The 67,838-nt window shown below is 45.3% G+C and overlaps 2 protein-coding genes and 1 long non-coding RNA gene across 7 annotated transcripts in view; 1 reads left to right on the forward strand and 2 right to left on the reverse strand.

Moving 5' to 3' along the window:
- The window catches only part of DRD1 (dopamine receptor D1), a 4,894-nt gene extending 2,652 nt beyond the window's left edge, over nucleotides 1–2,242 (reverse strand). Inside the window, exons 1-2 of one of the 2 annotated variants that reach the window (XM_059416566.1) lie at nucleotides 2,016–2,242; nucleotides 1–921 (exon numbers count right to left, since the gene is read on the reverse strand). The exon at nucleotides 1–921 is cut by the window's left edge and continues 2,652 nt beyond it. In XM_059416566.1, coding sequence (XP_059272549.1) covers nucleotides 1–416 — 416 coding nt within the window. In that variant the 5' untranslated portion in view covers nucleotides 417–921; nucleotides 2,016–2,242. Of the gene's footprint in view, nucleotides 922–1,022; nucleotides 1,968–2,015 lie in introns of those variants that run through there. The other variant, XM_059416567.1, reaches the window with a different exon arrangement.
- Nucleotides 2,243–23,419: 21,177 nt separating this feature from the next.
- Nucleotides 23,420–60,210, forward strand: SFXN1 (sideroflexin 1). Of its 3 annotated transcripts, XM_059417386.1 has the most exons (11): nucleotides 23,425–23,554; nucleotides 36,157–36,331; nucleotides 42,106–42,276; nucleotides 42,928–43,026; nucleotides 44,358–44,433; nucleotides 45,025–45,110; nucleotides 46,215–46,342; nucleotides 48,249–48,298; nucleotides 54,784–54,833; nucleotides 55,228–55,275; nucleotides 58,953–60,210. In XM_059417386.1, the coding sequence occupies exons 2-11, from the start codon at nucleotides 36,168–36,170 to the stop codon at nucleotides 59,047–59,049; spliced, it is 969 nt and encodes a 322-aa protein (XP_059273369.1). In that variant the 5' UTR covers nucleotides 23,425–23,554; nucleotides 36,157–36,167; the 3' UTR covers nucleotides 59,050–60,210. The 3 variants fall into 3 exon arrangements, with proteins under 3 accessions (XP_059273370.1, XP_059273371.1, XP_059273369.1); XM_059417387.1 differs by lacking the exons at nucleotides 54,784–54,833; nucleotides 55,228–55,275; nucleotides 58,953–60,210 and adding exons at nucleotides 48,881–48,985; nucleotides 51,272–51,451 and having other exon boundaries at nucleotides 23,420–23,554; XM_059417388.1 differs by lacking the exons at nucleotides 54,784–54,833; nucleotides 55,228–55,275; nucleotides 58,953–60,210 and adding an exon at nucleotides 51,272–51,444 and having other exon boundaries at nucleotides 23,424–23,554.
- LOC132028440 (uncharacterized) lies at nucleotides 24,833–29,393 on the reverse strand. Of its 2 annotated transcripts, none has more exons than XR_009407451.1 (4): nucleotides 27,953–29,393; nucleotides 27,177–27,322; nucleotides 26,607–26,718; nucleotides 24,833–26,095 (listed from the first exon to the last, which is right to left on the reverse strand). It is a non-coding gene; the product is annotated as an uncharacterized LOC132028440 (long non-coding RNA). The 2 variants fall into 2 exon arrangements; XR_009407450.1 differs by having other exon boundaries at nucleotides 26,607–26,752.
- Nucleotides 60,211–67,838: the final 7,628 nt, after the last annotated feature.

Below are 67,838 nucleotides of genomic sequence, written 5' to 3' on the forward strand. Positions count from 1 at the left end.
GCCTTGGGGGTCATCTTTCTCTCGTACCGGAACGGGCTGGAGATGGCCCAGTACCTGTCCACGCTGATCACACAGAGGTTGAGGATGGACGCCGTGGAGCACATGATGTCAAAGGCCACCCAGATGTTACAGAAGGACCCAAAGGGCCAGAAGCCAGCAATCTCTGCCACCGCTTTCCAGGGCATGACCAAGACAGCCACCAAGAGATCCGACACTGCCAAGGAGATGACAAAGAAGTTGGTCACCTTGGACCGCAGGTGTCGGAACCTGATGACAGCGGCACAGACCAGCGTGTTCCCCAGGAGTGTGGACAGGATGAGCAGAGACAGGAAACAGGCTGTAAGGATGCGGAAGGAGAAGTCTCTCTGTACCACCAGCCCAGCCCCATCCATGGTAGAGGTGTTCAGAGTCCTCATCTTGCTGATGGAGAGCACATAGGGGGCTCTGACCCCCTCCAGTTCCTAAGCAGGGATAAGGGGTCAGTCGGACCTGCACAAGTTCTCACTCACCAGGCAGTCCCTGGCACAGCCCCGCCGGCTCCCCTGGGTGAAGGACCTCACCAGCATTCCATCAGAGGGCTGCTACAATTGCGTGGCAGGAGCCTGCCCTTGGCAATGCACGTCAGCCCCCTTGAAAGGTCCCTCTTGCTGGCTGTGAGTGTCTGCTGACTCCCTTGCTCCAGGCCACTGTCCTGTTGACCAGCTGGCCCTTCAATCCTCCATGGAAGGCACTGGCTTTTCAGCATATTCTAAGCTATCCATCCAGAGACTCCCAGGCCTCTGCGGATCTAGGCAACTGTAGTCATATTTGGGGGCTGTTGCCTCTCTGGTGGTGACAGAATTCTCCCCTTTTGAAGGTGCAGCTGAAAATATACGCCTCGCTCCTCCAAGCCCCTGGCTCCACCGCAGCTCTCCAAACGCCCTTAAAAAAGCAAAAAGAAAGCAAAGGTTGCTCGCCGGAACTTGAGCAGATCACAGCTTTATGCGTATCAAACCCACTTCAACTCCATCCAAGCCACCTACCTTGCCTTGAGGTTGTCTTTCGCAAAGCTCCCCCCGAGCTCGGAAAGCGGGCTTCGTCAGACGCCGAGGCTCTACAACGCCCAGAAGGCGGCCAGAGGCTCTACAACGCCCAGAAGGCGGCCGGAGTCCTGCCCGGGGCGCGCACCCGGGATCTGGCTCCTGATGCGCAAAAATCGCAGGCAGGTTTGGGAAATGATCCCAGACCAGGTCCCACAGGACCGGCGCTCCCCTACTACCTCCAAAGGCTAAAGACCGTTCAAAGCCGAAGGAGACACCTGGGAAAGGGGCTCCGGGACTCTCGGCGCCTCCCTGAGAGAGGGCACCTCCGGGACTAGTCACTTGGAGAGCTCCTTCCCTTCGCTGCCTTTTTGCCAGAACCGAGCAGCCGGGGGCCCCTTGGGTGGCCTCTGGCCCCTTGGGGCCGGGCTCTGCGCCTCTCCACCGCGCTGTCCGCTACCTCCCGGGAGCCCGTGGGAACGCCAGGCAGAGGGAGCCGAGCTGGCACCGGAGGGCGCACGGGCCAGCCGGGTTCCCGTGGGGCACAGCCCACCCCGCCCCCGCGTCCCCTCCCCTGCCCTGGGGGCGGGCTTCGCTTGACAGGCAGAGTTTCGGGCGACAGCCGCACGTGGTTCCCTGGATGGTGCCGTGGGCGAAACGGGGGGTGGGGGGAGGAAGAGGCGCCCAGGTGAGCGGTCTCACGCCCTGGGTTACCGGCTAACCCCCGGACCCTCGGACCCCCGGACAGAACGCGACAGGGCCCGCCAGACGTTAGAACCTCAAGGAAGCCCGAGTCGCCTGAGAGCGAAGCTCGGCCGATCGACATTCACTGGGGTCGACCCCTAGCCCTTCCCAAAGACCGAAGCAAGCAGGACCCTGCCCACTCTCCCACACACCAAGCCCTGGAACCGCCTGCGTCCAACCTGCTCCGACCTGCGCTGTCTTCAAGTGTCCCCCAACTAGGGTGAGGCGCGCCCCGCCGGCGCAGGTACTCACCGCTGTCGGAGACTGCTGGGCGCGGCGGCGCGCCTGGCAGGTGCGCTGCGCTGCGAGCGGAGGGCGCTCACTTCCAGCTCCGCCCCGGCAGCAGGCGCTTGGCGGGCCTGGGTCAACGCCGGACTGCAGCCTGTGCCCCGCATCCGGAGAGCGCCCCAACCCCAGCACCACGAGCTCGGCAGGCCCGGGGCGCCCTCTGCCGGCGGCGGCGGCTTCCCAGGGCCCCGCTGCGCGTTGGCAGGTACAAACCTCACCCGCCCAGGCTCCCGGATTTACGCTGGACCCCCGCTGTGACCGGCACTTCCTGGACCGTGATTGCCAGAACCTGGAAAATGGGGTGCCCAGTATTCCTCATTTTAGGGCTCATTCTGCTAAAAATTGACAAGAATGAAAAATTCCTTTTGCTGCCTCTGCATTCATTGAATCGGTATATTTTCCTGAGCACTCATGATGTGCAAAGAGCAAGGGCGGTAGGCTGAGCAAGATGCAAGCTTTACTCTCAAAAAGACCAGACAGAACAGGCATTTACTGAGCAGCCTCCGTGTCCCGGGCTCACACCTTACATTGTTCGCTCCTTGAAACAATCCTTTCTCATAGGCCTGGTCATCTCTACCTTGCTTGAGTGGAAAACGAGGTTCCAAAAGGTGTTCAGAGTTAACGCAGCTACGGAAAGTGCTGGCTGGCTGCCTGACTCCCGTCTGCGTGTTCTTTTCATTTAGGCGTCACTGCCCACTGGGAGCTCCGGCTCTACTGTTGTAGCCAACAAACTAAATAAGAAATTACCCACAGGTCTAAAATAGAGCACTGGGCAAAATTGAGGCAAGAGGGCCTGGAGGAGAACGATCTCCCCCAGCTTCTTCCCAGCTGCCCTGGACAATGCCTCACAGGTCAGACTTCAAAAGAATGTGTATGTTAAGTGGCCCTTCGCCATGCCTTCCTGTGCATGTAGGAGAATGGTTTAGTATAAAAGACTGTACATAAAATTTAGACAACAGGTTATATACGAAATTAAGAGAACATTCCACTTGAAAAAATGAAAAAGGTTGCTAGCTGATCACTAGTGATACTGAAATCATGTTTAAAATTAACAAAGGCAAAATGCGTATACAACAGTCACATTGATTTGGTAGCAATAATGGCCTTTAATTTTCAGAAATAAATGTTCTGCACTAGTCTTACCATTTACTATGCTGTTACACGTCTGTAACGCCCAGTGCATAATTGTACTTTGAAATCTGAACAAATCCTCAATACACAGGGTGTCCTTGTCAGGCTGCCTGACTTCCCACCCTTACCCTGCTGCTGCTGGCTGTGGGGGCTCTCCCCCACCCCGCCCAGCTTGGTTTCTTCCTCTATAAATGGTGATGGCATCGCAGGATTGTTGTAAGTGGTAAATGAGATGATGTTTACAGAGGGCGTGGTAGTGAGCCTGGGTACTCAGCAGCCCCCTCATGGGCAGAAATCCCTGGGGGGTTCATCCGAAAACTAATAGCCTTAGCTCCATGAGAACCTGGCACCACACTGGAAGCTACAATTTTCTCTGTAAACACCCAGAACCTGAGTAATAATTCCATTCGATTAACCAGTACAATCTGCACCTTGGTTTTTTCAAGGAAAGGACTGTATTCCTGACACAGAGCATCCCGGGCCTCTACCCCCAGCATTGTGCTCCCATCTTGAGCCTCGTTATCACACACAGCAACACCATGAGTCATGAGTCAAAATCAGAGACACAATTTTGCCATATACGTGTCGAAAGAACATTCTTGTAGAGCCGAAAGCCGTGCTTAACATAATAATTCCAGATCATTTTCCTTAAAACAGGCATTGCCCCAAACTTCTTGACTTCATCTTTCTTTCCCTTTTACGAATCAGTACAAATTAAAGGTATGCTTCTGATTCAAGATGGTCACGTGAACATGAACATTTAACTCCCCACATTCTACCCCCCCATCCTGAAATGTTTCCAGGGCATTCCACCCAGAAATACACATGTAGGATAAATTTCAGCATTAACCCTGGAAGACAGAAAGAAGTGAGGTCCCTTTTCCAGGATAAAGGGCAAATGGGATTGGACTAGAGGAGGGAGGACTTCCTTGGCATTTTCCCTGTGGGAAGAAAACCCCAAAAGAGCACACTACCAACATGGAGGTAAGAGAGAGTGGAGGTCAGGATAAGATCAATTGGGAAGGGCCCCCATTGCCAAAGTCCTCCCTCCCAGAGCCAATAACCCCAGCAATGCTCACTGTTCTTTAAATTAAAACAAGGATGTGGGGCTCATGGGTGACTCAGTGGGGCACCTGGGTGGCTCAGTGGGTTGAGCCTCTGTCTTGGGTTCAGGTCATGGTCTCAGGGTCCTGGGATTGAGCCCCATGTCAGGCTCCTACTCAGCGGGGAGCCTGCTTCCCCCACTCTCTTCCCCCACCTCTCTGCCTACTTGTGATCTCTGTCAAATAAATAAAATCTTTGGGGGGGAAAAAAACAACAACAACAAGGATGATAACTACAACCAGAATACGCAGGCTCCCGAAGTCTCCTCTATATAAAGCCCAGTGGTGACTGATCAGGTTCCAGGTGGCATCGTATCATGAAATACCAGTCCACTGGCCAAGAAATACTTGATATGTAATTTAACTGTAACCCAAAAGCTTGTTGGAAATGACTTTCATAGCATACTCTTTCCCATCCTCGTTTTTCTCAAGCCAGGCAGCTGCTCCTCCAGGGGGGAAAGAAATCTCTTTCTTTGCTTGATAAATCTCCTAAATTCTTTCCAAACTAGTCCACGCTGACCTTTGTCAACTCATTCCCCTGACAGGTCTAGGTGATCAGATCAACAGACCTCATTTCCGTGGGGGTTGAGAAGTACTTTTCATCCACAAGTAAATGTTTGCCATTTGCAATGTCAGAACATACAAATTTCCTCCTTACCCGTTATACATAAAAAAGGCTCAAGAACTCAGCTAGAGAAGGAGGGAGGAACGTGGGAATACCCAAGAGGGTGATTTTGTTTCCTGTCACCAGGAAACCAGGAGAGTTGAATAGTTTCTCCTGATTCCAAGACACACACCTGAGATCTCGTTCTAGCAGACTTAGTTCACTGATTTTTTGAACATGATAGTCCAGGGAACAGGAAAGAGTCAAACATAGCTTAAATCCCGTGGCGGTTTGGGGGGGGGGGGGTTTATTTGTTTGTTTTTTGTTTTTTGTTTTTTCCACTTGGCAGAGTGTGAATTTCAGAGGAACTTAACAATTTGGCTAGAGATTTCAGCTTTTTTCCTTTTTTTTTTTTTTCCTCTCTTGAAGCTAAGGTGAAACAAAGGTTTCCGTTTTGTTCTGTAAAAATCTCCCCCCACAAACATCAAGAACACACATATAAATGCAAGCAGGTATTAGCACTAGATCATGCTGGGAATGTAAACCCAAACACAAAAGCACCTTTATTTCCCAAATTGGCATGTCTTTTAAGTCCCGCTGTGATTTATGCATTGCAGGAAGGAGGATGTTAAAATGATGTTTTTCAACAAATTTTTATTTAGAGTTTGTAAAAGTAAACCAATACAAAAGGTGTGTTACCACAGGGCTATCTTAATCTCATAAAAGGATAAATAAAACAACTCAACTGTCAGGTATAACAAAGATACATTTGCGTGGCTTTGGGATTATTAAAACTGATTTTATACCAAAGATGATGACTTATAACGTCAGTGAAAAAACAGAATAAAGCTTGGCTGACCTTGACTTTTTAACTACAATGCTTGTTTTAGACCATAAATATAGCATCTCTGAAATACCTGATCCCATGTCACATTTTCTTTCCCTATAGTTACTATACAATTCAAAAACCAACATGATTAAAAATTTTGAAATCAACAAATGTTACTTTGTGTAGCAGATGAGATGTTATTCAGCCCATATCATGTTCTAGTGTTGCATATTTGTCATTCCCTTTTCCTCTCCCTCTTTTTCTACGTTCGTTAAGCTTAACTGAATAGTTTTTATTTTATCTCCTGGTATTGCCTTCTGCTCTAGAATTCTTTGTTATTTTCATGGTTGCTTTAAATTTTACATCCTCTATAAGATTTTTAGGATATAATGTATGTGATATAAATTATAGATCTGTATAAGATGTATGCCTTACATATGAGTATATATGATTTGTATTATGTATCAGTACAGTATAAATATCCATATCTTATGTCATATATCTTTTCTAAAGCCTATCTTCAAGTGATAGTATATCATTTCATGTACAGTTGAGAATCTTACAATAATATTCTTCCATGTCTCCCCTGCCAGTCTTTATGCTGTTATTATCGTACATTTTATTTCTATATGTGATATAAACACCATATACACTGTTGTGATTTTTCTTTAAACAGCTAATTATCTCGTAGATTTAAATAAGAAAAAAATATATATATTACTTAACCCTATAATATATATTACTTACCCCTTACCATTTCTTTCTTTTTTTCTTAAGACTATTTATTTATTTGACAGAGAGAGGGAGAACAAGCACAAATGGGAATAGCAGAGGGAGAGGGAGAAGGAGGCTCCCTGCTGAGCAAGGAGCCCAGTGTGGAGCTCACTCTCAGGACCCTGGACCCAGGACCCTGGCATCATGACCTGGGCCGCACACGGACGCTTCACCAGCTGAGCCACCCGGGCGTCCCATCCCTGTACCTGATGCTCTCCATTCTTTTGTGTAGATTCCTACTTTCATCTGGTACCATCTTCCTGCTTGCAGGAAACCTCTGACTTGTCCTGTGCGGGTCTGCTGGTGATCGATTCTTTCAGCTTTTGTATCTCTGTCTTTATTTTCGCTTTGTTTTTGACAGATATTTTTGTTCAGGTTAGAATTCTAGATCAACAGAGCTTTCCTCTTAGTGCTCTAAGAGGTTGGCTCACTCTCTCCTCGCTTGTATTGTTTCCAGTGAGAAATCTGCTGTTACCTTTACCTGTGTCCCTCTCTACCTAACTCATCTTTTTACCCTTGTGTGCTTTCAAGACTTTTTTTTTTCCTCTAGCGCTGGTTTTGATCAATTTAATCAAGATGTACTTTCATGTAGTTTTCTTCAAACTCTCAGGGTGCTGGAGATTTTATTGAGTTTCTCAGTTCTGTGGGTTTATAGGTTTTTGGAATTTGGAAATTTGGGTGCTATTATCCCTTCAAGTATTTTTTTTCTGTCTCCCCATTCGCTTTTTCAGGTTCTCCAATTACATATATATTAGACCACTTAGAGGCCCACATACCTCTCACTAATGCTTTTCTGTTTTATTTACTCTTTTTCCTCATTTTTTTCATCTCAGGTAGTTTCTATTGCTGTATCTTTAAGTTCACTATTTTTTTTCTTCAGTGTCTGGTCTGTTATTAATCTCATCCAGTGTATTTTTCATCTCACATTTTGTGGTTTTCATTTCTATTAGTTCCTTTTGCACTTTTTTTTTACATCTCTTATTCCCCTATTTCACTATCAGACTCTATGAAATGTACTTACACCTGTTTCATATCCTTCTTTGCTAATTCTAACCTCTATGTCCGTTCAATTGATTGCTATTTTTCCTCATTGTAGGTCATATTTTTCTAATTCTTTTCATGCTTGGTAATTCTTTTTTTTTTTTTTTTAAGATTTCATTTATTTATTTGACAGAGAGAGAGATAGAGAGAGAGAACAAGCAGGGGTAGTGGTAGAGGGAGAAGCAGGCTTCCTGCCAAGCAGAGAGCCCGATGTGGGGCTTGATCCCAGGACCCTAGGACCATGACCTGAACTGAAGGCAGACTCTTAATGACTGAGTCACCCAGGCACATTGGGAGAGGGCAGACACTTAAGGACTGAGCCACCCAGGTGCCCCATGCTTGGTAATTCTTGATTGGATACCACATACTGTGGATTTTATCTTGTTAGGTGCTAGTTAGATCTTTAAATATTCCTACCAAGATGCTTGAGCTTTGCTCTAAAACAAATTTATACTTAAAACCAGTTTGGTCTTTTTAGGTATTGCTTTCAAGGCTTGTTAGCTAGAGCCAAAGCAGAGTTTAGTCCATGGCTAATTATTTTCCATGACTGAGGCAAGATTCCTCTGCATCCTCTACCAAACATCTTGTGAATTTTGAGATTTTCCAGTCAGGCTGGTGGCAACAGGTGCTGTTCCTGGCCTACATGAGTTCTGGATACTGTTCCCTATAATGTGCACACTCCCATTGTCTCAGGTCATGCACCAGTGGGCTCTCGGCTGAAGAAGGACTCTGAAGGTATCTGGAGTTCCCTCCCTCTCTCTCTCCGTAGGTCTGTCCTCTCCAGTAGTCTGTTAGGCAATCCTTGGTGTCCCTACACTTACAGTACTGTCTCTTCAACTCAAGGAGTCCACTGGATTCCACCTGTGTTCCCCTTCTCTGCACCATGGCCTGGCACTCCTCTTGAGTCAGCAAGCTAATGTGGTCGTAAGGCTCACCTCATTTGGGTCCCATCTCTCCAGGATCACTGTCCTTGGTTGCCTGATGTCTGGTATCTTGAAAACAGTTGTTTTGTGTGTTCTCTCCCTCTTACTAGTTGTTCCAGGTGGGAGGATCCATCTACACCCTGTTACTCCCTCTCCTGTGGAAATAGACATATTGACAGTTTAGATTTCAAACCTAAGAAAAACAAAGGAATGTAAGCAGACAAGGGAAATTGAGATTGGAGGAGGAGATTTGTTAAACAATGCTGATTTTCTTCTGCTTTTTTCTTTGTTTGTTTTTTGCACCCCAAAACTGTTACTGACCCATGGTTCTGGGCTGCCATAAGCACTAAATCTAGCCCTGGCCCACTTGTTAGTATGGCTCCAGAATTTTCCTTTCCTTTCTCCTGAATCCCTCAGTCTTGAGAGGTATATGGAATCCGTCTGGTCCAGCATGGTGTTCTGGGGCTATGGACAGAGTCAACTCTGAGAAAAGTTAGAGCACTTAGAAATGCCATCACACATCCCATAAATATTTATTGAGTGCCTACTACTGGCCAAGTACTTTTCTAGATGCTGGGAAGACAGCAGCAAACAAAACAAATATCCCTCGCCCTACAGACTTTGTTATTCTTACGGTAAATGATAGATCTATTTCACACAACACAGTATCAATTTGCTATGAGTTTCTATTTTGTTGAGAAAAAAATTAATGCTCCTACTAGCAAAATCATAAACTAAGCCAAGATGAAAGACAGGCTAATTCAAGAAAATTGTTTATACTGAGTAAATATAGTCTATTTAAGTCACCTTAAAGAGACTTCTTTAGGCCATTTACAGAAAACCCAAAGCCCAGGGGACATACTTTGCATAGAAAGTGCCTCAGCAGGCTCTTGAGGCTTATAACTAATGCTCTGTACAAAAATAAAAGCTGCTGATTTGTCCATTGGCCCATGAGACCATATATGAGTAGAGAGCCTCAGAGAATCCTTCACAACAAATTCTTGAGCTGAGGCCCTTCTCCCAGCCTACCTCTACTTCTACAACTATTCTTCTAATCTGGTCTCAACATCTCTTACTCGGTTATCCCAGCCAGCCTCTCAAGCATCATCCCAACAGATGTTAAGCCATGGGTTCTGTAACCTTAATTATCAGAGACACCTCGTGTAGTGGGATTAGCAGAGATGAGCAAAACCGTTCACTGATCCCCCCACGCTGCTACCTGAAGCTACCAGATATTGTAGCAAATACTATTCACCACTTGTCCCTTTGTGAAAAAAAAAAAAATCTGTTACTTCCTTACAAATTCTTTTATTAGGCCTTCTATTTCTTTAGGCCTCACCCTGTTGGATTTAATTCTAAGAAAAGAAATTTTATCTGCAGCCTTGCAAAGGAATCCCTCCTAATTAAAGGTAAAGGAACAATGACAACTAAAAGCCTGGAACAGCTGTACTCAGGGGGAAAAAAAAACTAAACAAGACAGCCTTTTGGGAAACAAGTTTAAATATAGGTAGAGGCGGGAAATATTTACAAGATTCTAACTCCGCTTTCTGTTTAATAACCATGCAAGGGACCCCAAGTATCTGTAAAATCTCTTTGGAGATGCCTGGGCTCTAGGTCTTCCCAGTGTAATGTATCTTTAGTTACACGAGGCCTTTTGTAACGATTGATCATCAAAGGGAACACTATTCAAATTGGCATTTATCATTCCTGGAAGGTTTATAAGCTGCATTTTTCTTTGCCAGATGTCCTTTTTTTAAAAAGCAGAGTTAGCAGGTTAACTTGAGAATAGGAGACCCAGGGGTAGAGCTCAGATCTCTAAGATCCACTTGGATCAAATTTTTGCAAAGCACAGCCAATGCTAAATCAGTGAGGTTTTTGAATCAAAGCAGTAGAAACATGTTATCTTGTATTTGCTGCAGTACAGTATGGGTCATGTTGATGCTTCTGGTGCTAAAATGAAACGCATCAGAATGACAGCTACTAAAGCAACAAAGTAGGAAAGAAACTGATGTCTTTAGCGCCATCTATGGGCCAGCTCTGGTCCAAGTTTTATTGTCCTTATTTTAAAGATTTTATTTATTTTGACACAGAGAGAGAGAGAGAGATCACAAGTACATAGGCAGGCAGAGAGAGAGGGAGAAGTACGCTCCCCACTGAGCAGAGAGCCCGATAATGGGGCTCAATCCCAGGACCCTGATATCTTGACCTGAGCCAAAGGCAGAGGCTTAACCCACTGAGCCACCCAGGCGCCCCTGTCCTTATTTTAAGTAGGAAACAAGCTCAGCAATATTGTCAATTTGTCTGACATTGCATACTAATAAGAGAGAGGTCTGAACTTCATGCCCAATTCTATCTGTTGAAAAGACTGGGCTCTTTGCAGTTTTTTCACATTTATGTGTTCATTCTGTAATGATTTATCAAAAACCTACTCTGGGTCAGGCCTCCATCACATACGTGCACACACACACACACAGTTTTAAAATAAATGTGGATTTATTTATAATTTACAACTATATGGCATATGGTTGGCTCAGTTGGTTAAGCGTCTGCCTTTGTTTCAGGTCATGATCCCAGGGTCCTGGGATCGAGTCCCACATCGAACTCCCCTTGCTCAATGGAGAGCCTGCTTCTCCCTCTCCCTTTGCCTGCTGCTCCCTTTGCTTGTGCTTGCTCTCTCTCGCTCTCTCTCTGCCAAATAAATAAATAAAATCTTTTTTTAAATTTACAACTATAAGTTGTTATAAAAGAAAGAGAAAAGAGGAAATAATGTAGTATAGGGATGATATTTTTGGTAGATTATATTATCATTCAAAATATTTGCTGTCCTTCCTTGGGAAAATATTATACTTCCCCAGCTCATTGACTTCAGGTTTGGCCATAGGACTCATGGTGCCCTCCAATGGATGCATTAAGCATCCACACTCTGTTGCAGGAGTATCCGTGTGACTCATTTTGGCCAACAGAATGTAGCTGGAAGTGATACGCATTTTTGTCAGACAGATACCTTAAAACTAGCTCACAGTTTACCATCTCTCTTCTCTCTGCCCTAAGTCCACAATGTCCCAGGTAGAGGCTGCCCTTCAGCCTGTCCTAGAGTGAAGCAATTTTGGATCAGGCTGACCTTTGATGGACAAGCTGTTGCTGTAAGCCACCGAGACCTGGTGGTCATTTGTTAGCGTGGCATAACACAACCTATCCTGACTTATGCATCTTCTTAACTGAGGGCTGGTCAGTGAAGAGTTATTTGTGGAAGTAACATAGGAGCTGAGACCTGAATGAAGGGTCCTTCTAGGTAAAGAGCAGGAGAGAACTTCCCAGAAAGGACAAAGCAGCCAGTGCACACACCTTAAGATGAGAAAGAACTTGGCACATTTGAGGAAACAAGATCTGGATGTCTGGAGCAGACAAGAGTGGTGAGAGACTAAGCTGGAGAGCTGTCTGGGCTTGAGCATAGGGAACTCGAGAGCTAAGTTGAAGGCTGGATTTCATTCTATGTAGGATAGGAAGCCACTGAAGGATTCCAAGCGGGGGGATGAAATGATCAGATTCAAGCATTCATAGATTTATATATATTTATATGTATAGTAAATATTTATATAGAGAGATCTATATATATTTATATATAATAAATATTTATATATAGATAGATTTATATATAAATATAAATATGAATGGAATATAATATATATGGATAGTTTTTTTATTTTTAAAGATTTTATTTATTTGTTAGAGAGAGAGAGAGAGAGAGTGTGTGTGCATAAGTAGGCAGAACGGCAGGCAGAAGCAGAGAGAGAAGCAAGCTCCCTGCCGAGCAAGGAGTGCCATGCGGGACTCATTCCCAGGACCCTGGGATTGTGACCTAAGATGAAGGCAGCGGCTTAACCAACTGAGCCACCCAGGCATCCCTATATGGATAGGTTTATTGTAAATATACTGACACAAAGTATGTATAAAACAAAATTTATAAATGATAATAAATTACATAATATTTTTATAAGTTTTGTAGAGGCAACCGAGTTTTACATTGATTTCATTGATTTTTCATGATTCATTGCTTCATTGATTTTTGCCCAACTCTTGTATTCTTACCCAAATTATGATTATAATCGAACAAGTTTAGTTCTGAAATAGAAGTTGATATGATAAAATAAAAGAGAAATAATTAAGAAATATGTTTGAACTTCACTCAGCCAAGAACGTGAGCAACTTCCATAATTGAATTAAATCTCTATTTCAAGCTCCCATTTCAGTGAGGTGGTTGAATGTTTATCTTCATCAAAGTTTTACCTACCTTCCCATTTTCTTGGGGTTGCCTCTAAGTTCCAGGGCCCATTGAGGGGAAGCACCTGTTGAGCCTTAGTTATTTCAAAGAGGTCATTATTTACATATTTATATGCCCCAGAGCAAATGTCAACATTTACATATCCCTCATTCCTATCTTCCAGGACTCTTCAGGTCTGCAAGAGCTCTTCCTACCACTCAGCCTTAAGAACCTGACAACCTCTACAAAGCTAAGATTCTGTCTCGCTATATTCATTATAGAGTCAACCAGGGAAGCAGAAAACAAGGTTCCCTCTCCCTGGAACATATTAATATCTGGATTTTTCAATGTTTTCCCTCTTCTTTCCTCCACTTTCATCCTGAGGAAATCATTCCCAGTCTTGGGAAGAAGTAAATCCCTACACTCCATAAATATTCCAACCCACAGTTTAGTACATAGTATAGTAAAAACTGGCTCACTCTTTGGAGAAAAATAAAGTTGAATCCCTACCTCACACCATATACAAAAGTAGATTCTGGATGGATTCAGGACCTGAAGGTGAAGCATAAAACTACACACTAAAGAACTAAGTGTGAGGAATATCTTTATGACTTAGTATCTGGGGAGACTTTCTAGATCAAGACCTCAAAAGCTGAGAACATCAGGCAACAAGTCATTGGGTTTGATTACATTGATGTTACCACAAGTACTCCCCCAGCCAAGGGAACGAGCTAGACTCCAGCACAGGGTCTTCTTAGGAGCCAGATGACCTGGGGTGGCTTTAGTCACAGGTAGGAGTGGCTTTTTGTAACTCACTTGCCAGAGAGGGTGACCAGAAAGACACTGTATGTGTGTGCCAGATGGAGTCCCAACCCTATCTCATCAATATTCTTCTCAGAAACACCCAGATGACTCAAAGGTTTCTTTGCAGCCTCTGCTTTCAGTTTAGCCCTGAGGCTATACCTGGCATGCTCTTCCCCTGATCTCTGCATGGCTCCTTCCCTCCCTTTATTCGGGTGTCTTTGCTCCAACATCACCGCCAAAGACAGACCTTCCCTGAATGCCCGCTCTGAGTTATCACTCCCATCCTCTCCTTGCTCCGTCAGTGCTCCGTCCTCTTAACCAGCTTTCTTCACTCCACTTTTCACTCCCTGAAACCCCATATGTTTTGGTTCAATGTCATCTCCCCCATGGGTATGTAAGCTCCACAAAGGGAGGGACTCGACCTCGTCGGTGCCTGTCTAGTGTGGACACAGAGTAGGTGCTCAGTAAATGTGTGGGGGTGAATGAAAGGATTGGATCTAAAGAGCAAGCAGGATATGGAATTCTTCTCAGAAGACGGAACAGCGAGTACTTGACTAGAGCAAAAAGAAATGTGAAGTATTATTTCTCCCTCATTTCTGCCTTATTATGTTAAGATTAATTTGACTAAAGAACCAGTTCCTTAAAACTCATAATAGAATGAGTCAGTTTTCTCAGAATAATCAACATTGTGTTTAGCCTCCAGGACCTATTTAAAGACATAATTGGCTTCCAAGTGATATTTAGTGTTGTTTTATTTTTAAACAAAGAGCCAATTCATGATGTGTTTTTCAGATGCATTGTGTGTGAGACACGCTGGACTTTCACTCCCAAACAGGAACACTTTTAGGATTATGTCTGCATATTTGAGAAACAGAAGTCTAAGGCCTTTCTACCTGCTGACTGCAGTCCAGCGCCACCACCACCGGGTGGACAGGTGGTCAACTCTGCAGTTAGGGCTTCGATCCCGAGGCAAACCCCTGTGTCTCAAGCACGGATAGGCCCCTTGGAATCAACTGGAAGATGATTTTGTAGCTTCTTTGGTGTTTGGTCCATCCTGTTACAGCGGCAGTTTCCATCCCTGGCCGCACACTGAAGCTTTAAAAATCCAGATTTCATGTCCCACCTTTGAGGATTCTGATTTAAATTTAACTTTTCTGGGGAATAGAGGAAAAATAAAATGGGAATTTTCAAAAGCTCCCAGGTGCTCCTAAGCCAGTACCAGTGTTGAGTCATTGTTTTAAAAGATCCTTCATAGGATTTGAAATCTCGCTGCCACCTGTCCTCTGCCTGGATAAGTACCCTTGTTTTCCCCTTCATTCACTCTGCTACTTGGGCCTCTCTGCTTTGCCGGCCCTTCCTGGTCCCTGACCTCTGATCCTGACCCCATGCTCTCCCTAACCTCATCGGTGAAGGTCCTCATGAGGATGCTCCCTCCAGCTTTGACATCAACCCCGGGTCCCAGGCAGAATTCCTGCATGTCCCCCAGCTACACAGCCTGCATGTGGGTGGGAGAGGGTTACCCCTGCCCCTTCTTCACTCACCCCTGCCCTTCGTGATCTACCAGCAGGCCGACCCCACGTACCACATTCCCTGCATGAGCCACAGCTCTCCCATCCACACCCAACTGGTTGGGCCTTTATCCTATGACACATACTATGTCTTCTGCAAAGAATGTCCTTCCAATCCTCTTCAGCTCCCTTTCTCTTACTTGTCCTTTGAGCCCTGGTTCATCTATCACCTTTGCCAGGAGCCATTTCCTGACACGCACGTAGAACAGACTGGTTGTTTCTCCCTCTGGACTCGGTGTCTGCTGCTTGGACCACCTGGCCCCAGCCTGTGTCATGCTTGCTGCCTCAATGGATCCTGAGCCTTGCCTCACCGGCAACACCATATCTGACTCATCTCGGTGCACAGAATGCCCTCCTGAGCCCTAACCCAACACAGTAGCATTGGAGAGCCTGGGAGTGAGCCACTAAGTAAAAGGGGCATTAGGGAGCACAGGGAGGTCTGGCTTGGCTTACAGGTGAGTCTGTGTTGGAACCACAAGCAGTAATCTATCAGTTTAATTTTTAACTTTCTAAAGGTTAGAAGTATCAGGATGCAGACCTAATGCAATACAGCTTTGTGTGCAAGGAGCAAATTAGTGAACAGGGGCTTGATGCAGCCCGCAGATGTCTTTTGATGATCTTACCTGGTGCTTAAAATCATAACTTAGTTGTCAACATTCAAAATTAGGAAATTCTTCAGATTTATAGATTGTAGCCTCCTCAGAAAAGGAGGCCCCACAGAGCCCCTATTCCCAGGGTAACAATCTGCTGGGCGGGGCGAACTCCACCCCATCTGGGGGGTGTGCCCTGCTTGCTTGGCTCAGCTCTGGGCGCTGGGCTGCTCTCCTGACCATGACCCAGCTAACCCTGGAGAGCCTTGGAGCTTGAGTCCCTGGTCTCCATCAGCCTGGTGTATGGTTACTGGCGTGCCTTCCACCGTGCGCCGTGAAGTTAACAGCACCTAACCTAGAGTCACAGAAGCTGTGCAGCATAGGTAGATGAGTTCACAGCTCTGAGCCCCTCTCTGCCTTCCAGCAGCTCACTGATGAGAAGAGGAGACAGATGATGATCACAAAAAGATACGTGATGAAATAAGCACTTTAACAATATTAACACCAAAGCACGATTTATTTCCATTCACACCAATGGAAAGTACAATAAAACAGCTGGCAAACTGAAGGGCAGCTTCCTGGAGGAGGTGTCTTTCGAGCTGGGCTTTGAAGGATGGGTATCGGTTTGTCCAAGAATCAAGACTCTCTGGGAGAAAGGCATTCCAGGCAAAGTGTGTGTGGAAGCAGGAGGAGGACAACAGCCTGGCGCATTCTGGAAGCAGTGAACCGGTAGATGTGTCTGCTGCAGGTGTAAAGCAGGAAGTGAAACTTACTCAAGTTTGAGGTCAGTATCAAAAAGCCTTGAATGCCATATCAAGGAGGTTGGACTTTATCTGGAGGGCAAAAACAGGCTTCCAGTTGCAGAGTAACAAGAGCTTCATATCTTGGAAAAATCACTCTGGAGGCAGAGTTCATGGGTCAAAGCACATCCACCAAACATTGAGAACGAAATGCAGAAAAAAAAAATCAAAATCTGCCCTCGTATCTGTAAGAAGTTTGTAGATGAATGTTCTCGGCAGCTTTATTCATAACCCTCAACTAGAAACCTTGTAAATTCTAAAAACAGAGTTCTACACAGTGAGAAAAAACAAGCTACAACTAAATCCAACAACACAGATAAATCTCAAAAACACACCCAGTGAGGGACGCCTGGGGGGCTCAGTCCCTTAAGCATCTGTCTTCAGCTCAGGTCATGATCCTGATGTCCTGGGATCCAGTCCCGCATGAGGGGGGAAAAAAATCCCAGCTTCTCCCTCTGCCTGCCGCTCCCCCTGCTTGTGCTCTCTCCCTCTCTGTCAAATAAATAAATCAAATCTTAAAAAAAAAAAAAAAAAAAATAGTGAGTAAAAAAATCCAGACACACACACAAAAAAAATTAAAAAAAAAAAAAGCCAGACACACACACACAAGCATATACTGTACAGTTCCATTTAGATGAAGTTTCAGAACAGACAACCCTAATTAGAAACAAGTGATAGATAGAAATCAGAAGAGTGGGTAATAGTATCAGGATAGTGTTACATCTGGAGTGGGAGTGTAGGGTTAAGGTTAGGTTTAGGGAAATAGGACAAAACAGAGAAGGCGGGGCCATAGGCCATGGTGACAAGTTTTATTGTCAGTAAAACACACAAAACGGATTTTCTTGTCAGCAAAATCGGGAGATAGTGAGGATTTAAAAATAAGAGACAACATGATCTGATTCACCTTTTCAAACCATCAGGCAATGGATTTTTAGAGGCAAGAGTGGAAGTGGAGATGGAAAATGGGGCGCAGAGGAGCGTGATGTTTAGTTTCCTGGGTCAGCCAGGCTAGGCTGCAGACCCAGCTGCTCCATGAAACACCGGCCTGGGTACCGCGGTGAGGATACTTTGCAGATGTGGCTCACGCCTACGATCCGCTGACTTTACAGAGAGAACACTAGCCTTCCTAAGTGAGGGTCTGCCGTGTCCAGTCAACTGGAAGGGCTTGCGAGCAAAACCGCATTTTCCCAGAGACGTTCAACCTCTCAAGACCGCAGCATCAATTCCTGTCTGGGCTTCTAGCCTGCTGTCCTGTCCCACAAATGTCACACTTGCCAGCCCCACCCCACCCACATCACGTAAGCTAATTTCTTATCAGAAATTTTTCCATATAGGGCCCGGGTGGCTCAGTTGTTAAGTGTTTGCCTTTGGCTCAGGTCATGATCCCGGGGTTCTGGGATCGAGCCCTGCATCGGGCTCCCTGCTCAGCGGCGAGCCTGCTTCTCCCTCTCCCTCTGCCCCTGCTGGTGTTCCCTCTCTCGCTGTACCTCTGTCAAATAAATAAAATCTTAAAAAAAAAAAAATCCTCCATAAATGGATACAAAGAACTAGAGATATACCCTATTGGTTCTAATTCTCTCAGGAACTGATTGATACAGGCAGTTCACCCCTCAGGGTTCCGGTGCCGACCAGAGAAGAGGATTGTGAAAAGGACTTCCCTGCACTCCACTCAAAGTGGGCACACAAATACTGTTACTGCCAAAACCCCACAAAAGCAAATGCACCTGAGTGGATAGTGTATAAGAGAGACCCCTCACTGGCTAGAGTGGATGATGATACACATCTGCTCCGTTTCACGGTCATTCCAACAACTAAGGACCCTTTCCTCAGAGGTCTGTCTTGAGGACACTCCCGGCCACCTCTCCCTGCTAAATGTAGCCTTAGCACGTTCTACCACTCTATTCTGGTACCCATTCACTGTGTTTATTGTCTGTCTCCTCCTTCTAGAATGCCAATGGCCTGAGGGCAGGGGGTTAAATTTATTCTTTTCCATGTAGACTCCTGAGCCCCTGGAACAATTACTAATAAATAATTGGTGTTCAATAAGCATCGATTGAATAAAAGCAGGAATGAACGAACAACAAAGATTATAATGCAATCTGAGAAAAATATTTATGAAGTCTAACTTTATTTTATTTTATTTTATTTTAAAGATTTTATTTATTTATTTGACAGAGAGAAATCACAAGTAGATGGAGAGGCAGGCAGAGAGAGAGAGGGAAGCAGGCTCCCTGCCGAGCAGAGAGCCCGATGCGGGACTCGATCCCAGGACCCTGAGATCATGACCTGAGCCGAAGGCAGCGGCTTAACCCACTGAGCCACCCAGGCGCCCTATTTTATTTTATTTTTTATTGAATGATAGTAAAGCAAAGTTTATGGAGCCAATGGTACAAAGCTCCCAAAGTGGGGGAGGACTGGATTGCCCTGAACTCTGACTTTAAATGAAGACCGTAGATCATAAAATAAGCACATCACGATCTAACCACATGTTCAGCCAACACGTACTAAATCCACCACGTGCCCTGGACTGTGCTAAACACAGATGGAACTTGAGTGAGATCATGGGTTGTTGCTGTTTTTTGTTTTGTTTAAATTTTAAAGGGGTTTTTGGTCTAGAGAGAAGACAGGTCTCTAACACCATAGTGGAAGAGTGTGAGGTAAGTGCCCACACAAAATTTATGAAGTGCTCACGGGGCCATGAAGCTGGGACTCTGGCGACAACAGTTCTCAAACATTGAGCCTCTAACATTGAGCTTCTGTGGCCAGGCACCCTGATAAGGTCTGCATATATGTCTTCTCTGGTCATCTTCACAACAGCACTGTAGAAACTTCAGAGACAGAGAAGCTAAGGCACAGAGGTGTTAAGGAGCTCATCAGTTTAGGGTCTCAAAGTCAATCAGGGCAGAGATGGACTCCGAAGCCAAGCTGGTCTGCTTCCAGATCCTGTGTTCTTAGCCCTGGGCCGCGTGCTTCCATCATATGGATGGGAAGTGGGAACTCAAGCACAGAATGAACAGAAGTTTGATGGGTCAGAAAAGAAAAGAAAATGCTAGAAGAAAACTTAGCTTAAAAATAGAGCATGGAGTGTGTATGAACTTTTCCAACCTTTTCAAATTCATGTGACTGTGTATTTATGCTATCATCATAAATGCCTAACATAATCTGGAACTTAAAGTTTTCACTAGAAGCCTAATATTAAAAAAAAAAATGATCTCGCTAAATTCCCCGTTCTATTGTGAGGAAAAATTCATCTGGTGATATACTCAGCAAGATCTTTCTTCAGCTCACTGAACTTTTAGTATGCTCAGAAATGCATCCCCTTCTTTGCTGACTTAAGCACTGTTTTCTTTTCACCATGCCCCAAACGGTTCAAAGTCCATATTAAAACACAAGCGTTTTGCAACCTTTGCCAGTTGCAAGCCTAGCATGAATTCCCCAGCACTCTGTCCCCTCATCAACAAAGCTGGACCCCATCTTAGCTTCCATACTATCTGAGTTTCCAAAAGGCTGTTATTTGAAACAATGGTAGGAACACATGTGGACACTTACTTTTCATTCTCACATCCTCAGTTCTTTTCCACTTCTTCCCTCTGTCTCCTTTTCCAACATTTTCAAATTTAGTGGCACACGGCTCAGATGTCACCCATTCTATGAACCCCACCCCAAGTCAATCAGGAATAGAAATCTAACTGGAAAGAGCTTTGTGATTTAAAAAAAAAAAAAAAAAAGTGTACGTGGGTGGCTTTGTTGGCTCCCATAACTGGAGGCCCAGGAGCCCAGGTCGGCTGAGCCAGGGCCCGAAATGATGTCATCTGAACTTTGCCTCTTTCGTCTTTCAACTTAGTTTCTCTTCTGCAGAGTAGCAGAAGGTCTGCCCCAGCAGACAGGCCCTGATCTACATTCTCCCAGCTCAGTAACCCCCATAGGGGCAGGGGAGGGGCACGAGACCACCTATAAATTCAGGACAGCGTTCTGTTTAGTCCAGCTTGGGTCTTGTACCCAGGACCATGGTGGGCATGAGAAGATAAATGATTGACAATCTGACCAGGATCAAATGAAGTGAGATGAGGGAGCTCCACCAAAATAAGTGGGGGTGCTGGGAAGGCAAAGAAATGCACATGATGACAGAATTTGCATTACAGGATATCCCCAATTCTCCCCCTGCCTGTATATCTACACATATTTGTGATGTCACTTTACAGCTCCTCCAATCCAGAGACAAAAACCTATTTTCCCCTGAATCTGGGCTGGGCTTGTAATTTGGTTTGACCAGTGTGGGATGAAGTGAAAGTGAAGGTGTTTCAGTCCCAAGGCTTGGCCCTAAGAAGGCTTGAGTTTCCTTCCTCTATCTCTCTCTCCCTCCCTCTCCCCCTCCTCTGTACTGTTGTTGTCGGTCCACTTGTCCCAGCTGAGGGTCCAGATACGAGAGAGCCCTGCTAAGACCCACAAAGCCACCGACAGTCCACAGCTGACCAGACACATGAGCAAGCCTTGCTGAGCCCAGCTCCCATCAATACAACTGCCAATCAACATAGCCCCAGAAACAAAAATAAATGTTCCTTGTTGTGTATACTCCTGTGGTTTTGTGGTTCTGCTATAACATTACTGTAGCAACAGATAACTGATACACTGTCTCTGTTCTCTGGCTCTTGCACAGCATTTTGCAGGCGGGTTAGGCAGTCCCCCTTCCCAGCCCTCACAGCGCTTAGTCAAACAGCCCACATTATACTGTTGCAATTTTTTATACTGAATTATAATCATTTCTTGTAATTATTTGTTTCCACGTCTATCTCTTTGCCAACAAACTCTGTGAAGGAAGGACTTTTTTTTTTTTTTTTAATCTTTTTGAACCAAACATTTGGCACACGTTATGGTAAAGAACAGAAACTGGTTCAACATTCATAGGAATTCTGAGGATAAGGAATGCCACCAAAAAAACTATTTGTGAAACCTCTGCTAAGTGCCCAGATCACTAGCCTGCTGGAGTATCTTTACTTATGTGTGGGGGCCATTTGTTTTTCCTTCTCTGTAAACTGTAAATTCATGATTTTGTCTTTCCATTGGGTTATTTCTTCTTGCTAGTTTGCAAACGATTTTTGGTAATATGTTCTGGGTAGGTATTCTTTACCATATCCGCACATTGAAAATATTTCCTCCCGGTCCATGAACTTTTCACTTCTCTTATGTGTTCATTGGTGAGCTATTTTCTGAGATTTCCTGAGGTTTAACTTTTCAATCCTTCCTTTATATTTTGTACTTTTTGTGCTTATTTAAGAATGTCTCCTTGGGGCACCTCGGTGGCTCAGTGGGTTAAAGCCTCTGCCTTCGGCTCAGGTCATGATCCCAGTGTTCTGGGATTGAGCCCAGCATCAGGCTCTCTGCTCAGCAGGGAGTCTGCTTCCCTCTCTCTCTCTCTGCCTGACTCTCTGCCTACTTGTGATCTTGTCTGTCAAATAAATAAAGTCTTTAAAAAAAAAAAAAAATGTCTCCTTATCCCAGGGTCATAAACATACCATCCTATATTGTCTGCTAAAAACTTGGGAGTTTTGTTTCTCATACTCTAGTCTTTAATGCATCTGGAGCTGAGTTTCATGTATGGTATAAGGTAGAGATTCAATTGCCCCAGTATCATTGAGTATTTATCCTTGCCCCCTCACTTGGGATGCCAGCTCAGAGCACATTTCTGCACGAGCAGGGTCTGTGTCAGGTACCTCTCTCTGGCTGTCCCAAGCTATTTGTTGATCCCTCACAAACACACTACCTCCCCGTATTTTTAGGATGAGTCACTCTACCTTATCTTTTTTTTTTTTTTTTAAGATTTTTATTTATTTATTTGACAGAGAGTGAGAGAGAGATCACAGGTAGGCAGAGAGGCAGGCAGGGGTGTGGGAGGGGAGCAGGCTCCCTGCTGAGCAGAGAGCCCAAGGCAGGGCTCCATTCCAGGACCCTGAGACCATGTCCTGGGCGGAAGGCTTAACTCACTGAGCCACCCAGGCACCCCTCCACCTTACTTTTTCTTCAGAATTGTTTTGGTTATTTCTCACTATTTTTCCATATATGCTTTATAGTTATCAAGTTGTAGGGACACACTCTTACACACTGCATTTGTCAGAATTTTGTTTGGAATTGCATTGTATTTCTAGGTTATTTGAGGAAGAATTTATGACTTTAAAAATAGAATCTTCTCTATGAACATGATGTGATTCACCATATATTAGATTTCATCTGCCCCCAAGATATACCCAAGAACCCAATAATTCTCACCAGCTCAGCTGTATCATCAGCAGGGTCCAAGCCAACCCGGTAGCCTCCCTCCTGGCCTCTTTCTGTCTCATGACCTTTCCATACCGTACCCAGAGCCATTCTTTCCTTTCCTTTCCTTTTTTCTTTCTTTCTTTCTCCCTTCCTCTCTTTCTTCCTTTCTTTCTTTCTTATTTATTTTGTGATTTTATTTATTTGACAGAGAGAGAGACAGTGAGAGAAGGAACACAAGCAGGGGGAGTTCCCACTAAGCAGGGAGCCCAATGCGGGGCTTGATCCCAGAGCCATAATCCCGCGATCAGGACCAGAGCTGAAGGAGACGCCTAGAGCCATTCTTTCAAAGACCTAAGTCAGTTAGTGGCCCTTTAGCGCCTAAAATTTCCTTGTGGCACCAGCGGTGCCACACTCCACAATTTGGGAAACACGGCAAATGAGTGAGTGAATGGGTGGCTGCGGACTTTCTGCAAGATCCTGGCAATAAAGAAATGATCGAGTAGGGCGCAGTGCCCTCGGGGAAACCCAAACGGAAAGCAATGGCGCTGGCCTGAGCAGAGAGGGCCTCACAAGGCAGCGAGGATGAAGTTGGGAGCTGACCGCGGAGACCGAGAGCTGGGAGGAGCCAGCAGCGAAAGCGCGGGCACGGGGGAGAGCGCGGGGCTCCACGCGGCCGCGCTCCCTGTGCACGGGGACGCGCTCCGAGGGCGCGCACCAGGCGGCGGCGGCGCGCAGGGCCGCTCTGGCTGGAGAAACGCTTCCGGTGCCGGGGCAGGCGGCGCTTTTCGGGTGCTACAAGCAGCGCGCGCGGCGGGGAGCGGTGAGTGGCTGGCGGCGGCTCGCGCAGGGCTGGGTGGCGAGTGCGCAGGGAGCCCCGCGGAGGGGCGTGGGCCGGGGAGAGGGCGCGCGATCGCTGGCCTGCAGCGCGGAGAGCCCCCCTACTTCCCCGGGCGGGAGGTCGGGAGCCCCTGGCTGTGCCGGCGATTCCGGGGCCGAGGGGCTGGGGGTGGTCCCTGCACCTTAGGGACCCCTGCCCTCCCTCTGCCTGGTACCTTCCCCGCCTGCAGCAGCTTGACCTACCCCTGAGGTCCCCCTGAGCGACGTGATGGAGTGCGTCTCGCCCCGGACGGGAAGGGGCTCTACCCATCCACGCCGGCACGCGCCCTGCCACTCTGTGCCCGACTGCCGCGTGACGAAACTCCCCGCGGTGAGGCCACCCAAAATGGCTGCCGCGGGGACAGGCCACAGCGCTACGGGCTCGAGGGGTTGCCTGGTGACCGGGTGTTACCGACCCCCGTGCCCCCACATTCCTAGCCCTTGGCTTCTCCTCCTGGCGCACAGCTGGGCTCCGGGGTCAGAGAGGAGACCACCTGGCCTCTGCCCTGGAACCCTCAATCTTTCAGGAAAGAGGTGAGAGAGTGGTCCTGGACCCGCCTTGCATCTCTCCATGCTCTCTTGATCTTTCCCACGTGTCACAGATCTCTAACCTTCCCAGAATCACAACCATGGCATCCACTAAGTGTATGTAGGTGACTTAGGTCCATTGACTTTTACATTCTTCCAATCCTGTGAGATTGTGGATTTTGCTTTTATGATCTCAATACAAAAGCTGGTGGTACTCAGAGAGGTTGAGTAACTTGCACAAGGTCACACAGTTGGCTACCTGTAAGGCAAGGCCAAGTCTCAGCTTAAATGTTACTTGTTCAAAGATGCTTTTCCTTGACTGTGTTGTCTAAAACTGAGACCTCAGGCAGGCGTTTTTTGTTAGGCTACCCCTGTGTTCTTTTCTTAAATAGCATCTGTCATCAGTTGAAATTAACTGTGTTTCCTTGCTGGTTTTTTTTTTTTCTCATCTCCTGACCAGGGCCTATTTTTGTCTTGCTCACCTATCCCTCCCTGCATCCAGCAATTGCTTGTACCTGGTAGACCCTCAATGAATATTTGTTGAGTATCTGAATGAAAATGCCTACTTCTGAGTGACTTCAGAGCTCGGGCGCTTAACCACTTCATGGACAACTGCCTTCTGAACACCCACTGCATTCTGTTCGTACTTTTCTCAAACTCATAATCCCTTCTTCTGCCTTGCCTTCTAGAGTTTGACTTGGGCGCCTCTTGATGTTCTCTTCCATTGCCTATCCCCAGTTTCCAGGCGTTGTAATAGGTGGGAACCGGGTATGTAAGTAAATAAGGAGGCTTTGTGGCTCTTATGGTGCTGGACCCAGACTTGACATACAAGATGTATAAGAAGAGCAGGGGAGGATGAGTGGAGGCTCGACCAAGAAGTTCTGGGACCTAAGTAGGTCCTTTCTCCCTTTAGGATTGCAGGTATCTAGCTTGCAAAACAACAATTTGGAAGGAAAGATCTATCTGTTCCTCTCTAGCCTAGGCCTATGTATCATCGCTCCAGGTATGCGTTCAAGGTGTTTTAAGCCCATGGGCCTTCAGGACAAGAATATCTGTGGTTGTAGTTGTCAGAGAGGAACCCGTATAGCAAAGGCTGGTTGAACTTCAGGGTCAGTCAGATGTAGAATGCTCTTAATACTCTGTAGAAGTTTTATGAAATCTCATGTGGATGGGTCGAGAGCGGTGCCACCTAGGAGGAAGCATCCATCCCCCACCCCTTCTTTACTTCCTGGGGAGAAAGCTTAGAGGCTATCCAGAGCAGCAGTGACCCTAAGAGCCTGTCCATCATCCAAACTTTTTGCTGTCCGGTACCTTAGAATAAAATATGGCATCTATACCCATCCTACTGTGCAAATAATGGTCAGATGTATTTAATTGAAGTATAGTCATGGGTGGAACCCACCTTTTATATGAGGTTAAAGGTAAGAAATCAGTATCAATAAGTCATAAAAAGGCTGACTTAGCTACCATGTGAAAAGTTGTTAAGTTAGAATAAGTATCAGACCTATGCATAAATATACAAAGTTCAAAGTTACCAAGTTTTAGTTAGCTATTACTTTGTCCCATGTTTTCAGAGACATTATATGTAACCTGATTTGACTCTTTCAAGTGGGTAGTAAAATAAATACTCAACTGAATGCATCCAAAATATTACAGTTTGGTAGTATTTTAACATTTTTAGAGGCTGATGCCACCATCTCAAGTAAAAAACCAATAGAATTTTTTTTTAAATGGTTGAGAACTCTACCCATTCTAAGTAAGTGATTAAGAAACCCACACCCAAAGTTGATTTAAGGCCCGGAGTATGGCTGATGATTGCACTGTCCCCGGGATGTTCTCAAGTTAATCCGAGAGTGGATCTGCATTGTGGGGTCGAAGACAGGGTGAGGAGGAAGCCGGCAGGGAGACAGGTAGAAGGCAGTAATTCTCCATGCTTTCTTGATTCTAGAAAAGCCCCCTGGAATAGAGGAGAGTGTGCAACAGAAAGCCACTGATGAGTGGAAATTCATTTTGAAGTAGTCTTGTTCTTTACCCAGGATTCAGCCTTCTGGTCTATAATTTGATCTCCTGTGTGGCCACACCCATGAGAAAGGAATGGGGTGTGTGGACAACTAGCCCAAAGCCAAACAAATTAGTAAATGGGCTTTTTAGGCTCCTCTGGTTAGGGTGATTACCCTTGGCAGCCGCATCACCCCTGGGCTCCCACGGGTCAGAAGCGTGACAGAAAGACAGACAAGCAGCACTTCTGGGCTCTGAGGGTGATGCTTGATTTTTCTGAGCAGCTCTACAAATAAGCGGCATTTTCTTGGAGGACTGAAATAAGGATTTCGCATCTCATAATGCCTTAAAAGCCTAGTGTCTGGCACATAATGGGTGCTCAGTCCTGTCCCCCAGACAGTGACTTTGGCAGGCTGTTTTGCACCTGCCCAGCCCCAAGTAAGCAGACCAGGACGACCCGGCTTTCTTACCTCGTTCAAGCCTCTTTTAGAGTTGTGTTAGTCACCAGCAAGTTTCCAGTTTAATAATGTAATTTCCATTGTTAATTTTTAGCCAGGTTTAAAGGTCTTTGTTAGTAAGTCCCTGATGAAAAACACATTCTCTATTAACTTGTTACCTGCAGAATTTTGAAAGAAAATTTTTTTGCCAATTTAAGTATTTTCTTGGCATGTAGCTGAAGGTCGGAAAATAAAGTTTATCTTGGAGAAAACTGATTTTTGTTGGACATTTCTGATCATCTTCAGGCACCCAAGCTCCAGTCCTTTGCTCCCACAACCCCATCACCCCCCCAACACACACACACACACCAGCAGCAACTGCATTTATGGGCAGGACTTCAGCCAGTGAGGACAGAGCTCCCATTCTTGGGAGACTGGCTTATTAGACGTGTGCCCTGCCTTTGTTTAACATTTGACAGTTAATAAAGGTTTAAAAGCCATCTGGTACACCTCAGCTTACTAATCCTACCAACTCTGTGAGCCGACTCTTTCCTCCATTTTTTAGATAAAAATACTGAGGCTCAGAGATGGGAAGTGACTCACTCGGTGACATGGCTCGAAAGGAAGTGACAGATCAGGACTCCAGTCCACATTGCGCTTGGTCCAGTCCAGTTCTGATTCCAAAGGTTGTCCGGGTAAGGTGCTCAGAGGGCCAGGCCACAGGGCAGGGAGCTAGCCTCAGCAGGAACCTGCCAGAAAGAACAGGCCAAGCAACCAGCCCGGAAGTCATTTAAATGTCCTCGCTAGTCCTGCAAGAGGCTCAGGGTCTTCCCTCAACCGGTCAGGCATTGGGTCATCTTTTGTGTATTATTTTTATGTTCTTTCCAGCATAATTTTCCCAAATTTACCTAATCAGAGGATACCGCCGGTGTACTTCTTAAAAATCTAACTCCTAAGCCTCACCACAGCTCTGCTGAATCAGACTCTCCAGGGAAATACTTCCCTTCACACAGTGGCACCCTTCCTCACCCGAGCAAGTTCACTACCCACCCCTGGAAACTGAACTGTTGTGAGGGTTGGATGAGATGATAATACAAGGAAAGCTCTCGTATTGTTATTAAATTAGTGGTTATTATGAAGCAGTATCCTGATTTTATTGGTAAAGATCCAGAAACTTGGAGCCCTGGGCTCAGGTGTGCGAGACCACGGCATCATCGCTGGAGCTGGGATGTGAACTCAGGCCTGCTGTCTCCACAGACACAGTCACCTGACCAGTACACACCGCTTCCCGCCTTCTCTCTGCCCAGGGATCCCCAGTTACAGTCCAGCTTGGATCCAGGAACGCAAGCTCAGCTCACAAGCTCGTTCAGTGAACTTACCTGGAAATGAAACTGATCACCATTGCCTTGCTGGTGCAGACTTCACCAGTCATGAGGCTTATGTGCGGTGGAGGGGGGCCTGGGCCTGGGAGTGAGCGGGTGTTCCTCACCCTTGCAGAGCTGTGTGCTGTGTGCTGACGGTGTGACGTCTAACTGACCAGGGAGGCAGAAATGCCCTCCCAGAGCTGTTCAAGAAGATGGTGATGTAGTTTAAATAATGCCCTGGAGAAAGATGGAGTTCATTAACATTGCCAGCCGGCCTGTAATAGGTCATGCCTCATAAGTGGAAGGTATTTGTCATGGCACTCATTTGGGCTTTAAAAGTTTAACTTGGAACAGAAAAAAAAAAAAAGTTTATTAACTTGGGGCACCTGGGTGGCTCAGTGGGTTAAGCCTCTGCCTTCAGCTCAGATTATGGTCCCAGGGTCCTGGGATCGAGCCCCGCATCAGGCTCTCTGCTCAGTGGGGAGCCTGCTTCCTCCTCTCTCTCTACCTGCCTCTCTGCCTACTTGTGATCTGTCTGTCAAATAAATAAAGGATTTTTCCTTAAAAAAAAAAAGTTTTTAAACTTGGAGTACATGGTGGTGCAGTTGGTTGAGAGGCCAACTGTGGTTTCAACTCAGGTCATGATCTCTGGCTCATGAGACTGAGCCCCAAGTTCAGCTCTGCACTCAGCGTGGACTTGCTTGGGAGTATCTCTCCCTTTGCCCCATTGCCTGCTATGTCTCTCCGTTGCCTGCTATGTCTCTCTCTCTAAAAATAAATCTTTTTTTAAAAAAGATTTTATTTATTTATCTGAAAGAGAGAGCGAGCAAACACGCAGGGGGCAGCAGCGGGAAAGGGAGAGTCTGCTCAGCAGGGAGCCTGACACGGGGCTCAATACCAGGACCTCAGGATCATGACCAGAGTGGAGAGCAGTTGCTCAACCAACTGAGCCATCCAAGTGCCCCTAAAAATAAAACCTAAAAAAAAAAAAAAAAAAAAAAGCTTATAAACTCCGCAACTTGGCTATTAACAGATTTCAGAGCAGGCTTACTCCATTGAAATAATGGTTATTTTGAAAAGTGTATAGATTTAGGGGCGCCTGGGTGGCTCAGTGGGTTAAGCCTTTGCCTTCGGCCCAGGTCATGATCCCAGGGTCCTGGGATCGAGCCCCACATCGGGCTCTCCTTGGCGGGGAGCCTGCTTCTCTCTCTCTCTCTGCCTGTCACTCTGCCTACTTGTGACTTCTCTGTCTCTCTCTGTCAAATAAACAAATAAAATCTTTAAAAAAAAAAAGAAAAGTGTATAGATTTGGATACAGGAGTCATTCAACAAGATCAGTGATCTGGTAACTCAGTTGAAGCCTTTATCAGCAGAGCTAAGTGATGGCCATACCCAGTAAGCTCTATGTGTGAAGCATGTCTACAAGTTTTTCTGGGGAAATTTAGGTTGCATTCATTAAAATGTTTTGGTTTTTTTTTTTTTTTTTTTTTTTCAATTTACGGTTTACTGTATGTGGGGTCTTTCCAAACCCAGGATCAAGTTAGTGCTGGGTGCAAGAGAGGCCCTCAGTGAATACTGAATGCATAAAGTAACTTTGTGAATGAATGAATGAACATAAAGACCTGGAGAAATTTATTTTGATGAGGCTCCCTGAGACTATATTTCTTAAAACCTTAGCCAGGATATTGAATTTGAAGCTATTTTCCTCCGAAGAGATTATTTCTGTCCCCTTTCTGGGGTCAATTAGTGAATCAACATATATAATATATAAAATAATCTCTTTAGAAGTGACTCATTTAAATGCAGTCTAATCCTCTAATGGTTAATGGTCCCAGATAACCACGTCCTGAGTTCATTGTAAGTGATTTTGTCTTTAAGTGATAAAGCCTTGACTACCTTCTGATAGCGAAGTGATGTCAGTCAACCACAGAAAACTTTTTAAAAGCTCACTGTTTTTTTTCTCCTACAAAGAATATTTTAATACCTTTAAAATATAATCTTTTCTTTAAAATTACTCATGGAAACGATTCTTAAGTCTGGATTAACAGCTCAACTGGTGAAACTTCAGGAGACTTCTTACAGCTATGTAAGTATACAAGGAGGTCCTCTTCAGCAGCCATCTCCCTGTCAGGTCTCTGTTCTGGACTCTTAACAGCCTCTGTCTCCCTCAGCTCCCCTATTCCACCTGTTCAGGTCTTGAAAGCTCAATCTGTTCAACGTCAAACTTGTGCCAAGATGATGTGGTGTAAACCATCACATTTGGCTGTTGACCATCTGCAGTTATCAAACCCGCTGGTAACCGGCTCATAAGCTCCGGCTGGGCAAGTTCTTCACTGAGTGCCCCCGCCCCCACCGTGGCTGTGACGTTCTGCCCCTCCTGTCTCTCTCTTCGTGGCCTCTCCGAATTCCGCAGTTGCGCACAACCGTCAAAGCCTCAGGTAGACACACAAAGGGAGAAGCCTCCCCACTGGTGTCTTCTGATTCTCGATGTGGCATCTTTCACTTGCTTCTGGTGTGACAAAACCACTTAACTCACACATTCTTGAGCACATTCCTTGGTGTCCTGTGCAGTCTGTCCCTTTAAGGTATGGCATTTTCCCTTTCCCATGCTACTGCTACAATCCAAAGGGATATATGTTCTTCTCTGAGACTTTTTGTTTGTTTGGGGTGGTGGGGGGAAGAGACCATGAGCGACGAGAGGGGCAGAGGGAGTGGGAGAGAGAGAATCTTAAGCAGACTCCACACCCAGCATGGAGCCCAACACAGGGGCTCCATCTCACCACCCTGAGATCATGACATGAGCCAAAATTAACCGACTGAGCCACCCAGGCACCCCTCTCTGAAACCTTCTTTTGAGCCATACTAGTTCTTGTTCATTCCTGCTGTCCCCAATATCATCATAAAGTTGTACAACATAATGACTTCATCCAGTGTTCTCTGCAGAAATTCCTAGTTGCTGAGTACCTGTTATAAAGCTGCCAGAACCATGTGCTCAGCTGTGTTTGAGAACAACTCCCCACGAAGGTATCTGATCTTTGACCAGGTCCACCCTGGGTGGGGAGGGTGAAGGAACAAAGCCCAGGAACCGTGAACCTCCAGATGGCGGTGCCCAGTTGAACCAGACTGCAAGGAAACCAAACTGGTTCCTTTCTATCCCACCCCTGGGGACTTGGCTTCCTCCCCACAGAGGTGCCCAAGGTGGCTTTAGCATCCCCAACCCTCTGACTCAAACAGCTGCTCCCAGTATGCGGGGACCAGTGCTGCCCACCAGCCAGTGGGTGCCCAGGACACGGTGGTTTGACCAAGCAGTGACGCCCTTGGCCCAGCCAGCAGATGGAAAGGGGGCATGTCCACGGGACCCCCTGCCACGTGGTGGCAAAGTCCCAATGCAGACACATTCCCCCTGGAGGTGGTTGCGGCGTCAGAGGCCCAGGTACAAAATACAGCACTTCTGCAGTGCTAATGAGAGGGGTCCCCAGCAGCACCTCAGTGCCCCCTCCCCCAGCACCCTGACTCAGTGCACCAAGAGCTGTTGCTTAGCCCTCAGAGCACCCAAACCTGGGGCGGGGGGGGCAGGGGGTAGATGACTGCCACAGGGCCATGGGGGGGACCACTCCTGGCCCCACAGTTTAATGTGGAATAGAACATAGATTTTTAAAACGAAAAAAAAAATGAAAGTAGGCCTCTTGATTATAGAAACTGGTTGATTTATTTAGAGTTGAGAAAGTGAATTGTGCTTGAAGGTTCATGCATGAAAAGGTTTGTCTAACTGAAACATGGGAGTTGCAGTTAATAATTAAAATTTTACCTGGATTGAGATCAGCTGTCCTTGTAAGAATGTTAATATGGAATCCCCTGATTAGGCTTTTTTTTTTTTTTGCAATATGTAGGGGCAGAGACAGGTTATCAAGGCTAGCTAGTCTTCTTATGCCAATATATAGTGCTATTTGAAATCCTTTCTAAGTAGGGAAAATAGTGCGGTATTAGTTTCCTATTGCTGCTGTAACAAATAACCACAAAGTTAGTGGTTGTAAAATAACACATCATCTTACAGTTCTGGAGACTGGAAGTCGAAAATGAGCCTGTGTGCCTTCTGGAGGCTCTTTGCCTTTTCCAGCTTCGAGAGTCTGTTCACATTCCTTGCCTTACCACCCCACATCACCCCAATCTCTGCTTATCTCACTGCTGTTCCTCCGACTCTGCCTCTCCTGCCCTCCTCTTGTGATCGCAGGGGCTCTTGCGATCACATCAGGCCCACCTGAATAAGCCAGGCTAGTTTCCCAGTCTCAAGATCTGTAACTTAATCACACCAGCAAAGTCCCTTTACCACAGAAGATAACATATTCACAGTGTGTGGGGCTAGGATGCGCACATCTTGGGGAAGGGGCATACAAGGCCCATCGCCATAAGCTTTCAGTGTTGGGATTTGGTGGGCGTGGCCTGGAGTCCAAAGTTCAGCCTCCTTCCTCTCTTGCTGGGTAGGTAAGGGTTCCTTGGGAGCAAAATCTCGGATTCTGACCTACCTCTGCCATGAAGTGTGGATAGTGTTCAGAGGGCCCACTGTTGTTGAGAGCTGGGATGGAATGTTCTGCCACAGGCACATAGTAAAGGCTTGCACTCTCAGACAAGCATCTATCCCAGTTCCTCGCCTGTAACACAAACTCCAAGCATTCCCCACCTCTCCCTTTTTCCTTTGCCTGTTAAAGACTTCATGAGGCCTTCACAGCCCTCTTGCTCACGTGCTCCCGAGTCGCCCCAAGCTCCCAGTCGTGCAGAACTTCACAGCGTCAGCACAGCATCAGTAGGAACGTTTGCCTTTAGAGGAATAAGGAGGGCCTCAAAGAGACCAGTTCTGTTCAGGTATTGATTGGTACACTTGGAGGGGAACATAGCTCACAGAGAGTGATAGAGGAGAAGGAGGGAGCTGGCACACCCGTGCCCAGGAGTGCAGCCCCACTCTGGACCTGCAGCTCTTCTAATGGCACTGGCACCACTCGCGCAACCTGGACAGGTTATCTCCCTCTCCCTACACCCCTCCTCCCGGGCCTCTGTTTTCTCTTCTGTATGGTACAATTAAAAACCGTGGGTCTTTTTTAAAGATCCTATCCAGCTCTTGTGCAATTAGGATGTTTTGATTTTATAAAGTAACCAGTTCCGTCAGGTCATGTTTGTGGCAATGTGACCTAAATGTTGCTTTCTATTTCAGAAATTGGAGATGGTCTGTTATGGTTTGTTAGATGATGTATGTTAGGCATAAAGGACAAATAGTGATGCGGAGGGTTGTACTTGCGGGAGAGAAAGAGTACTGAGCCCTCGCTTTTATGAGAGCCGTCTGTATCAGATATCCACCAGAGAACGTAGCGACGGTTCGGGCCTGAGGGACGGCATAGGCAGCACAGAGAAACGCCGGGAAGGAAGCCGCCCCAGCTGCATGTGTGGCCACAGCCTGGTGCCCAGACTGCTGGAGGGCCGGACCAGAGCGCCGGCACAGTCCCACGGCCGGCGTCATGCTGGGCCTGCGTGCGGAATCTGCATCTCGAGGCAGGAGATAGTAATTGTCTTTGCAGGGATGAACAGTTCCCCAGGGAGGACGTTTGATGTGTGTGTGCAGTCTCTCCCTGCTTGCTGCACTCATGGCTCAGAATTCTTAGAACTTGCAAAGACGACCGTCTCTGCAGTGTCCCCCTCCCGTAGACTGGCCCCTCAGGGTTGTATGCTCCTCTCCTCACCATTCCACCAGGGGGTGTCGCCACCTACCAAGGTGTTCTTCCTTTGGGCCAGTTGGTGTCTTGCAGGACACCGTGCTCTCCTTGCTTTTTCTCCCACTGGTCACTCATCGTCAGCCTCCTTTGCTGTAACCCCATCCGCTGAATCCCCTCCATGCCTGGGGGGCACTGAGGCATCTCAGCAAGGTGCTGGGTCTCTGCTGACACCTCTACAAACTTCTGCTGCTCTCCTGGATGTGAATTGGAGTTTTTGTTTTTGCTTTATTGCATGTTTTATAAGTAACACATGTGATATAGTCTAATACAAAGTTTAGACATTTCTTATACAATGGCACAGCTCTCTGAGGTCCATTATATTTCTTGCAACCTTGGGCTTCCTGCCCATGATGGGGATGTGTCCTAATTTGAGATTTAGATGTTTCTGTCACCACAGCTCAGTCAGCCAGAGCCCAGCGGGGACAAACCTGTAGGCCGACAGAGTCACGCTCACTGGCTTCCTACTTCGAGAGAGACCACACATCAGAGGAACAGAGTGTGCCTCACCAACAAGGGAGGAGCTAGAGCTTTTGGAGCATCTTGGGGAGCGGTGGACGTTCAGCGAAGCTTAGTGAAGTCCTATTCTGATTGGCTCCGACCAGGGCTGGGTGTTAAGGTCTAGACTGTCGTGGCCCCACCTCCCTATTTCCTTGGAAAGTACAAAGTTAAGAGAAACGTGGAATGCCGCGTCCAGAAACTCCCTCATCTGAGACTCCATACCTACGCAGGAAATCCAGACTCCTTTTCATTGTCCAGAGTGGGATGTTTCATTCTTTCTGTTTCCATTTCAAGTAGCAAAGTTCCTAACAGTGTGGGATTATAGAAGAAACAATGTCTCAGTGAGATCAGAAAGCCTTAGTCATTCAAAGAAGGGCAGTGTTAGGACACTTCATCGCTGTGACCTTGGGAGAAGTACGGCTTCCTGTTAACCTTGCACCTGACTTTGTGCTTATTGTTCCAGCTGGCTTTGCAAGTAGCGGGGCCGATTTTTACTTTCTCCGTCTCACTGACCAGCTGTCTCACGGGCACTGGATTCCTCCCACCCGTTGTCCTAACATGCTCGATTTTGACCCAGTGGGCTAGGATACATATTAGTTTGAGACTTTGATAAAGTATAAATGACCAAAGTGCTTAGCATCTGCACTTGGCATCGTAAGGTACCTAAGAACTTGAGAAGCACTAAAAAATAACTTAGTGGAAAATGACCTGGAAAAGAAAGCTGCTATTTGAACTGATATTAGAAACGTAGGGGAGGGAAGCAGGAATAACAAAAGAAAAGCAGTGGTTTGAAGCCTTCATAGGGACTCGGTCCTTCAGTCTCCTTAATGTCACACCGAGAGATCTGGTCTAAGGAGATCACCGGCTTTGAGGGAGAAGATCATAGAAAAGGATACATTATTTATCATGGTGAAAAACTGAAAATAATTTAGACATTAAAGGTGTTGTTATATACCTAAAATGAGTATTTAGTGCCATGGGAAAGAACATGAAGTAGGCGCCAAAGGAAAAAAAAAAAAAGAAAAATCAGGAAATTAAAATACAAAGTATGATATCAACTTTATTTTTTTATTTAGATGCTATGTATAAAAAATGTCTGCAAGGAATCACCAAAACATAAAGGACAGTTATCTCAGTGTGGCTAACTTATCAAAGATTCTGTTTCTTTATTCTATATTTTCTACAATAAACTTATATTATTCAGAGCATTACCATAAGCATGCATTACAATAATACAGTGCAGTTCTAAAAATAAGTGTGTATCACTCAGAGAAATAAATTAGTTACTTTTAGGAAAAGAGTGATGGTTCTTAGCTGTAAAATAGGTATTATATGAGGGAGATTTTAGGCTACAGTGTTACTCGTATTCATGGGCTTGTCGGAATGTGTTTTTCCCACCTTGTCCCTGTTAGATTGAGGGACATAACTTTTTGCATTTTTGATTGGTGGTTTATATACTGAACAGGCTGACTGAATCTGAGTCTTTTTCTAATTGTAGTATTTTTAGCATGTAACCCTTTTTGGCATAATTAGTCACTTCTATCAGTAGAAGTAACAAATTTAGTAGACCAGAATGTAGTAGTAGCTTGGCATTGGTTGTTAGGCCCAGAAAAGGGATTTCAAACTTTAAACCCTATTACTACTGATGTTATTTTTAACTTTTTCTATTTCTACTTTTTCTGGAGTATTTCTAGGCTCCCTAAAGTTAAAGAATGATTAAATACTATGTATCTATCAGGAGAAGTATATGAGAAATTATTGAAATTTGGTTACGATCCATTGGAATATATGGACAAAGGAAGTTTAGGATTTAGATGGTCTTTCTGCCACTTATAGCAAAGTTATTTTTATAAAGAGGAATGTACATAAGTCTATCTGGAAATAAATGTGACTATAGAGTTTCTAAAATGTGTAGCAACACTGTTAAGTCTTCAGTAGACTTGTCTTTTGACCCTCTAGAGTCCAGGACTATGTCTGGAGAACTTCCACCGAACATTAACATCAAGGAACCTCAATGGGATCAAAGCACCTTTGTTGGACGAGCCAATCATTTTTTCACTGTGACAGATCCCAGGAATATCCTGTTAACCAACGAACAACTAGAGAATGCAAGAAAAATAGTGCATGATTACAGGTAACCTTCATGATTATGCTTTTTTGATTAATACGGTAATAGGTCATGATGTTAGCCTGTTTTCTTTTAAACCTTCACTTAGTGATTTTACAACTTTTCTTTCTTTTTTTTTTTTTTTTTTTTTTGCAATGGAATCGTCTTTACCCGCCCCCCTCCAAAAAAAGAGGAAATAGGAAGGCGTGTTTTATCCCCAGAGACTGAGCCTTAGTGCAGATATCCGGTGTTCACAGTGACCTGAAAATAAGACAGCCATCCCTCCAGCTCCTAGGTACCAATCCGTGAGGTCCCCTTTCCCAGCACTCTGCCTCCTACTCTCTAGTTCACCCCCTCCGCATGCATCTTTCTGTCCTCAGATGGAGAGCGCACCATGCAAAAAGCAGGTGGTTAGAATTAGATTAGGTTGGTTGCTTCTGAAATTAAGCCTCAGTGAACGAACCTTGCCGGGAGGGACTTGGACGGAAAGATGCTGTAGCAGGTTTGTAGGTTTGGGCTGCGGTTCATGGATTCAAAGAGCCAGTTGTGACATCAGAGAAGAGCGGTGCTCCAACACAGCAGTGGTCACAACTGTCTCCATAAAAGACCACATGAGAAATATGTTAGGCTTTGTGAGCCACAGAGGGTTTCTGCCCCATAGTTTTCTCAACTTTTTATTTTTGTTTTGGGTGTTTTTTTAAATTTTATATTTTTAAAAATACAATCTTTTAAAAAATTAAAAGCCACTCTTAGCAGGTGAGGCAGACAGGCCACAGACAGTAATTTACAGACTCCTGCTCTAGGGGGAGTCAGCCAGAAGCTGAGATCTGGAGCAGTGGGCTCTACGCCACCCAAACATGCCATGAGCGGCACCCACAGGCAGGTGTTTGATGGTCACGTGGGTGGTCAGGGAAGGAAGCAGGGCAGTCTACAGATTTCGTCATCAGACACTGAGGCTGGCCAGATCTTAGCCCGTACCAGCGCATCAAGAGAAAAGAGCCAAGCGGCAGAACATCTTGGAACCTTATGCCAAAGTACCAAAGAACAGACAGAGGAAGAGCAGAAGCACACGTCAGGAATTCGGGAAGGGAGGTATTCTGTGAATCTGGAACAAAAGCCATAAAGCAGAGAGGTGCAGAAGAAAAGACAGAGGAGTTGAAAAGAAGACGTAAAAGCATTGCAAAGGAGCTAACACTGTGAGAGCAAAACAGGGGCAGTGGGAGGCATGAATTACAGCGCTGGCTTGGTGAAAAAAAGAGCAACAAAGACGCGGAGAGTAAACCCCAGACACTCCTCCAGCGGGGGAGAGCAGAGGTTGGCATGCTTTCCCCGCAGAGGGCCAGGGGGCGCTGTTCTCAGCTTTGCAGGCCATACATTCTCTCGTGCATATCCTTGTTTTTGCTGTTTTTACAACCCCCTAAAAGTGTAAAAACCATTTTTAGCACACAAGCCATTCAGAAACAGTCCATGGGCTATATAGTTTGCCAGTTCCCGATAACAGATGGGAAGGTGGAAGCAGATTAGGGGTTTCCAAGAAAGGGGGGAAAGCCTCCAGAGGAGCCTGTTTTGGGGAAGATGAAAATATTCCATACCATGCCTCTGGAGGTGGCTGCACCACTCTACCTTTTCCAGAACTCACCAAGTCATCCACTTAAAATGGGTGACTTTTACTGCAATTAAATTATACCTTGGTAAAGCCGATTTAATTTTTTGAAAAAGGAGATGCTTCCCAATTAATTTGCCGCACTGGTACTGTAAATGACAGAAGTACACTGAAAGAGTACAGTGGCCCATCTTGCAAATTAATAATGTAAAAATCCAGAATAAAATACAAGCATATCAAATCCAGCCTTTCATGAAAGTGTGAACAAGTAGGATTTATTCCAGGAATAAAAAGTTGTTTAATTTTAGGACATCTATCAGTGTTATTTCTCACATTGAAGCAAGAAAGTCACATCTTGATAGATGCCTGAAAGAAGGTTAAATTATCCATGTGTTTCCCAGAAAATAATTGATCAGCTAGGAATAATATACTGTATTTCTTTAATATGGTAAAGAATACACACCCACATTAGCAGCTAGCATCACACCAAATAATGAAAGAGTAGAGCTGAACGTCCCAGACAGTTCAGCAGAAAAGCAATCCTGTGGAATATTTCACCCCAATACCAGAGAGGGAGAGAGAGAAAGAAAGGCAGAAAGACAGAGAAAGATAGAAAGGAAGGAGGTGGGGGAAGAAAGGAGAGAAAGTGGCTTCCATAGTCAAATTTGGAAAAGTTTACAGCCCGTTTTCTTTTTTTTCTTAAGATTTTTTTTTTTTACGTAATCTCTATAGCCAACATGGGGCTTGAACTTAAAACGCAGATCAAGAGTTGCTTGCCTCACTGACTGAACCAGCCAGGCACTCCTATACCCCATTCTCAAGGATGTCACACCCCAATGACTGCAAAAAATTCCAAGAAATATTAGAATAAATAAAGCCATTAGTCTGTTTTCCCAAACTTGAACATGGGCCTTTTTTCTTTCCCGTAACACCTTATAACACTCCCCTAAAAGTCTTGCTCTACGAGGCGTTCTCTTTAAAGTCAGGAGCAAGTCAGGGATACCTTTATCTTCACTATTGTATAACATTGTTCTGGAGCTCTAACCAATTCGAAAGACCTAAAAAAGAAGTAAAAGGGGTGCCTAACTGATTTATCAGTGGTCCATGGGATCCTGAATTTGAGCTGCATGTTGAGTGTAGACATTGCTTAAATAAATAAATTTTTAAAAAACGAAGACAGATGAAAGAAGATGTACAAATCATAAAAACATGAGATAATTTCTTTTGTCTTTTTTTTTGCAAATGATGATTTTCTCACCAATCAACTAAAAAAATCCCAATGGAACAAATAAGAGAATACAACAAGTAGGCTACACAAAAAGTCAACAGTTTCTTATACATCAGCAATAATTTATTAGACAATATTATGTTAATAGCATCCATAAGGCCAAAAATATACATATAGCTATATATAAAATATTTGGGATTACATTTGCCCAGAAGTGTGAAGCAGTTCCAGGCCCACTTGGGGGTGGTCATTAAAAGAAGCTTTTGATAACCGGAGAAACATGCAGTAAGTCTGGATGAAAAGTCTTAATACAGTACAGGTGTCAATTCTCTCCAAATCAGTATAGTTTCAGTCCAAATACAATTGTGCTCACCTATAAAACTGACAGAATAATTCTAAGCATTGTCCGAAAAAAAGAATGAGCATAACTTAGGTTAGTTTTTGTTTTTGTTTTTGTTTTATGACAGAGATAGACCAAGCACTAGCAGGCAGAGGGAGAGGGAGAAGCAGGCTCCCTGCTGAGTAAGGAGCCTGACAAGGGCTCCTTCCCAGGACCTGACACCAAAGGCAGTTGCTTAACCAAATGAGCCACCCGGATGCCCCAAGAATGAACATAACTTAGGCACTTTTGAAAGAGGAGAGACTGCTGTTCTACCAGGCATAGAATAGATTGTCAGTGGGAGGGTGGGCCTGGGCCCCACAGGGTAGAGGTAGTGGGAACGTTATAGAAAGCCCCAGCACCAACCAAACCCAGCATTCACAGGATCTCAATTGATGATGACTCTAGCATTTCAATCTGGGTGTTAGGGTGGCAGAGCAGCCAATGGTCAAGTCAAGTTAAGCAAGTTCAACATTTTCCTATCTTAAGATAAATTCCAAATAAATTAAAAACCTCCGTGACAATTAAAAACAAACAAACAAACAAAAAACCGAAAAATAACCCTGTTACGAAAGTGCAAGATGGGGCGCCTGGGTGGCTCAGTGGGTTAAGCCGCTGCCTTCGGCTCAGGTCATGATCTCGGGGTCCTGGGATCAAGTCCCGCATCGGGCTCTCTGCTCAGCAGGGAGCCTGCTTCCCTCTCTCTCTCTCTCTCTGCCTGCCTCTCCATCTACTTGTGATTTCTCTCTGTCAAATAAATAAATAAAATCTTAAAAAAAAAAAAAAAAAAGAAAAGAAAGTGCAAGATGTAGAGGTGAATATCTGTATAACCCTGAAGCAAGTCAGCCCTTTCTAGGCAAAGACTGCGTTTATTCCTAACTGACTACATCAAGATAAAAATGTTCAGGGGAGCAGATAACACAGCTAACAAGATTGGCCTACAGCAGGTCAAGTTGGGTCAAGTTTATACGAGAGCCGCTTGGCAGTGAGGGTGCTGCCCCGCCCCCAGGATCCACAGACATACTCAAGTAGAGAAGAATGACAAAAAACATATTCACCGCCTCAAAATTTTACATAACTTTGGGCTCAGCATTTGTTTCTGATTAATCTTAGATGCAGGAGAGAGATTTATTAAGGAGATTGACTTCCTCATCCTTTACAAATGGAAAAGATTAGAAGTAATTAAAGTGACCCGCAGTAGGGATTGGGATAATCCACTATTAGAATCCTGCGGTGGAAGACTGAAGCATGTAAAAGGATGATGTGTTAGTTTCCTAAGGCGGCTGTAACCAATTACCACCTACGGAGTGGCTTCAGACAGCGGAAATTTGTTCTGTTGCAGTTCTGGAAGCCAAAGTCGGAAACCACGGTGTCGGGAGAGTCACTGCCCTCTGAAGGCTCTGCAGGAGAATCTTTCCTCTCCTCTTCCAGCTTCCGGTGGCCCGAGGGGTGCCTTGATGTTCCTTGATTTGGAGCCACATTATTCCAGTCTCTGCCTCGGAAATCACAGGACCTTCTTTGTCTGCACATGGCTGGCATTCAAGGTCACTGGTCATCGGATTTACGGCCCTCCCTTATCAGCATGACCTCATTTTAACTATTACATCCACAAAGACCCTGGTTCCATTTTTTTTTTTTAAAGATTTTATTTATTTGACAGAGAGAGAAATCACAAGTAGGCAGAGAGGCAGGCAGAGAGAGAGAGGGGAGGAAGCAGGCTCCCTGCGGAGCAGAGAGCCCGACTTGGGGCTCGATCCCAAGACGCTGGGATCATGACTAGAGCCGAAGGCAGAGGCTTTAACCCACTGAGCCACTCAGGCGCCCCAAGACCCTGGTTCCAAATAAGGTCACATTCTGAGGTTCTGGGTGGATATGAATTTGGGGGGATGCTATTCAACCCAGTACAGGTGATAGAGAAGAAGCTCTAAAGATACAGAAAAGCATTTACAAAATAATATTCATTTTTAAAAGGTCGTCCTAAAGCAACAGGTATGGTGTTCATAGAGATCCTGAGGGGGCATAGACAGATCTGCAAGACCGTGGCTGTGTCTTCACAAAACAGTCTCAGTGGACAGGAGTAATCAAGGGCTTCAGTGTTTAATTGCACTAATGAATGTCTATATTTTCTAAGTTTTTAGCAGTGAACATGTGTTTCTTTGATAACAGGATAAAACAATGAGTCCTTCTAATCTAGGGTTTCAGACTGTAGATATAAAAATTAATTGATGTTCTTGATTGCCACAGCTTTTGTCTAATTGGTTGAATATATTATAGAATTTGCAAAGTTCAAAATACATTTTTAAATATGTCATTTAAAACAAGGGTATTTCTGAGTTGAATACTTTAAGATACAAAATAAGTTTTTGTTTTTCAAAATTTCAGACGGTTTGAGATACATGGGTTTGAAATGCTCATTGCGTTTACTTTCTTTTGGGTTACTAAAATTTTACCACAGGCACAGTTGTTTTAGGTGAGGGTAAACTTTAAAACTTTCTAGCGGCATGTCTGTAGAGCACTGGTGAGCTATTGGAAATGAACAGGTTTTTTTTATTTTTCTTATTATTTTCTGTCCTTGTTACTTGTTTCCCTAGGCAAGGAATTATTCCTCCAGGTCTTACCGAAAATGAATTATGGAGAGCAAAGTACATCTATGATTCAGCTTTTCATCCTGACACGGGTGAAAAGATGATTTTGATAGGAAGAATGTCAGCTCAGGTTCCAATGAACATGACCATCACAGGTTGTATGATGACATTTTATAGGTAAGTTCTGGAAATGTAACAACCCTTCACTTTATACTCAGATGCTTAAAGTACCTTTTTGTATGTAAATAGTTTTATTGAAATAAATGTCATTCCATGCTGAGTTCCATTTTGTGTAAATGTCATAGCTTGAGGGGGTGGCCTTAACTTTTCCTGGTGCTAAATAAATAGTCATTCAAAAGGAGACTGAATTTTTCCCTCTTAACACCCAAAAGAAAATGAGATGGATAGCCCTAGCCATAGCCGCAGCCATAGACTAGACTAGACGTGGAGGTTCAGGCTCTCACGTGCTGTGAGGAGGGAGCAGGGCTCCTTCACCTACAAACAGCTGGCTTTTCTCCCCAAGAGAAGGGGCATTGAGTGTCTGCTGTGTGCCAGGCTGTCTGCAGATTTAAGATCAGGTTTAAGGAGGATGACTTGATCTTTACTGTAGCCCTTTGAGCTTGGGGTTACCCAGAACCAAAGAAGGAGGCTGAGAATCTGAGGGCGCCCTTCTGTCCCACCACTCAGGTCCCAAGCCTTCGATGCAGGACGCACGGTCTCTGACCTAGCGTTCTCCTTCCGCAGTCCATCTCCTCTGTGGTTACTGGTGTTCACGTTTTCTGTTCCGCCCAGAGGCTAGGCCGGTGTGTGATGGATGCTCTGTTTTAGGACCACACCGGCGGTGCTGTTCTGGCAGTGGATCAACCAGTCCTTCAACGCCGTGGTCAATTACACCAACAGAAGCGGAGACGCTCCCCTCACTGTAAAGTAAGACCCTGAGACTTAATCGTTCTCCGTACTGCCAGTGTGCGTTGGAGTCAGTGGTGTGTAGACTGTTGGTGTTGTTCAGAATATCATGGAGCATATTTTCCAGTAGCCTTTCTCCTCCTGCCTTCCCATCAAGATGACCGTCTTGTCCAGCCTGCCTTCTCAGACGTCATTCGTGCTGTTAGGGATGCTGGCGGGCACACCCTCAGGCAGGACACAGGGCGAGGGCCAGCCTGTGGCAGATGACAGGCTGTGCCCCCGTCTACCCCGAGCCTATGGCCAGTTAACCCATCAAAATTAGCGGCGTCCAGAGTGTAATCTGCAGAAACCAAGGGGACTTTTACTTAGGATTTGTCTTTAAATAAGCCATCTATAGAGCCAAACAGAAGGTAATAGGTTTTAAAATATTGCCTCCTGTAAAAAAAAAAAAAAAAGCGTTCAAGCAGGCTTAAGAGATTAGCGAACCAAAACTTTTAGCTCAACTTGGAGAACGCTTCAGAGTGTTTTCTTTTTTGTCACTTTAGATGGCTTCTGACAGTCCGTAGCCTTCTCTTGTCACCATATGGAACAAAGGCTGTGGAAATCTGTTACCAATAGTGTTTAGCACACCTTCATTTCTTCCAGCCCTTTGAATTAACACTTATTTTATTTATTTTATTTATTTATTTATCTTTTGAGAGAGAGCACACCGGGGGTGGGGGCGGGGGAGAGAGGGAGAGGGATACAGAACCTTAAGCAGACTCCATGCCCAGCACAGAACCCAATGTGGGCCTCGATCTCACCACCCTGAGATCATGACCTGAGACGAAACCCAGAGCCAGATGCTTAACTGACTGAGCCACCCAGGCGCCCTTAAAATAGTATTTAAAATAAGAGAAAACAGCTGTGCTTAACTGCCTGTTGCAGATGGGACTTTCAGGATTTTGATACAGCGAGTTAGTTTTAAGAACCGGCAGCATGGACGTTTTATCCTAGTATGTGTATTTATATTTTGAGAAGTACTTTTAATTTAGGCAGATATGCTGCCGCACTTCCGCCAAGATGCCGTTCCCTACACACTCGCAGCGCCTCCATGCCCCGCCCCCAGGACCTACTCCCTACGGCCGCTGCTGAAGGTGCTGGTCGGCTTGTCCGCACGAAAGGCCACTCTTCCGGGGGCTGCTTGCTTCCAGTCTGCGTTGGCCCGTTTGTAGAGTGATAATGAGGCTGGCTTTGTGGGCTCTTCCTTCTTAATCACGCCCTTTCACAGGGTCCCCTCATTTTCTCAGAAAGTGTCGGACCCGAGTTTCCTGATGTGCACTTGTTTTTCACGCTCTATCCTTTCTTTGCAGTGAGTTGGGAGCCGCTTACGTTTCCGCGACAACTGGTGCCGTGGCAACAGCTCTAGGACTTAACGCCTTAACCAAGGTACTCGGATTTTTACTCGGATTTTTATTACCCCAGTAAGGCTTCTTCCTTTGTTCTTACCCGACTGCCCCCAGGCCTCTCCATTATTTCTCAAAATACTTCAAAATAGTTCCTAGGACTTTCTTGTTACCATCATTATCTTTGCCTGCCTGTCTCAGTGGGGTCTCAGAAGTGCTGTCACCAGCCAACCCTGCCAAGCCCCTGGTCCATCCCTGGCACCGCGTCTTACGTGGCCAGTGCTCCCCAACCCTAACTGCCCACTAGAGGCTGTGTGCCGAGGAGTGTGCCCGCACCCACACCTCTGGAAAGGTGGAGACGCCAGCTCCTGAACTCAAGACCCTGTGACACCAAAGCCCACCCCGGTCCATCAGCCAGGCCAATCTGGTCAATGTCTTGGAAGCCCACCTTGTCCCAGTGCACCCGTGCTGGAAATCCACAAACATCCCCAGGAAACAAGTTTTGAAAGTACCCCTGGCCTGAGTTGCCACACCAATGACTATGTTTTTAGCAAGCTTTCAAGGAGAAGTAAGTATTTGCATTCAGTCACACGGGCAAACTAAGATAATGCGTTTGGGATTTTTCTTCCCGCAGCATGTCTCACCACTCATAGGACGTTTTGTTCCCTTTGCTGCCGTGGCTGCTGCTAATTGCATTAATATCCCATTAATGAGGCAAAGGTAAGTTTCATATGCAGTCTTAGAAAGGACGGGTGCTTGACAGTTCAGTCTGGTAGTAATTCATTTTGTTGAAACTTTTAATAATTCATTTTAATATTTATGGATGGAATTACATGGGACCTCAGGTTTGTTTCCAAGTAATCTGTTGTGGGCACAAGGATAGCTCCGTTCATGAAACAAGCTTAGCCATGAGTTGCTAATTATTGAAGTAGGCTAATGAGTATGTGGGGGGTTAGAATACTCTCTCTACTTCTGTGTAATAAAAAGTTTAAAACACCTATTTCCAATTAACATTTGGTTGTTTAGAGCTAGGCAAAGAAGGCCCATGCACAGAAAGTCTGTTCTCTAAAATAGGCTGCCCCCCTACCCCAGAAATGTTTTAATGGGTTTAAAATAATATTAATCTATATTTTTGGAAGTATTTTTATAGAACTGGCAGAAATGAAAAGGGAAGAAAGAACATGAAAAAGCATTTTGGAATGGATAATGAAGAACAGTGTAAAACAGGAGCTATAATTTTAGTGCTAGTGGCCAGAGTTAACTATCCAGCAGTGCCACAGACTAGTGATTCCCGTGTCAGTGTGGTGAGTTTACTCACTAATGCCGTGTTCTATAATTAAAGCTGCTGAGATTTGCATGTGAGCATAGAAATTAGCCTTACCTTTAAGTTAACATGTTCACCCTTTGAATTACATTGTTATTAAAACTAGTAAACTCCTTTTTTCCCAAGGAGTTTACTAGTGTTATTTTAACTTTTCTTTTTTTAAGATTTTATTTGCTAATTTATTTATTTGAGAAAGAGAGCATGACAGTGAGCAGGGAGAGGGGCAGAGAGAGAGGGTCCTGGGCTCCAGTCCCGTGTTCAGCCCCCTGCTCAGCAGGGAGTCTGCTTCTCTCGCTCCCTCTGCCCCTCCCCACTGCTTGTTCTCTCTTTCTCTCAAAGAAATAAAATCTTTAAAAAATAAATAGACCTGTTAGTGCCAAAAATGACACTCGAGTGGGCATTTGGGTTCAGTATGGACTTGACGTTCCAGAGCACAGTGCCATTTCCAGCCATCTCACAAGGGCCTCTGTGAACTTCTTTGCCTGCATTTTGCTCGGCAGGGAGCTCAAAGTTGGCATTCCCGTCACAGATGAGAATGGGAACCGCTTGGGTGAGTCAGCCAACGCTGCAAAACAAGCCATCACGCAAGTCGTCGTCTCCAGGATTCTAATGGCAGCCCCGGGCATGGGTTAGTAGCTCTTTGTCCCCGGGCCCTGGCTGTAGCCTGCGGGGTTGGAAGCAGCGTGGGCACGGGAGTGGTGTGGTCCTGAGGCTTTAGGGGTGTGACATCCACGCTGTGTGCAGCGTGAAGAGGGCCAACAGCGATGGTCCAGAGCCTGGCGAGGAGGCTGGCTCGCTACAGCAGGCCACTGATGGGGCTGGTTTGGACCCAGGTGGGGACAGTACGGGTGATGAGAACTTGAAGGCAAAAATTTTGGTTTTCGTATACCTTGAAACTTCTAAAAGTTCTTGAATCAGAATAATTTCTACTAAAGATTTACTTGTATTGATGAGAAACCCTTGGAATACAAACCAAGTCGGGTCAGTTAGAGCAGCTATGAAGATGTGTGCCAAGTTTCTGCCCAGTTTTGTCCATAGGGCTGGGAGTTGACATGACCCACAGCCAAAATCTGCATCGTTTATGGCTCCTCTGAGACCCTTTCACCCACTCCTAGGACTTCCTGGAGCCACTCTGAGACCAAGGTCGAAAGAAGATTCTCAGACTCACTCAGGAAACAGAGGGCCTGGGAAGTCTAGTGCTCTTTACAAAAAAAAAAAAAAAAGAAGAAAGAAAGAAATTAGTGGGATTAATTTCATCATCTCAGCTGAATGCAGAAAGCACTTGGCTATTAACCAAGCTGTCAAAAGAAGCACACTTAATCAGTTGTTGTCACCTTGTCCTGCTAGTATCTTTTGTTGTCTTTAAGTGCCTTTTGTCATCGTGAGTCTCATCAGCCCACGAGTAGGAGTAGGTAACCAAAGTTGAAGAAAAGGACCTGAAGGAAAATTTTGCAGAACATTATAGTGGCCTCAGTTATAATCCCAGATCATTCAGGTTATCCGATGTAGCCACTGTTAAATGATTGAATGAAGGAATCCCTTGGCGTCCTCAGGAGACAGCGGTGCTCACTGCGGGGGTGGGTGTGCTGTGGGAACCACAGTCGTGAAACAGACCAGGGTCCCCAGAGTCTGGGACCAGCACACGGTCACCAACCCGCGAGGGGCTGCGGCGCCTGTTCCAGCACGCCCGCAGTATCCGGATTTCCACGTCTGCCGCCATCAGGCTTGCAACTCCAACCTCTCTGTCCTGCATTTGCTTTCGGGTTGCGTTTTGTTCTTGCTCATTTTGAAAAACGAGGTAACCCTTTGGAGCTCAGCCAGCCCAACAGATCTATTTCTAGTGGCTTGGTTATTTTAAACATTAATGAGTCCCCAGAGAAGAAACACAACCTTTCTGTCCCAGTGGAAGCTATAGAGGTAATTGCCATGTGGAAGTGGTTGATGTGACAGTTCGGTCTGGTAGAAATTGTACTATAATTTATAATAATAAATGTCAATAATAAGTAATAATGTACTACCACTACCCAAGGTGTTACATGCATTATTGTCTCCAACGATCACAGCCAGTTCGACAGAATTCTCTCCATGTTATTGATGAGGAAAACAGAACACTGAGGCCCAGAGAAGTTAGGTGACTTTTCTTCCTCAAGGCAGGAATTTTTTTCTTAAGGCAGAATCTTTTTACTGGATTCCACGTGGGAGGAATGCCTAGGGGAGGCTGCATTTGTTTAATTAGCACAGAAGGGGAAAATTCCTGAGGTTTGTACTGTTTCAAGGTAAATGTAAAGTTCTCTTCAAGATTATAAAATTTTCTGGCTGGTAAAGAGCATTATTACACTGTTTTAAATTTTTTTAAATGCTAAAGCATTCTAAAGAATTACTGCAAATAATTTCACTCTGCCAGTGTGAAAATAGCCTAACAGTGCCATACACCTTTTTTGTGAAATATTTCACTTTTGTGAAATAGTTGAAAAAGTGTGAACTGAAAATAAATATTAAAGAAAGATTGAAATGGATCTGTCTTTTCCTTGCAGCCATCCCTCCATTTATCATGAACACTTTGGAGAAGAAAGCCTTCCTAAAGGTAAGCCCCAGTTCTAGTCTCTGTCTCATTCCTCTCAATTCCTTTCCAGACTTCAAACAATACAGAATATTTCCTACCCAGTGCGTAAAGAATTTGAAGGCCACTGGCACTTGGGCACTTGTGCAAATAAAAAGATGTTTCCAGGAACATTTCTCTTCTGATCTCAGATCTTTGAAAAAACTTTCATAACGGAAGGTGGCTACCCATTCCTCCTGAGAGGCTGTACTCAAGTTACGGCTTATCTTGGTCATCCCTCAGATGCCAGCCAGGTGATCATGAAGAGACACTGTGAATTTGGGATGACGTGTGTGTAAGTCACTACACATACTACCAGACATGAAAAAAGAGTTTGGAGTAGTAGCTTTAGAGGACCCTGAATATAGTGCCCAGTGTATTTTCCTTTGGTGATCATATCTAGTAAGCAATTCATTAATCTGTCAGCCACCTCCCTTCAGGGTCTGAAAATATTACAGATGACACTGTGAGCAAGGACTCTCGATAGTTCCCCGCTGCTTTTACTAGCTTCCCGGTTTAAAGCAGTAGTGTTCGTGCTTCACCCTCATTTTCCATTTCTTTCACAAGCGGGATACGGTAGAACAGGGTGACTCACTTGGCTCATGCGGTTTGGAAAGTGGCCCTGGTAAATCTGCCAAGAAAAAGGAGCCCGGTTTCTCGCTGGAGGAGCAGGTGTGTTGTGGGGAAGACCACAGCTCTCCTGGGGTGAATTGCTTTGGCTCTGGGAAACAGAACCGTAACATCGGGGGGATGATATATAAAGCTTTAAACAAGGACATAGTTCACAAGCTAAAGACTTCCTGAATGACGTCATTGATTAGGAGTATGTTCACTGACCCTTATACCTCCCATGCGCCCCAAAAGGAAAGCTACGTTCAGCACTAAGTGAGCATTTCATAAACACTTTTAGTATAGGGGTGTTCTTAGAGAAGTAAGCCAGAAAGTCTGCTGTGAGGAAACAGTAATGTTGAGTGCCTCCTTTGACTCATGTAGCCAGGTTGTCACCTGTCAGTACCCCAGCCCCACGTTAGGGAAAGGGGACCCTCTCTCCGGCACCTTTTCTCCTATTCTTGTTTGCGTGCTTTGGGCACATGGAAGAAGTTTCTGTTCCATGAATATCCTCCTCTAGCAATGTTACACGTCGGTATGAATTGTGCAGTGTGTTGTTGTGGCTGTGTAGCAACGGGACTGTCCCAAAGAACAAAACAGTTACATACATGGAAGCAAGAAAGCTGTTGGTACGGACCAAAATGTCTTTGTGGATTCATCTGGCATTTTACCTACCCGATGTAGCCACTGAGCTCTTCTTCTGAGAATTAATGATGAAGTTTTGCCCAAATCTCTTTCTGGTGCAAAGCCCAGAAAAGGATGAACCCTTAAAAGCTGCTAATGGATTAGTTTATGTACTAGAGCAGCAACTATATCCTGAAATTACCAAATTACATGCATATTTGGAATTCACCAGCTTTGACATCTCTGTGATTTTCAAATAATCTGAAAAAAATTAGTGCTCCTTTCTCTATCCATCCCTGCTTTACTTATGGGAAGTGATCTGGGCTTTGAAAGAAGAAACTTACCAAGTTAACTGAAGTGGAGTTTGCAGCATCCCTCGGGGACACTGGCAGTGAGTGGCCCCTCCAGGACACCCATAATTTTGCAGACATCGACTTGATGCCCTGCGTTCTTCTCTCCTGGCTCTTGATCCGGGAAGGCCTTAGGATTAGGATTATAGTGGTTCAGCCAGGGCATGTGTCGAACCAGGCAACCTTTCAGACTTACGTTGTTGTTAGCGCCGGATCGTGGCTGGGGATTCCAGAAATGCTGGGATAAAGTCTGCATCTGAAGCTCCAGCAATGCTGAGAAGGCACTGGGGAAAACAGGAAACGAGGTTGGTACATTCTTCTCCAAGTGCAGGTGTGCTTTGGCGCTCCTGGGGTCTCAGCATTGTTGGAAAAGTTGCCAGAGTGTCTCTGATCTCTGAGTGACAAACACTGGACAGAGACCCAGTTGGGTATCTCACATCATTATCTTGCTCTGGTGGATGGAAATTGCTACAGATACAGCCTAATGGCATTTTCTGTGTGAAGGAGCCAGCAAATGCACAAGAAGTTAGCTCCCCATTGCCACTGTGCTATGGGCTTTCTCACATTAATAAATGAGTGTATACTTTGTTTTCCTCCCTCTCCTCAGTATGCACCTTTTAGCTTTACTTGATACTGTATTCACCCGTAATAACTTGGAGATGTGCCACCTCGCCCATCCTTCACAAAGCAGCCCTCTGTCTGTCCCACTCTCCAGCGCTGAAGGACCCCACCGGGAGCTGAGAGAGGCCACCAGCCTCAGAACTACTGTGGCAAGGTCTGGAGCGGTGGTCAGAGTAGCCGACACTCAGTCCCAGCATCCCGCTGGCTACAGGGTGTCTGGTTGTGGCTGTCCTGCCCCAGCCCTCTGAGGAGGACGTTGCTTTGGGAAGGGAATGGCGGAATGTTGTTGAACATACCACACATACCACTCCCCAAGTGCAGCTTGAAATACTGCATTTTGCCCACGTAGAGAGTCCCAGAGGACTTAATTGAGAGTCTAGCTCCTGCTAAAACATAGGCCAGTGGCTTGTCTTACTGTCCCTACTCTTCCACCTCCAGAGCACTTGCCCGTGCCTCGGGAGGGGCCGGCTTCACTGTGCCCCTTCTACAGAGGGTGCAGAGTCCACTTGTCCCACGGCTTATTATGTCCACGTGGGTAGTGTCTGCCTCCCTTTGTGCCCTGACTGTTCCCAGAGCCCCGGTGGCTGCGTGTGCCCCTCTGCAGGGAGGTGGTTAACTGGGCTTCTACTTCAGCCGTGGCCAAACCTACCTGCAAACTTGAAACAAATGGCACATTCTTGGCGTTTTTTAGCAGTGAGCTTGGGGAGCAGTCAGTGTGACTCATCCCTCCCCCTGCACTGTACCTTTTCCCCAGTGGAACGCTGGAAAAAAGCATCCGCAGTGGACAAGAGACTCACAGACATCTTTGTGATAAACCAGAAAGCTCACTGCCAACACCCCGGCCCTTCGAAGAACCGCATTCTCGAAGAATAACTCCTGTGGTCCCTTTACCTTGAGGCACTTTCACTGGGAGTAAGTCCAGTTTACGTGGTTTGGGTCAGATTATGGTTCCTCATTCCTTAAGTTCTACTCCTTCCATATGTTCTTTAATAAAAGGTGGCTGCTCTGGCTACTCTGGAGATTATCAGGACTTTCTGTTAGTTAAATGCGGATGTAGCATTTATTTACCTACTCACTCATTTATTTACTCGGCTACGCTTTGCTGAGTGCCCGTTACATGCCACACAACATGCGAGGAGCTGAGTCATAGAAACAGAGCTAGAGTCCTGCTCGTGGGGACCGTACAGCTCAGGGACAGAAAGAGGTGCATGGCAGGGGTTCTGATCCTTGCTGGTTACAGCACAGGGAATAGAGGAGTTGACACCCTCAATGACAGGTGGTGGCAAAGACTAGAAGAGGATGGCTCAAGGCTCCATGCTTTGCAGCAGCTCACAAAGAGGACACAGCATGGCTTCTTGGGAGACTTGTGGATGCCGGGGTGCCTGGCATTGGGGCCCTATATAGGGGGTTGACCGGACCATATATAAAAAGTAATAATATATAAAAATTAATTCCCCATGGTTCATATACTTCAAACATAAAAATCAACAACTGTAAAACTCCTAGCAAAAAATATAATAGACTACCTTTGAGATCGAGAGTTTGGCCAAGTTTTCTTAGACAAAACAGCAAAGGCAGTTCGTAAGAGAAAAAGTGATAAATTGGGCTTCATCAGAAGGGTAACATTCTGGTGTTTGAAAACTGTAAGAGATGAAACAAGAAATAGACTGGGAGAAAATCTATACAAAGATTGTATCTGGTCAAGGATTTCTATCCAGAAGATATAAGTCACTCAGTACTCGTTTAAGAAAACAATCCAGTTTTAAAAATGGGCAGCAGGTTTGTATGGGTGTTTCACCAAATACATATCCTATATCAAATAAGCACATGAAAGACACTCAATATCTTTATTTACTGGGGAAATCTACATTCGAACTACATGAGCTGTGACCAAACACCTACAGGAATGGCTAAAATCAGAAGGACCAACCACAGCATGTGTTGGTGAGGATGTGGAGGAACTAGAACTCCCATATCCTGCTGGTGAGAATGAAGAATGATACAGCCACTTTGGACAATAGTTTGGTAGTTTCTTAAAAAGCAAAATAGATGCTTCAGCCATTTCACCCCTAGCTGTTTTCCTAGGAGAAATGAAAGCCTGTGTCCATAAAAGATGAATGCTACACAACAGCTTTATTTGCAATAGCCCCCAAACCAGCAATAACCCAGATGTTCGTCAGCAGGAGAATAGATGATCAGATTGTGCCTTTTCCATATAATGGAACTCCTCACTCAGCAAGGAAGGGTGATGAACTAGTGATCCGTGCAGCCACCCGAATGAATCCCAAAATGATTTCCTAAAAGAATAGATATACTTAAAATGCTAGAGAATATAAACATATGTAGTGGCAAAAAGGAGATCAGAGGTTGCCAGGGAATGGGGTGCAGGGTTCAGGAAAGAGAAAGGAACTGCCAAGGGCACAAGAAACAGGGAAAGCATTAGGGGTGACGAATACATTCACGACCTTGATCATGGCGGTGGCTTCACAGCTACTCGAGTATATGTATAAAAACTTGGGTTGTACACGGCAAATACATGTGGTTTACTGTATGTCAGCAAAGCTATGAGAAAAAAGACGCTGGCAGAGAGGCATACTAACTTTTTGTTAGTAGTAACTTTTTAGTTAGTTAGTAGTACCTAGTAGTTAGTTAGTAGTAACTTTTTGTTAGAGCCATACTAACTTTTTGAACTTTTTCCTCATTGAATCTATGTCTTTTACATTTATGATTACTCTTTAATTACAGTATCCTCTGTTTGCATGATTCTAAGTGTGTGAGTATGTAGGGGAAGACCAGACCTCCACAGCTCACTCACGGAATCTCAGGCTAAGTGCTGTTTAAGAGGTAGGGGTGAGTCAAGTGGTTAGGGTGCTAGAGAGGAGTTGGGAGACTCAGGGATGACATCCAGGTTGGGTTAAGTCAGAATTGTCCAGGACTGTTGTCATTGCTCAGAGCCTTTCCATCGAAACCTTCAGCACAAGCCACAGTCCACCTTCCGCTCATATACACCTTCTTTGAGACTGCTTATAGCTGGCCCCTGGGATAACACATTAGCCCCGTTGGCTTCAGACTGGAGCCCACTTTAAATCGGAAGGCCATTCTCAGGTTCAAGTTCATCCTCCACACAATCTCCTTCAGCACTTAGTCTGCCTTCTCTCACCCAGCACGAACGTCACGTCTGGCAAGTGCCTGGGCAAGGACATACGTCTCCTTATGAAGATCCGTCATCGTCACACAGAGCTAGTTACCCAAGATACAATATGTCCTTTTCTTCCTGTCCTTTGTGGGGTGGGTCTGTCCCCTCTTGATGACATCTCTCCCTTCCTCTCTAGTACATGCCTCTCTCCCCTCACGTTAACCTGCGTGACATACTGTTGTGCCAGAGGAGTCTTCTCGGGGACCAGGGTATGCCTCTCATGCAAGCCTCTTGGGAATCATGATCTTTTAACAAGTTGTGTTGACTCTGCGCTAAGTTGGCTGATTTCATAACAACCAGTGCACGACTCGGCTGCCGCTGTTTCAGGGGCCTTGTTTCTAGAAACATCTATCCCATTGTTCTCTATCTTGCATGTTTTGGTACCACTCCTTTTTGAAAACTAAAAGTCTAACAGTGCCTATTCTTCAAAAGACCAACCAATTCATTCATTTCCATTAAAAAAAAAGCTACAGGCAAAAATTTTCTGTGGCAGCAATAGTTTTAACCATATTGACAGCAACTAAAAGCAAGACAGGGAAGCTGTGGGGGAGGAGGAAAGTGTCTGCTGCATTCCTGCTATGCTCCAGGCTCTGTCCTGGGTACTTGTCAAATGTCAACCTGGCGCAGCTCCCACGCACTTGGAGGCAACTGTTGCCATTCTCATTCTGCTGATAAGGAAACCAAAGCTTAGAGAGGGCAGGCTCTGGCTGCCCTGTCCCCACAGTCGGGAACCAGGCAACAGGGCAGACGGTTGCATATAGGTCTGTCTGTCTGTCAGCCTGGACACCGGGCTGCACCGCCTCCCCGGTAGGAGGTGACGATTCCTCTACCTGTTCAGAGCCGAGCATCTCGCAGATGACACGTGCAAGAGAAAAAACTGAGAGGCCACTTGATCTTCGCATGTCGATCAAGGAGGCTGCAGGAAGTCAGGACTAATATGCTTGTTGCAGTGTCACCCCCAGATTCCACTAACCCAGGCCTTGGAACATGGAGCATTTCCTCCCTATTAATCAGCAGAAGAAATTGTCTCTGTCTGAAAAGTCTCCAAAATAATTTCTCTCTCAAAACAGAGGTTCCCGTGGATGAGCGCACCTATTCAAGTTGGATTAGTTGGCTTTTGGTGAGTGGAATTAATTTCTTTCTTAAAGGTAGATGCACAGCATGTGAAAGGTGAAGGAACAGGTTCATAACGTGGGATAAAAGTTTTGAAAGTGAGGCCATCCCAGAACATCTGGAACTTACGGTCCCAAAAATTAGACAGAAGTAGAGAGAAACCTACAATGTTTGGGACTATTTGCATGATTCTCTTTTAAACTTCTGCTAGGTCTCTTGATGTTTTTTAAAATCATCTTGATGGTCCTTGTAATAAAATTAGACAAACAAGACGTATTTTTTGTAAGGAAATATGGTGCTCAGAAGAAAGGGGATTGTTATAAAAGTAAAAGAGAGGAAGAATCTGGAAGTCATCCACTTGAAAATGCTTTCATTTGTCTTTTTCTTGTTTCTTTTTTAAGTTTGGTATTTGCTACACCTCTGTGCTGTGCTCTGTTTCCTCAGAAAAGGTATGTAAAAAAAAAAAAAAAAAAAAGGAAAGGCATGTATTTGCTATTCCTCGGAACCATCATGAGTTTTAATCCTGGAAACCAGTTGAAGACGCGGGTGCTGTTACCCTATTCCACTTGAAGGGAAGTTGAGAGTCGAAAAGATGAATGAAGCCGGGTCTCTAAGAGGCAGAGATAGAGGCAGAAGTGCAAGACACACCTGTTGAATCTCCAAACTCTCTTTATCCAGCTCCACCATTACATTTGGGAATGCTTTATTCTTTCATAAGAGTCAATTGGCATTTATAAAAAATTTTAAATAGGGCTTCTCGTCATCCAGTCTGTTGGCCAGGGCAGCCGCAACATAGGCGTGTTCAAACTTAAAGATCGCCCCAGGGACAGCGGTTATATGCACGTAGCCTCTGTGGTTGGTTTATTTGCTGCCCTTCTTCCTGCTTAGTTTCTTGCCTTAAAATCCTTACTGTGTACTTTGATCACAAACTACCCTTAAATCTCGCTTTTGATGGGAGAACTGGGTGGATGGGCATTAAATCAGCACGGGATACATCGAGGTCTTCTGCCTCTTGCCGATCTGACGTGAAGGCACAGAGAGCAGGAGTTTGTTGTTTTGCTTTTGTATGAGGGTTACCAGGCTCCTGCCTTGGTAATACCCCCAGCGGGGCCCCGGACCTGGTATAGCCTTTCATGCCCGAGGCTTTCCAAGGCCGACAAGGTGTGCTGGAACTAACTTTCTCAGGTCCGCTCCACCTGATAAAGAACTCCACCTTTTATCTGCTCTCTCACTTCTGTCTTCAACTCCTACTGGTCTTAAATAGGGCATTAAATGTCAAGGAGAGGGAGCCTCGAAATCACCTTGATGCCTAGAGCCATACCCCGTGGGAGGGGGCCACACCTTCAGAATTTATCCTCTGAGCCCATTACAGATGCATTTCTTCACATCCAAAGAGGGGTAATAACACCTATTTACTTTCCAAACCCCAAAAGCTCAGGACTTAACATAAGAAAAGTTTATTTCTTTAATATATACCAGCGTCGGACAGTTGACCTTGTACTCAGTGATGTAGAGATAGTATATATGAAATGCTGAGAACACCCAACACAAGGTCAGCCCTTAATATATAAAGCTGTTACAGTTTAGAGATTGAAGGATTTGAAAATCCATTAAGGAGTTTCCTACATAGGCCTTGGTTTAAATGAAGTTTATTCCTGGTTTTTGCTTATACGTTTGTTTCTTTTTCTTTTTGTTTCTTACGTCCCAGTTGGTAGCACAGGATTACTCATATTCCTTGGTTTGTTAGCACTATCCTCCTTGGTCCAAACATGACCCTATTTTGTTTGATGATATCATGAATATCCATGAGCCCTCTGCCCACTCGTGAATACAAATATGACCAAGAAGTTATGTGTTTTTGTAGGTTCTTTCCAGCCCATACTCCTTCCTCCTGCAGATTGAACCATTATGCTGCATTTCATATTTATCAGACAGTTGCATTTAAAAAATTTTATTATATATATTTTCCTAATGTTTCGTTTTGCCTCTTTGGGAACTTTATAAGGAAGGGTGTCATGCTACATGCAGTCTTCTGCTGCTCGTTCTTTTTTATTTAATACCATGTAGCTAGACCCATCCACATTCCTGCATGTAGCGAAGTTCATTCACGGTTTACAGCAGTGAAATAGTCAATTGTATAAATATGCTACAGGGGCACCTGGGTGGCTTAGTGAATTAAAGCCTCTGCCTTCTGCTCGGGTCATGATCTCAGGGCCCTGGGATCAAGCCCCACATCGGGCTCTCTGCTCAGCCGGGAGCCTGCTTCCCCCTCTCTCTCTCTGCCTGCCTCTCTGCCTACTTGTGATCTCTGTCTGTCAAATAAATAAATAAAATCTTTAAATATGCTGCAGTCTTCCATTCTCCTGCACATGTGAGAAATAATCCTTACCAGCATTTGTGGGAAGCAGCAAGAAAGTGTTGCTTTGAGAGGAAATCATAGTTTCAAATGTATTTATTAGAAAGGAAGAATGGCTGAAAATCCAGCACTAAATGTCCAACTTAAGGTCGAAAAGGAACAGAAAGAATATACCACGGGAAAAGAAAAAGGAAGGAGATAAGAAATAGGAGGATCCAGGACGTCCAAAGTTGGTTTTCTGAAAATAGTAATAAAATGGTAACAAATAGTAGTAAAATCATCTTGTGATGTCAATCATGACAAAAGGAACAGATGATACGAATGAAGAAAACTACAGATATTAAAGCAGGAGTCTCCCCACCACCCAGGAGGGTTTGAATGACTTTAATTCCAAAATCAGGGTTTGCCTTTATAATATAGTAATAGTAATTACGAGTACTTCTAGATCGATGGAAAAACAGAACCAAGAGGCCGTATAGCGTGCTGGTTGGGAGCACGGCTTTGGGTTCAAGAAAGGCCTGACTTTTAATCTCAGGTGTCACTCCAGTTTCCTTATCTGTAAAACTAGGATAATATCAGACTTTCAGGGTTTTTATAAGAATTAAAATGCATAATATCTGGTCCAACAAATAGATCATCAACAGCGTCATTGTAAGACTATCCCATGTCCGCTGTGTAGAACATAACCATGATGGTACTTTTACCTCCAATGTTCACAGTATTTCTCTTATTTTTTTACATTTGTTTATATATCTTTATTCTGTCTTTTTTTAACTTCATATTTTTCCACATCTCAACTATATTATAGACCAAATCTTTTTAAAAGACAAATTATGTATCAAAAAAAAGATTAATTATATATCAAAATATTACCAGGGTTTTTTTTTTTTTTAAGATTTTATTTATTTATTTGACAGAGAGAAATCACAAGTAGATGGAGAGGCAGGCAGAGAGAGAGAGAGGGAAGCAGGCTCCCCGCTGAGCAGAGAGCCCGATGTGGGACTCGATCCCAGGACCCTGAGATCATGACCCGAGCCGAAGGCAGCGGCTTAACCCACTGAGCCACCCAGGCGCCCCAAAATATTACCAGGTTTTCTGGTAATAAGCACTCTGGACAATTTTTCTTCATTCTTTTATATAATAAGTATGCATTTATAACCCAAAAAAAAGCTTTAAGACATATACACATATAATGCATTCAGTACTTTTAAATGCGTAAAGCAAAGACTGAGAGAGGTCATCGCTCAGTGGTGTGTGACAATGAGTGATGTTTTTTTCTTGTACAGCTTAGTATTTTCTAAAAGGTTTGCAATAAGCATGTATTATTATACAATGAAGAAAAGAATATTCGTGCAAGTGAATTTTTAGTGTTAAAAATTCCACTAAGTACTTTTGACTTTTCTACTAATGGTGAACATTATTCTGTTTCCTTGGAGAAGCAGCATCACCACACATGGCTTCCCAGTGCCAGCGGGGGCTGAGAGTGTCCTTCCGTGCTTGCCTTCCTCCTAGCCATGAACAGTTTTTAAGCTTTTAATAATTGCTGGGCTTTTAAGCTGCATTTCTTTGATTATTAGCAACAATTAATTTTCCAGAAGGAACCAGGCATTCATGTTTAAGGCACAGGAAGCATTTTTAAAACAGGACTGTCTTACAACGCCAGTCGTGATTCGGGGAGCGGCATGGGGGGGAGGTCCCTTCTCCACCGTGTCGAGAGACTCATTCCCTGCTCTGCCCCTGTAATAATCCTGTCATTTCTCCCTTACCCAGTTCCATGTCTGTGACAAGCTTGGAGCCTGATTTGCAAGCCAAGATCCAAGAGACCTATCCTGAATTACGACGTGTATACTTTAATAAGGGGTTGTAAAGTAGTGGAAGAAACTCTACAGCTTATACCGCCCACTGCAAACCTGGTGAGGAAAAGCCTGTTCAACCTGGGTTCTCCCAGTTACAGAAACCTTTTAAAGACCCACATTAGCCTTTTAGAGTCAAGCTGCTACTTTCAGCACAGCACCTGGTACGGGCCAGGCGCCCAACAACCTGTTGGCTCCCTTACATTTGAATCACGATGTAATTTACAGAAATACCCTTCCTCTAGCTTTTATAGTAATTGTTTTCCAAAGATGATATACCAGCCCTCACCCAGAGTTTTAAAAAGCACTGCTAGGCATAGAGTAGATGTTTAGCATACGCTCAATAAATATGTATTGACTGTCAGTGAGTGGAAAGGAAATCTGTTTGAAATACTGAGTTTTTTTACCCCATTTTTGTTTCAAATCACTCCGCAGTGATTGGAGAAAACACAAAGCTCTGAGCCTAAGCTACAAAAAGTGACTCGTAAATATTAAGAACGTTTGCTTCCACTTTGGGCAGTGCATAACCCAAAGTAGATGTGGAGCCTTTTGGATTTATAGGGTAAAAGCTCTTCCATCTACTTCCCAAAAGTCACAGTAACAGACAAATGTGATGAGCCATCCCAGCTGTCAGCAGCTACATGCGTTCATATCGCTGGTAGATTTCTTCGGTTGACTCTGAAATTTATTCTGTTTTACATTCCTGTGAAGTTCATCTTACTTTGCACTTGTTGACTTTATATTCAATTATTTACGTCAAATCAAATAACTGAAATGTACCAATGTCTAATTTTGGAAGTATGTTCAATACTGTATGACTGGGTTGGATCTGCTTTATTTGATCTTTTTAGCAGTGAGAGCACAGGTCCAGCTAGCTACATATCTTTTCTTCTCATAGACCCCTTTGGCTCTCAGAAAGATACGGAAATAATGTGTGTGTGAATCAGTGATGAATGAATTGTACTTGGATATCGTGTGTTACAATCCACCCTGTTTGACAGCAAGGAGTCCATGGACCACTGTTTACATCATCTGTAGTAGCTTCACATATGTTTAATGTAACATTATGTTTCAAGTCTGAAGATGTTCAAGGCCTGTGCTGGGTGGTGGCTGTGTGGAGTGAGGCCACTCAGTTCGATTGTAATTCAGAGTCTTGTAAGTGGGGGGGGGGGGGGGGGGGTGGGGGGTAGGGGGTTGGGGGGGGGGATGTAGAAACTAGTTTTGACAGATTTTTCCAGACAATGTGACCAGACTGAATTTCCTCATAAAGAAAAAATGGTGTGCCTTGTGTCTGTGTTTCTCTTTTCTCTGAAAGGATTAAAGGATCTGAAGCTTGGGGCCACTCTGAACCTTCCTTTGTGCCACCAGAATTTTCTCATTTAGTTTTTCTGTCTGAAACCATTTGAGGCAAACTAGCTTCCCCATGCCATGCTGGCCTTGGATGTGTTTTGCTGCTGTAGATGCTTCTCTTTAAAAAAGAGGAAGATCCTGAAATTCAAGGCAGATCTCCATGAGGTGCTGAAAGGGTGCTTTTTAAGGAGAACCCGAAGCCCCCCCCAAACAACCTGCCCTGGTTAATCTCAGAATTCTTATTTCCCAACCCCCTTAACTGTTGGCTCCATCTCAGTATCTTAACCTTCCCTGAGAAATTCATCAACAGCTGGCTCGAAGGTTGATGAACTGACTGAAACTGTATACACACCAGGAAGGGATCATGAACACGGAGACGTGTCTTTTTAAACATTATTAACCGAAGCTTCCAACTCTTAATGCTTTTATATAGAAATATGAACTGTATTGTTTAATCGTGGTTTATAAAAAGGAACAAATGAACCAAGATTGGCAATTTTGCTGATCTCTTAGACATACCTTTTCTGGAGAAAAATCCTACATGAAGTGCAATGAGCTTATAAAGGTAAATGGAAACCCGTATTTCTATCAGCGTCCTGAGGAATTACAATCGTGCATATTTACTGACCGCTAGTTTTTATTTCAGTATTAGCACAGCGTCTCGCCTGTGTTGGAATCAATGTATTATTTCAGTTCAACTGGATGAAATGTTAAATAAACTCAGAATGAAAATAAATTCTCTCTTTTATTTGTATGTAAAGGGTAATACAGTTTTATGGTGCAGCTGATGGTCCCTTTCGTTCAGACTTAACATCTGGGTACCGGCAGTAACTCCCGACGAATGAGATTTTGTATTATGCGTTCAGCAGGAAATACTTTCCTGTCTTTGGCTCCCAGCCTCCCACCTTCAGGAACTCCGGAACCCCGTATGCGCCAAACACACGCCCCCTCCCAGCCCCCAACAGTGTAATTACAGGAATATTTGTTATTATGAGCACGGGGGGGACGTGTGATTCTGCTGTAGGTCCAGATAACAAACACCACTGCACCCAGTGGGGAGGTAAATTTGCTCTCGGGTTGTTTGTCAGATTCTAAGGTGGAAGTAGCCTAGGACATAGTTCACAAAGAAAAATCTAAATGAGTTCAACTGGGGAATGCGTGCTTTATGACCAGACTAATAAAGGATTGAGTGTTTTAACCTTGTTCCAGTCTCTGCATCTGTTTTGCTATTGTAACTGTTCATCGCTTCCGTGAGTTAAGTATAGACAAGAGCTTGGGTCTGGAGGTCAGAGCTGATGTAATCTTGGTTGTACCCACTCTTAAAGTACATGTGTTTGGGCGACTGACATTCTCCGTGACCTTCAGTTTTGTTCGTGTGCTCTGGTTTTGGAGAAAATCACTGAATGTACCTGAGAGAGTCATTGTGAATGGACAAGAGCGCCCCTGTACAGCGGCAGTTAGCATGTTGCCTGGCACATAGTGAACTCAACGAATGCTTGCCCGGCGCGAATTTATTTGTTCTAGAGACACTGCTTGTCCATTCATCATACCAGCTTATTGGTGTTCTTAGTAAGGTTTCAGAACCCCAGCAACTTCCCCAGAGTTAACCCACAACCTCGCTAGAAATACACCAGTTTAAAATGGTGAAATGGAGACACTTGAATCCATCCCGTTAAAAGGTCCAACAACTAAGGTTTTGCCCAGATGCAACAAAGGTAGGGAAAGTTTCTGCTCGCAGATGAGCAAACCGGGGCTTCCAGTGGTGAAGTGCAAGCTGAAGACCACTCCCGGCCGCTTGAAAACTACAGTGGGAGCCAACATCTGAGCCCCCAGACCTTCGGCCCTCTCCAAAAATGTAAGTGACTGGAATACTCGAATAAAATTAATTTTTCCTTCATGTATGCAGAATTTCACGGAAAGCTGGAGAATAAGCTTATGTTTGGTAGTGATAACTATATGGTGTCCCTTCAAACATAGATACTCCAAGTGTGGTCCATAGACCGGAACAGCCAAGTCTGTTAGAATGCAAGTTCTGGGGCCTCACTCCCAGACCTCTACTGAACCAGAACCCGCAGGAGCCCCAGGAGCCCTGTTGCCATCACAGTGTGAGAAGTTCTGGCTGTAGCCACATCTCGGGTGTGCCCAGAGATCTGAGCGTCATTGGGCTCATCTCAAGATCCACTTACAATTTTCTAGGAATTTGCATATTTTGCCCCTCACAGGATTCTAAGGAAGTATCAAGGCTCAATGTTGACACACTTAGGGACACAGTATCAATAAGCTTACTAGGGCAGGGACGTCTGTTTTGTCCACTGAACTATCTCCAGCACCTAGAGCAGTTGGTGCCAGCCATGGGTCCACGTGTTACAGGGTTCACACTGGACCCTTTCCAGGAGTCTAAAAAAGCGTCCTCTCGTTTCCTTGCAGAAAAGAATCCATTTTGTGTCACGAAGAGGAGGTCATCACCAGGATGTGGAAAGAACAGGGAAGGTGAGCTTTTCTGGGAACAGAGGCTGAAACAAACACTGTCCCTGGAAAGTGAGCAGGGAAATGGCAGCAAGCAAGCTGCAACCATCGTTACGGGGGTTGCCCCTCCGTCCCTGGGGGCGCCCCTGCCCCTAAAGCCTCTGGAGCAGACAGGGCACTTGGGATGATACACGTTTAATCCTCAAGAAACCTGTTGTATCCCCATCTCTGAAGAGAGAAGGAATTTGAGGCTCAGGGAAGTGCACTAACTTGTCTCGTGCTGCACAGCTGCCCAACCACCATCTCAGTCCTGGCCTATCAGACTCAAACTATTTCCCACTGCGTTTCATGGATCCAAAGTGGCCTTCTCCTTCCTCCTTCCTTCCTCCTCCTTCTTCCTCCTTCTTTCATAGGTCACTCCTTATAATTCCCCCAAGGGTTTTCTCTCCATTCAAAAGTCAGGAAACAGACTCGAAGAAGTGGAATCACTTGCCACAAACCTAACTTGGTTCATTCAAAAGGACTACGGGAGACGACTCACATTCCCACATTCACACCCACACATACACAAGGTGTGTGGAACCTATAGGTCAGCAAGATCATTTCCGGGTGGAGCCCCGAATTAAAGTAAGAGTGGGGAGCCGTGGTTCTCAAAACATGGTCCCTGGACCAGCAGCAGATTGAAAACTAGAAATGCATATTCTCAGGCCCTTCCCATAAGTACTGAATCCGAAGCTCTGAAGTTGTTGGTGGGGGAAGGGGACGGGCCAACATTTAGCAAGCCCTCTCTGAGTGATTCTGATCCATCCAAGGTTAGGCTGCTAGGCGGATGCTTGGATGCTTGCTGCAGCTGAATTTCACTCAGCTCCACTCAGGGAGGTAGCAATCTCAACTTCCCCATCTGCACAATGGAAATAACCCTCCTTCCCTCACTGGGTACTTGCGAGGATTCGGGGAGTATTAATAAATAGGCAGCAGCCAGGCTGGTGCCTGGCACAGTGCACACTCGCCCAGCACATTGTAACTAAAATTCAAATGTGTGATCCCTGGGGCTGAAAGTTTGGCAACACTCTGGGGGTGATCTTGCTGGGAAACAGGCACTCTCATGGCTGCGGGGTGGGTGTGTGAGTTGCTAGGATTTCTCTGCAAGACAGTTTGGCAGTATCTATCAAAACTTACAAAAGCACATGCCCTCTTTTAAGCAATTCCACTGCTAAGAATTAATCCCACAGATAAACACAGTCGGGTTCATGGAAGGCCTGGCTACTCGCATGGGAGCCATATGGATGCAATGTGTCAGGCAGAAGTTGGAGGAAGGGGGAGGTTGGAGGGTGTTTCCAGAGAAATTGCTAGGCAGAAAAAAAAAAAAAAAAAAGATGCTCAACTGTGGGATAATCTAAAATACAAGAACACATTTTCCCTTGGGAACTTTTAAAAATGTTTCTGATTTGGATTCTTCCAAGATGGATAGATAAATGGATTAGTAAGAGCTGATTGTCACAAATAGAAACAAACTAAGTTGAGAAGAAAGACTATCTTACTATTTTCTGGGTGGTGGCATTATAAGTGATTTTTTAATTCTTTTAGGTTTTACTGATTTTTCAGACTTTCTTCTGCTTCAGAACTCAGGACATAATGAAAGTATTTTTAAAGCTTCTGTGTATGACAATCCCAATTGTCTAATAAATGCATGGATATGTATAAAAGACAGAAGGGTATAGACCAAAATGGTTAACCGTTGTCTCTGGGTTTACAGGTAATCTGTATTTTCTTTACGGGTTCCTGTGTTTTAGATTTTCTGGAATACATCTGTATTCATTTTATCATCAGATAAACGTCAAGTTCAGGCTGAAGAGTAATGCCATGGCTTGACGCCTCCTGGGATCCTCTCCAGCTCCAAGCAGGTACTCCCTGGTTTCCCAGCTCGCATTGGGAAGGGAGCTGCAGCTCTAGAGAGACGCCGCTAGGGTGCAACATTGCCCGCAAGGTAGCGCGGCTGAGCCCCGTGTGCACACACACACCCCACCCCGGGGCAGCTGACCACAGGTGGTCCCGAGGCAACCGACCACAACTGGAGTGGATCTCTGAATTTCCGAGGCCACCCTCAGGTAGAGGGTAGAGGAAGCTAGGGAAAGACGAAGCGATGGCCGAGTTTGGCATGCGACAGGCAGTAATGGATTTAACCAGGGAACCCCCTGATCCGGGCGGGCGGGGGTGGAGCGGGACACGGAACAAGGGGAGGCCGAAGCAGTCCGCATCCTCAGGCTCCTGAGTGCTGTGATCCAGGACAGTGACACCAGGGAGATGAACCCCGAACCCGGCTCGGAGAGGGGATCTGGGAATCAGGGAGGGCTTTGGGAGTGGCATATCAGCAAGATGAGTAGGAATGACTGAAAGGGAGCAGAGAGGGGGCCCGAAGATCGCCAGGGCTTCTGGTTAGAAAAACAGCCCATGGGAATATCTGGAAACCAGAGAAAGTGTGGCTAAGTATTGAGTGTGCGAGGGAAGGAGCTTTCAGGAAGATGCCGCCAGCGCCCAGAGGGGGTGGGGGGTGCAGGTAGCGAGAGCCTTTCAGTGCTCAGAGAAGAAGCAAGAGTTTTGTGCAAGGAGGAAGGGCAGTCAAACCCTAGCTCTGCCACTTATTTTCAGGATCTGGGAAAAGCCACTTCCCCTCTCTGAGCCTCAGTTTTCTCCTCTGTAAAATGGAGACAGTAATGCTCACTTTGGGGTCTTGTGAAGCTTAAAAGGGGTAAGCGGAGAAGCCTAAGTCACGACTTTACTTCCATTGTCTTTTTATTTGACTGCTATTTCTGCAGTAGCGTCCAAGTGGAAAAGCCAGACAAGCAGACCATTTCTAGATTGCTCACGGTGTCAGCTTTGCAAACATTAGTAGTCCGGAGGAGTCATCCCTGCTAGCTTCCAGGGGCAGGAAATCATTTCATCATGTGTGATTGCAATCAAGAACCCGTTCTGCCCTCTTATTCCCGTTTATAATGAGAATGTATTTTAATCATCTGCAATCTCCAGGAAAGAGGGTAACACAGGGAAGAGTTGTTTTTTTTTTTTTAACATAATAAAAAGCTAAAAATAGAGATAAAACCATCCACTCTATTGAAATGCTAAAGGCCGCCACCTCCTGGCACAGACTGAATAATAATGCTGGTTCAAAATGCCGGGGCAGGATGGGCGTGCCCACCCCCACCCCCTCCCTGCAGAGCTAGAGGCTGCCAGGTGAACTTTCCAGGGCAGATGCGAACTTGGACAGGTGCAGGAAACACAGGAGCCCCGCGGACCACGTCTTCTTCTAGCCAGGGCTCCTCACCAGAAGAATGAATCCCATCGGAAAGTCCAGTGATGACCGCCTGAAAAGGAGAAAGAGAAACTGGAACCGGGTCCCACTCCCCCCCCTACCGGGGAATTTTCAGCTTTGCGAGGGCAAAATCTGGACAGTGGAAGAAGAAAAACAAAGGTGTCACAAGCTGCTAGGTAAAGCCTGACAATAAAAAGTGGTGGGAAGAAGAGGAGGCAGAGGACAGAAAAATATGGATGGCCCCTCTAAGTCCGAGAGTGGAGAGTCGGGGAGAGAAGGTTTGGGGCACAGGGCACAGAGAGGGGTCGCTAGGCGGAAATGCATCCTTACAAGTCCACTGGGTATTAAGAGGGCATCCCACTTGAGCTGGGTTTCTCACGCTGGGTTTCACTCCAGAATCAGATGAGGAGCATTTCCCAATTCCTATCACTCAGGCATCATCCAAACCAATTACATCAGTATCTTGGGGTGACCTGGGGACTGGCATTTTAAGCTCCCTCTGTCATTGCGAGGTGCAGCCAGGATTGAGAACTACTGTTCTGAAGATCGATGAGTACTTTCATATAACTCAGTGACTCTAGGGGTGCTGGGTGGGGTTCTCAGTGCACTACAGGGCATGAATGCCCCGCACTGAGCTCACACTATGGACATGTGCAGTCATCGGAATCCAATTAACTGCAAGCCAGCTCCCATTTTCAGAGATGGCTACCATTCATTGAGCAGGTATTTTGCCTTTCACTTCAATCTCACAACAGCCGGTGAAGTAACCACTTCCCGGATAAAACTGTGACCTTTCAGGCACCGGCCGGAAGGAGCAGCCGGCCAAGATGCAAGGCAGGGGCAGACTGAGCTCCGCATCTGGCTCTAGCCCCTCCTGGCTGGTACACCAGCTGCCCCTCACGTACTGCCCAGGCCCACCCTCCCTTAAGCCTCTGCCCCCCCCACCCCCACTCCCAACACCACGACCAAGACTCCCTGCGGGCGGCCTGGGCTCAGGAACCTGGGACAGCGCTGAACCTGAATGCCAACAGTAGATGACCCCAAGACCGCAGCTTACCGGTTCTAGAGAGCAAGACTCTGCATAGACTCCAGCAGAAATGGAAGCTTAACTGAAACTAAAGGGAGATAAATATCCATGGTTGATTTTTTTGAGGGGAAAGAATGAGGTTACAGACAAAGCCAAGCCATATCCATTTACAGGGAAACATGGGGATTCGCATAAACTCTTAGAAGGTCTGGATAAACGCAGACCAAATCATTCCACAGTTGTCCCCAGCAGGGCACTGGTGTTGGGCGCCTCCCAGTTCTGGGCAGGGACCTGTTTCTCTGTTCATTCACCTCCCAGCAGCTGCCCTGCCTCCAACTTGCTCTCCCCTCCTCACCCTGCTTTCTTTCAAGCCTCAGTGTCTCTGGCTTAACAAGCTCTTTACTTCTACTAAAAAAATTCTACATGCTTAGAAGAAGAAACCAAGAGAACAGAGAAACCAGTAAAGTGATAGCTCCCTTCTTCTTGTTTCCTAATCCCAGCCCCAACACCAGCACGTCCCGGGGACAACTGTGGAATAATTTGGTCTGCATTTTTCCAGACCTTCTAAGTGTTTATGCGAACACACACGTTCCCCTGTAAATGGATATGGCTTGGCTTTGTCTGTAACCTCATTCTTTCCCCTCAAAAAA

This window comes from Mustela nigripes, chromosome 12, assembly GCF_022355385.1.
Source record: "Mustela nigripes isolate SB6536 chromosome 12, MUSNIG.SB6536, whole genome shotgun sequence".
Taxonomy (NCBI): Eukaryota; Metazoa; Chordata; class Mammalia; order Carnivora; family Mustelidae; genus Mustela; species Mustela nigripes.

What these genes read in the sequence shown, in the direction of transcription:
- SFXN1 (XM_059417386.1), top strand. Translation starts at nt 36,168, where the DNA reads ATGTCTGGAGAACTTCCACCGAACATTAACATCAAGGAACCTCAATGG. An exon ending in AAAATAGTGCATGATTACAG is followed by an intron (nt 36,332 to 42,105) that starts GTAACCTTCATG and finishes TTGTTTCCCTAG; the next exon opens with GCAAGGAATTATTCCTCCAG. An exon ending in AATGGCAGCCCCGGGCATGG is followed by an intron (nt 46,343 to 48,248) that starts GTTAGTAGCTCT and finishes TTTTCCTTGCAG; the next exon opens with CCATCCCTCCATTTATCATG.